The 71,846-nt window shown below is 43.7% G+C and overlaps 2 protein-coding genes across 5 annotated transcripts; both read right to left on the bottom strand.

The window, feature by feature from the left end:
- Window positions 1–46,703: 46,703 nt before the first annotated feature.
- On the bottom strand, window positions 46,704–48,406 carry TMEM174 (transmembrane protein 174). Its single transcript, XM_052775891.1, has 2 exons — window positions 47,775–48,406; window positions 46,704–46,806 (listed from the first exon to the last, which is right to left on the bottom strand). The coding sequence occupies exons 1-2, from the start codon at window positions 48,404–48,406 to the stop codon at window positions 46,704–46,706; spliced, it is 735 nt and encodes a 244-aa protein (XP_052631851.1).
- Window positions 48,407–55,150: 6,744 nt separating this feature from the next.
- On the bottom strand, window positions 55,151–68,978 carry TMEM171 (transmembrane protein 171). Of its 4 annotated transcripts, none has more exons than XM_052778428.1 (5): window positions 68,826–68,978; window positions 63,021–64,647; window positions 61,824–62,544; window positions 59,946–60,087; window positions 55,151–55,476 (listed from the first exon to the last, which is right to left on the bottom strand). In XM_052778428.1, exons 3-5 carry the CDS (start codon window positions 62,452–62,454, stop codon window positions 55,248–55,250), a joined length of 1,002 nt encoding a protein of 333 aa, XP_052634388.1. In that variant the 5' UTR covers window positions 62,455–62,544; window positions 63,021–64,647; window positions 68,826–68,978; the 3' UTR covers window positions 55,151–55,247. The 4 variants fall into 4 exon arrangements, with proteins under 4 accessions (XP_052634388.1, XP_052634386.1, XP_052634389.1 ...); XM_052778426.1 differs by having other exon boundaries at window positions 63,021–63,149; XM_052778429.1 differs by lacking the exon at window positions 68,826–68,978 and having other exon boundaries at window positions 63,021–63,111; window positions 63,216–68,507.
- Between the last annotated feature and the right edge of the window lie 2,868 nt (window positions 68,979–71,846).

Below are 71,846 nucleotides of genomic sequence, written 5' to 3'. Positions count from 1 at the left end.
CTGGAAAGACTGGAGGGCGATAAAGCAAGAGGCCTGGTAACTGTAGGTTGTCAAAGTTAAGGAATTAAGTAATAAGGATTTGGGGCTGGGGGAATAAAAGTAATAATGAGTACAGAAAGGGATTAGCACATCCCAGAGGACATATGGAAAGGGAGGACAGCTAGGCCAGTGCAGCTGCCTGAGTGTACACAAGAGAGGAGAGGTCCAGCCTCCTGTACACCCACTTCTCACGCTGACACCAGTAGGCACCAGGCCAAAGCCAAAATACGAAGTGAGGGAAGGGCCAGAAACAGGGCACAGAATGAAAGGAAAAAGAGCTGAAAGAGCCCAGCGTGGCCCTCAAGTCTGTTGGCAGTGTGATCTGAAATGAAGGTTGCAGTCAGCAAGAGGATGGTGGCTACCTGCCACCTGAAGCAAGCCGCAGTCCCAGGTGGGCACACAGGCTGCTCAGGGGATGAAGGTAATCAAACGGAGAAGTGAGATTCACAGAAGAGAAGCAACTTAGTGAGAGATCCTCTAAGCAGGTCAATGGGAGAGGAAGGGCAAAATTGAGAGCTGGACACTTCTCACCGCTCAGGCTTGATTTTCGAGCAGAGACCCTAAATATGACCTGTCCTTTAGGGGCTGGCAGATGAAAGGGAAGAGAGAACTGCTGCTTGTTTTTTGGAATACCTACAGCCCAGCAGCCAGAGACCTCCAGGAATAAGGCTGAGGGAGATAGACAGAGGGGATTCTATGTAATTTCCTATATTGCTCTGTTGCTTTGATGAAATGCATTGATGAAAGGTATCAGCAGAGGCAAAACATGTCACTGTGGGTGAAGCTGGAAACATTTTCATATTAGCATCCAGAAAGATACACCTGTGAGTATCTGAGATGATAGCCGCACTAACTGCAGGTCTTCTTTGATTTTAAGTTACGTGCTGTTGGACAAAGACATATGATAAAAATTAAAAGTTCAGAAAGATGTTCTACCATAGTCCATCAAAAACACCACCACCTGAGAATATCAATGCTGATGACAGCCAGAATAGAAACTCACCCTCAGCTTGCTGACATAATTTTTGAGAGCTTTAAACATATACAATGAAGGAGCATGTAGCATTAGCAATAGAAAGAAATCACTATGATGTTGAGCAGCTCCTTCACTTCTGCACCCCTAAGGCCTTATAGTAATGACTTCCTTAGTAAGGTTATTTCCTACAGAGAAAAGCGGATATGTAAAAGTGCCATGTATTATTATAATACTGATGAGAAACTTCTTCACTGCCATTTTTTGCTAGAGAGGAGAATCATTACTCAAGAGGATGATCCTTTTTTTTTTTTTAAGAACTTGCAAATGTTTAGTTAGTAATTTTAATTTATCACTTGTCTCTAAGGAAGGTGAATGTGGGTACCTTACAACTATGAAGGCAGTCAGACACAAAGCAAATTTATGAACTGGCCCCCTTTCATAAGCCTCTGGCTTCCTCCCCCTTTTATGCAAAGGGTCAAGCATAGGATAATTCATATCCTACGCCATAAATCTCACTAGGCCACAAGAGGGAGCAGCTTTCAGAGGTGCGGGCAGACAGGGAAAGAGAAAAAAACCCCTCCAATTAACAAAAATAACCACATGGGAGATCCTCAGTCTCAGAAAAGAACAAAGAAAGAGTGGCACTCTCCCATCCAGCTAGGTGGTATTTCAAATTTTGTAGCGTATAAACAGCAGGCTCAGCCTTCATGCTGAAGTGGACAGTAGGTAGATATTTGCTCTTCACAAATGGCTCAATTTAACAGATATTCCTGTGTTCGTTTCCAAATCTTTTTCTGGGCTAATCTTAACACTTTCTCCTAGTGGAAAACAGAAGTTGCAGTCTTAAGACCTCAAGCCAGGTGAGTGTAGGGTCACATCTCTGAAAAAGAAGTACTCCTTTGGAGAACAATGGCAGGTCAAGTCAATGCTATAAAAAATAATCGATGAAGATTCAGACCGTGTTTCCAAGCCACTTACTTTATTTCAGCACCTTCTATAACACCTGTACTTCAAGGTTGTTCTTATTCCTTTTTTAAAAAAAAAACAAACCACAAACAAATAAAACTCCCCTCTCTGCTTTTCTCTAACCCTGGTGAAGGAATCTGTTCACTTAAGCAAATTGTTGTGAGTTGAAGACTATTGCAATGCATCTTACCTCTTGCAGGAGCCATTAACACAGAAAGCTGGATTTTCTGCATCAGGTGAATCTGCGTGCCCAGGCAGACCATTGACCCCCTCACTCTGGTGCACAATCACATGCTGAAGCAACTTTTCTGGGTCAGACAGGTAAAGGCAGTGTGTTGTGTAGTATCTTGAAGGCCACACACTTATCTGGTAGAATCAGATACTATTCTCACCTCATATCTTTGCTGGCACAGACAGTGCTAATGTGGTGGAGTTACAACATTTTTTTTTAAATCACTGATTGGTCCTCATTCAGTTCATAATGTGGTTTCGGGTGGAATATCCCCTCTTTCTGGACTACAGCTTTCTTTAGAACATGTCAGAATATCATCAGAAACATTTTTTTTCCTTGAATACTCACAAAGCACAGTGAAGACTCTGGAGGACATTTGTTTCTTAAAATGTCACATCAGTGTATCTGCAAATAGCATGACCACGTGACAGACTGGTGTCCCTGCCTGCCACATGGCTGTAAAGCCTGATTTTGCACTAGAGCACAGTCTCCTAACTGCCTACATGCACCCACATGTCAGTGTGCAGAGAGGCACTTCTTTTGCCTATGGTCCCTGCCTCCTTTGGAAAAAGGCACCGAGGTGGTAGAAGTACCTGGTGTACACTGGCATCCCACCCCTACATGCAGGGCAGACCTTAATGCCACAACCTGAAAGAAACACAAAAGCCTGGGCAGTACAGATGCAGCCAAAGTGCACTGATTCAGCTGAAGAATTCAAGTTCACATCAGGTATTAAACCTAATGGAAGAGTCTAAAGACTCAGTTATAATTTTCTGGAGACCCTGTGGTCGATTTATGGAATCAGGGGAACAAGGGGAGAGATGACAAAGACGTAACACTGGGGCTTATTGTCCCTTTGGGATCCTCGTTCCCAAAGCAGCAATTCCTACTTCCTCCATGTACTGTAGGAAGGATTTGCTGTCTAAAAGAGAGACGCTTTCCTGGTGTGAGATGCTGGGGACAGCAATGTCTAAGGTATGCAGGTGCCTGATTCCTGGCTACATCCAGCTGGGGTTCTCACCTACGGCCCCTCTTTTGGAAGCAGGCAGCTAGACTTCATTGCTATAGTATTTCAACAAGGAAGGTCTTTCCCTATGCCATGTTGCATGCACAACAAGATTTAACCGAATGGTCCCGAGAGCAAGAGCTTGTGTGAAGACAGAGAGACCAACCTTCAAATTTCTTTTGGCTTGATTCAGAGCAAGGACTTGGATTCAGGTCTCCCATTCCCCAGGCTATCCCCAAATGAGCCTTGCTTCTCTTTAAGCAATATAAATCCCTTTGTATAAATAATTAAGTGTTCAATGGGCCAGACAGGGGAATGGGATATGTAAGGGAGTCATTCTCCAGCCTGCTAGTTAGCATGTTCATCTGGGATGTGGGCAAGTCAGGTCCAAACCACTGCTGCAATGGCTAGTTAATTATTCATACAAAACAGAACTGCTTCTATGGGAGAGAGGGAGTGCAATTATCCAACAGATTGGCAGTGAATCTACTCTCCTGGGATCTGGGAGACCTGAGTTCAATCCCCACTCCAAATCAGGGCAAGGGAAGTTTTGAGAATGGCCTGGTACTTTGCAAGTTAGTGCTAACAGTTTGGGTGTTGGGTGGAGTGCATGCACACAGGTAATTCTGGTAACCTCCAAATTCTTCTCCCCTTGGTACAACTGCTCTCCTACCATGAAAACTCCTGTATCAAGGGTGAGACTTCTTTGTTGTATAAAAATAGGTTGTACATCAATCAAATAATCTAGATTTCCTTTACAGTAGTGGGAAAAAAAAGATCAAGGACATTTTCTGAATGCAATTCATCTCAATAATAAAAAAGCAGTGAGAGAATTTCTTCTCCAGAAGTTTTAGTTAACTATAAAGGAGCCTAGAGGTTCAGTTTGGATGCAGATCTACATCTGAGAGGTATCCAAAGTCAGCTGAAAGGAGCCCCACTCAGTTTTCCATGATGCACCTTGCACCGTGATGCAGCCAGTCATGCAGCAATGGGAGTGCCCTGATGCTCAGCACTAAGCAGCCGCAGAGCCTCCTCTGGGGCCATGAGAGCCCCAGGCCTCGCTAAGTGGCGCACGCTCTCCTTGCAGTGCTATCTCCATTAGCCATCTAAAATTGCTCCTTCCTCTGTGCTCCCTTACTTCAGTCTTTGGGGTTTTTTAACTGTGCTTAAAATACACATCACAATAGCTGCCGCTTTTTCTAGGGCTGACACCTAGAACTATAAAACATTGTCAGCCTGCAAAAAGACCATATAGCTGAGCAGTATGTGATTTGGTTTTGGTTTTAATCAGTTTATAAATTCCAAACACTTGGAGATCCTAATTTATATGGCAATGTCAGTTAATGGAAGGGCATAGTCCCTCCTTGGTGCCTGTACTAAAACCACCAGTAGAATCAATGACTGATAGTGTGCACATCCCACTGACATTAACAGGGATCTTATCCACCCAATATGCTTGTGGCAGCTCTCTCAGTGAGACTAGCTCAATGCCCTCCAGATGGGGAAGCCACAAGTGAGTAGAATTAAATTTTTTTCTAGGTTGCTTTCAAATTAAACAAGTAATAAATTTGCATGACTCTGTAGCCTGCATCGTGTCTTTTTGAAATGCAGTATTAGAATGTCATTGTCATCTCACAGCAGATGGGGCAGGAGTTCCTCTTCACAGTGAAGCTTCCTAGGGAAGCACGCTAGGGAGAAAGTTTTGGCAGGAAAGCCCCCTGTACAGTAATGTTATCCAAATGTAGAGGTATTGCAGGGTGAGAAGCAGGGCAAATGCTTGAGTCTTACCAGTGGCAATATGGGTGCAGGATGTGGGTCAGAAAACACACTGGGCTTTGGGCTTATCGTGGTTTAACCCCAGCCAGCAACTAAACATCACGCAGCTGCTCACTCACTCCCCCCTCCACCCAGTGGGATGGGGGAGAAAATGATGAAAAAGAAGCAAAACCCGTGGGTTGAGATAAAAACGGTTTAATAGAACAGAAAAGAAGAAACTAATAATGATAATGATAACACTAATAAAATGACAACAGTAATAATGAAAGGATTGGAATGTACAAATGATGCGCAGCGCAATTGCTCACCACCCACCAACTGACACCCAGCCAGTCCCCGAGCGGCGATTCCCCGCCCCCACTCCCCAGTTCCTATACTAGATGGGACATCCCATGGTATGGAATACACCGTTGGCCAGTTTGGGTCAGGTGCCCTGGCTGTGTCCTGTGCCAACTTCTTGTGCCCCTCCAGCTTTCTCACTGGCAGGGCATGAGAAGCCGAAAAATCCTTGACTTCAGTCTAAACACTACTGAGCAACAACTGAAGGCATCAGTGTTATCAACATTCTTCGCATACTGAACTCAAAACATAGCACTGTACCAGCTACTAGGAAGACAGTTAACTCTATCCCAGCTGAAACCAGGACAGGGCTGTTGCCTGGTCTGACCTCCACGAGAGAGTGCACATGTAGCTGGAGGTGCTAATGGGAAGGAGTAGAAAGGCTAATCTGACATGCAAAATGACACTTAGCAAGTACTTAAATCCAAGAAAATAATCCAGAAAACCCACACTCCGGTAGATGCAAAGCTTGTCGGATCTTTGAGTAATTGAATACCAACTTAGTCACCCTAAAATGTCCATGTCCAGTTGCCAGTGTGCACAGAATCTCACAGTTCTGGTTCTACAGTGGCTACGCAGGCTGTATACTTCTGCAGCAGATGTTAAAGTTCCTTTCTGACACTTCATTGCACCAGAGTTTAAGAGATGGGCCTCTCTTTTCACAGGCTGCACATAAGTATCTCATTCTCTGCTCCAAGGAACAAACTTGAAGGCTACCAAAAGACAGCAGGCAGTAGCTTTGGTGGCTGTGTTTTAAAGAGAATGAGCCTGGCTCAGTTTGGCAGCCAAAGACTCTGAATCCCAAGTAATAAAAGTGCTGTGGTCCAGTGAGGAACAGCAGCTTAGGCACAGCTTTGCTCCACAATTGATGCTGGTGATCTCTCCATAAGGACCTTCTCAGTGTGTGTGTCATTGTGGCTCAGCTTCCTGCTGTGCCTCACTCTTTCCAGTCACTGAGCCTGGGCTTTCATTGTGGGACTCTGATTCACCCTGCTGGGGCAACAGGCTTCACTTTCAGGAGCCATGAAACAACCGCCTTGCCTTTGGTGATTTCTCTTCATCCATGCCATGCAAAAAGGCACAAGGCAGTTCTGTGTCTCTGGTCCTGATGCTCGTGCTTGGCATCCCACAGGGCAATGCGCACTCCCTCCATCACTCACATAGAAAGGGATGTTATGGCAACTTTCTCTCCTTCTTTTACACTTTTGTTTCCCCTTCAAAAATTGGACAAGCAGTAGAGAGGCACAATACATACTTTTTGCTTTGGAGCTGTATAACATAAGCTGCACAGCAGATGTGTTCAGGAAACAGTTTGCAAATTTGCTTAACCTATAAATTTATAAACATTGCCACACAATTTTTGTGCCAATAAATAGTTAACATGAAAATGAACTACACAAATGCAGGAGTATGTGTATTTGATTTATAGAACTAGTATACATATCTTTTCCTATACGAAGCTGAACACATTCGATTATCAGTGCAATTACAGGGCAATTCTCTCTCTTCAACGTCATGTGATTTTATTTTAGATTTGAACAATACACATGTATGGTTTGTCTGGTTTTTAATAGCTACCACATTGCTCATCCATTCTGTTAGTTGTATAACTTTATTTAACATTCCCCATCTCCACATGGTTCTCAGTTTGTTTTTTTAAGTTTCCTCTTGAAGAAAATTGCCACTCATTGGTGGCAATTGTATTGGTTTCAACTCAGAGCTGATTTCCAAGTGCTGTTCTTCAAGCAGGTATGAACTGCCTCTAAAAGCATCCCTGTATAAATGAAGTTATCTCTTCTTCCATGGAGTGCACTAAGCTGGAATTGTGCATGGCATGACATTATCATTATGTTACATTGTCCACAGCTTTTTACTCCATTCACTCCATTCCCTGCCTTCAAAAAGCAGGGAAGGGGCTCTCTGTGCTTCCCAGCTGTGCTCTGAAGGTGTTCTCTGTGGGACCTACCTTTGGCTAGATTTGTCAGTGAATATCACCCCAAAACACCTGCCCTCAAGTACCATCGAGTAATTTTTGCCCAGAGCATCTTGCCGGCTCACAAGGAGGATTTCTCTCACAAATCCATCCTGCTGTTACTCTTAAAGCTTGCTGCACTACAGTCTGAACTACTTGCCTTGGTCATGGCTGAAATTGTACTCGTATATAATATTTAATCTTCTCTTTGCATTTGCAAATTTAATCTCTCTTAGCTGGTGTTTGTGAAGGCAAACCCACCAAAGGATATGTTACTCTCACCATCCACTTAGAGGGGAATCATTCTTGCATGTATGTTTTTGCAGTGATTTCTTTCCTGGAGGCAAGATCATGAAAAAAGTGACTGCATGATGCTTTCCCACAATATCTACATTGCTTACCCTTCTGTGCACAAAACCTACTTTAGTTTGTTTCAGGCTGTGTTTATGTCTTTACTTGACCTTGTGTGATTCATCTGTTATATCAGCTGGTTTTGTCCTAGGCTTTTTTGCCTGTTTGCTGATCAATACCAATGATCCAACTGAGTCCAGTTCCAATGCCATGACAATACAAGCTTGGTAGTTGTATTGTTATTGATTCTTAGCACTTTCCAGTATATGAGAAGTTCATCTGTAAATCTGCCAAACTTCCACAGAAACATCATTCTTTGTTCTGCTTTCAGTTTTATTGCCAGTGGATGTAATAAGAAACATTACATTTCTCTCAGGTACCTACTACTTTTCCAAACTATTTAAGATTTTGTTGGATCTTTCTTTGGTTTGGCTCTAAAGACAGATGTCAAAAAGCATCCTTTGCCATATGTTCTATATTCAGTGTGGCACCCTGATAGCTGTCCTTCCTTTATCTATTTCACATAGTTTTCCATGCTTCCCTGGAAAAAGTCCATTTTTCATAATTAACCAATATATACAGATTGCACCAGAGAATGAAGTATTGTTCACAGCCATGCCTGAAGTCATTCAGTCAGTCACAGCAAAGAAGTTAAGCAGTGAAATTTATTTCACTTCTGGCGCCACACTAAGAGATGCACTCAAAAATACATTTGCAAGAAATAACAGCAACTTTATTGAATCTACTAAGTTATGAGCAGTTCTGCATATGCTAGTAGACATTGCCATTTACGATAATCAATAATTATGCACACACAAAGCCTACACCAATGCAGATATATGGAATTCACAAGACTACTGTTTCTTCCTTGCTTATGAGAGAGAGGTTTCTGGCTGCTTGCTCAGATTATTAAAAAAGATAGAGGTCAAACAGAAAAACAGTGCAAACTGGCAAGAAAAATAACTTCCTCTGAGGGCAGTAGATTACTGCAGGAGTTTTCATTTGGTCAAACCAGTGCTATTTTTAAGGAAATATTAATCTTGAGGTGATAACATCTACCCTGCAATGCCAAGTGACTTTGAAGCTAAGTTCACCAATCATCTACACTCCTTACCTGCTGCAGATTTTGGTTCTGTTTGGGGCTGTTCAACTAGTTTGCTTAGGGAAAACCTCACGTGTGCACATACTCTGGGACACGCTTTTCTGCACTGTGGATAAGCCTCAGAAGTGTCTGCCTGGCCAGTCCCACCTGTTCTTGTGACATTGCCATGACCTGGGGGAGCAGAAAGTCACTTGCCACATGGGCCACAGTGTTTGGTAGGAGCCTGCTCTTAGACTGTGCTTATGCTGTCCACCAGGACATTGTGAGGACACAGAGCAGGATTTGAGAACGCTTCATGCCTTTTCCAGGCTCAGATAAAATCAGGCATAGGCAACAAGACCCAAAGCTAAATAAGAAGAGATGCATTACCTTTGCTTTCTGGACCTGCCACCTCTCCATCTTCACCAACAGAAATCCCCTGGATTTATGTCGTATTACTATGAATAAAATAATATTCCCTACTGTATGCACGATTTTCAAACAAACGTATCATCATTTCCTAGGGTAGAGAGTATTAGCAGCAAGCCAAGATGGAGGTCCCTGGTGTGTCCCTAGAGCTCTGCCAATTTCACGTATCCACTCACACACACAGACACACATGCACCCTAGAGGCCACCCAAACTCAGTCTGGTGGTAAACAATAACAGGACATCCACTTACTCCACAGGCACAATTGCATCTTTCAGTGCTGTCATGGTTTAAGCCCAGCCAGCAACTAGGCACCACACAGCTACTTGGATGGGGGAGACAACTGGGAGAAAAAAAAAAGTAAAACTCATAGGTTGAGATAAGAATGATTTAATAACTAAAGTAAAATAAAATATAATACTAACAACAATAATATATAATAATAATAATACATAATAATTTTAATGAAAAAGAATATTAAAAAAACTCACAAAAACAAAGAAAAAAACCCAAACAAACAAGAAAAGCCAGGTGATGCACAATGCAATTTCTCACCACCCGCTGAGCCATGCCAGACCAGCGATCCAGCCCTCCCAGCCAACTCCCCCCAGTTTATATACTGAGCATGACATTCTATGGCATGGAATACCCCTTTGGGTAGTTCACGTCAGCTGTCCTGGCCATGGTCCCTCCCAGCTTCTTGTGCACCTTCTCGTTGGCAGAGCATGGAAAACCAAAAAATCCGCAACTTAGGATACACACTACCTAGTAAAAACTAAAACATCAGTGTGTTATCAACATTGTTCTCACACTAAATCCAAACCACACTGTACCAACTACTAAGAAGAAAAGTAACTCTATCCCAGCTGAAACCAGGACAAATGCAAAACTCATTAGCAGTGATTCGATTTCCAGACACACAAATGATGCAGTGACTTCTACCTATTCAGAAATTTAAGTGTGGTTGAGTCATTGGAAACAGCAGAGTGCTGTGACTAGCAAAACAGCACAAGACATCTTAAAAGTAATTGTATTCTTTTCTTAGTGTTTGAATTATGTGAAAAGAACTTCAGCCTGAAAAATAAAACATTCAAAAATCACCAAATTTAGAATTATTATGATTGCTTGTTACATCCAGCCATTATCTCCATGACTGACACCTTTTTCCACAGTCAAACCTGATCCTGAGGAATATTTTGATGAAGGGAGCAGAAGCTCTGACGACAGTGTCCAAGATCTACACCTCAGAAAGATAATAAAAAAATAAGAATATTATTCACCTATTATTAGAGTGTTGCTCTATTATTGCAGTATTGCTCACCTATTATTAGCCTATTACTAGAAATACTGAAGCCAGCTGCCAAGGCTGCTCAGGAGGCAATGGAAAACTGAAATCAGTTTGCTTAGTATTTTCTATCATCTCCATTCAACACGAGGAGACCTGAATTTGTTTTTTGCTGAATCTTTCTCCTCAGAAATTTCTTAAAATGTTACAATGACACACTGACATTTTGTGCAGAGGATTTAGCAGGCCTTTAAAGCACAGGGAAACTGAAAGCTTTATGTATTCTATGCAGCCATTTATCACAGCTGACAACATTTCTGACTGACTGGAAATAGTTCTCTGATGACATAAAAAAATCAGGGCTGCACTGTCAACCCTGGTTGAGTATACAGATGGCTAGGATTTGAGGCTTGGTTCAGCATCAGTCCAGAAAAATACCAAAAGGGTGGAAGGAGAGGGGAAGTGATCTGAAGCAGTCATGGTTAGGCAGAACAAATAGTCTTCATTAAAGATTTCTCTAAAACTACCACTCACAAAGAAAAATGTTGGGTCAAATGGGCCTTGCATGGGCAAAACTCCCATTTGCTTCAGCAACTGCCTCTTAATATAAACCATTTCCACACTTGGACCTCTCTCTCTACATCTGTGTTTTTAATACCTTGCCATTTGCACTCATGTTCCTTAAGGCAAAACTCTGCTTTTGGCTACACAAGTGGAAATGCAGTAGCTTTTCTCTGTATTAACATTAGCATAGTGAAGAGCAAAATTTGACCTAAAACTCCGAAGCAGTTTTTATATATATTTTTACTGGTGTGTCAGCAAAGTCTGACAAATACCCTCCCAGCAGTCAGGTAAATGGTATTTTCAAAATTCCCATGGAAAGAACAAGAATACAAAGTCCGTTCTGAAAGGGGTTGTTTCCAGCACTGTAACCAATTTCGCGGCTGATAACACCCACATCTACCAGCAGATAAGCAAAGAAAATATGCTTGTGTGATTAACTACATCTCTGATGCAATGTGCGGTGCATGAGTTGCACTTTTCCCTTCTCTTAACTTTACAGCTACTTAGCAATATTGTTCCCATTGGATTCAACAAATTTCTATTAGCTTATTGTGAATGTCTTGTACGCAACTGGGCATTTCAGATTGCAGGATGTCAAAAGTGATGCCTGAAAATCCAGTGGGAGACTATACAAGCATTTCAAACAAAACATAGTTCTCCTATGTTCTTAATCTGGAGTCATTCCTAAGTGAAGTGAGGCCATCATAAGCAAAGTTTTGGCCACCCAGCTCACAAGAAGCAACTTTCCAACACCATAAAGGTCCTTGTGCTTATATATGACAACTAAATTGCTTCAGTCACTTCTGACACAATGCAGAAGCAGCACTTATGAACATTCCCTAGGATCTTCTCAAGTTTTCTCTTGAAGAATTTCGAGAACATCACATATAATATTTAATTTTAATTTTAACTTTTAATTTAACTTTAAATAGTAGATTTCACATAAAGTTACATAAGATTTTCTTCCTAAAGAAAATTATGTTCAGTCTTTCATTCTGTTCTGTTAATTTGCATAAATCTCCATCAGATAATGTAAAACAAAACTATCAGTAAAACTGTGGAAGTGACAATAAAAAGAAAATAAACAGCTTTATGAATCCAGTCTAAGAACATCTTGCAGAGAAAGGGAGGAGGTTTATCTGAATATTCTATTCTGGGTTAAGCCTTTTTCCAATGACAATGACAAAGAAAAAAAGATCAGAAAATCCATGCTACATCCCACCACTTACATTCCTTTGGCCAAGGATAGTGGTAAATGATATGAAAAGAGCTGACAAATGTATTTCTCACAAATGATGTCATTCTCTGAATATAAAAACTGGACTCTGGGCAGCTTCCACTGAGGAAAACATACTATGTTAGTACTAATTTCTGCTGGATGAAACTGTATTTAAGATTTGTTATCTCTTTAACATTGCATTTTGGAAAATACGCAAGCAATGTTCTGGTAACTAAGGCTAATTATTCCTAATGTTGACTCAGCTATGCCAGCCAAGTAGTTTCTTGCTGATAAAGCCTGTTTTGGTCATGAAGGTTAATATGTACACTAACAGTACAAGTGCTTGTTAGCGGTTTAAGTTGCATCCAACAGCTCATTGTCAGTGGTACAGCTTTACCACTACACTTGTCTGCTCACCTGTGGCCACTGTAATTTTCCAACAGTGCTTGCCCAGCACACACTTCCTATCACCAAGTTACTACTGGTGGCCCACTCTAGGCCACTGCATTTCTATAACACTTTCCTCACGTAGAGCAGTGAGGTCTCTGCTGCTGCTGTCTGTTGCAGCAATACAGTGCTGAACAGGAAAAAAAAATGAAATAGGCCTATATTGATGATATGATAGAATATATTTCAATAACCAGCTCATAAGCAACATTCATAACTGTCTGTCATGCAAGAAATATGACAGATAACTGATTTTATGATTATGCAGGACATCGGAGGGGTTAGGACAATGTCCTGAGAAGTCCTAGATATTCCTGAATTTAGGCCAAAGTCAGACTTTCTGACCGTGATGATCAATGCAATATATGCAAAAATAGCTTGCCTTTTTTGAATCATCTTTCAAGAATGAATAATAGGACAATCACTATATGAAATTATTTAGTTCAACACCCAATATGATATCGGGTGAAACAAAATCGGTCATAGCAGTTTAGAAAAGTTTGGGGCAGAAAGGATATGTACACTGTAACCAGCTGAAAGAAGAGAAGGAGACTAGCGAGGCAGAATAGATGATGTGCATGAATGGTCACAGTCTTGTTGCTGTGCTTTAGCCTGAGATGTCATCTTTCAACAACATAAGCCCATCTTCTGCAAGACTTTTAGGCAACTCACTTTTGGTGGGACATGCGTATCCAAGTACCTTTATACCAGATGCCCTCCCAGAACAGTTCTGGAGTATTGGTTTACTTTTAATATGTAGAGAGGAGTGCTGCTTGCTGAATCTTTCATTATCAGCTTAGTGTAACCCAGTAACTCTTCACTGCAATTTCTTCCCAGCCAGGCACTGCTCCACACTAAATCCGTTTAAAGTTGAGACTAACAAGACCACCTTCCAGAGAAGTATTTGCCTGTTTCAATACACAGTGTGATCAGCATCTTTCTGCGCTATCTGAAGAAACGTAGCAATATGTACTAGAAGATCAAAAACTTCTCACACTGCATTTGATATATTCAGACAGTGGCAAGGTATAAAAATGAAAGATAAGTACAATTTTACCAAGAAGATGAGATTTATTGTAAGGCAGACTTAGAGAGACTTCTATCTGGAGCAGATTTGCTATCCCTGTTTGCTATCCCTGTTCTACACCGTTTTACAAGGTAAAAAAGAAAAGGTGGTAAGACTATTATCCCTATCTTCAGGGTGAAGTAAAGTTCACTGTCAGTAGTTCCTGCAAAAGTTACCAGTTAACATAATCAATGATACAGAGACTGAGAGATACATTTGATTCTGGGAATGAGAGAGTGAAACATATAATTAGCTGCCTCAGATAACAGTTTCAGCAGATGGGCAGGAGAGCAATGCTTCTAATGGGCCTTTTTTTGACCCAAGGGAGGTTGGCAATTGCTTTTGCTGACTGGATGCAGTATTCAGGGCATCTGGGAGATGAGTCCCTGATAAATGGGTTTATGCAGTTTGTCAAACAAGCACATTTGTGAGCAGTGCTTTTGTAATCATTCCCAGAAAAGAATCACAAAAATCACTAATTGTTGTAAGCCACCTCTCATGTTCTGCCAAAGACATGCAGGTGTACAAAATCTTCCTTTAGTTCTCAAATAGATGTACACCATCTCCTGTGTATAGACGTTTAGCTGTCACCTTCTCCTTCTCTATTCTCTGTGCTGTTTCCCCTCCTCCCTTTGTTCCATCTATACTACCATTTTTTAGAGGATCCTTTGTCAATTCAGAGATGCATTTTGAAAGTTCCTTACATTTTCTGTATCTTACATCTTACTTTTAGTACTTGTCTTACAGGCTTCACAGGGTCCAAGCAACATTTAAAGCCAGCTGGCACTCAGAAGTTTGACTTTATGGAGAGTAGTGAGACTGTTAGTTTTGTTTCCACAGAATTAGAAAAAAATAGATATTTTGAATTCCCTGAGAATCAGAAATGTAAAAATACTTACTGAAATTGTTTATAAAAATGCATTTGCTATTTAATTTCAAAATAATTTGTTGATTCAGAATTATTTTGTGACTATCCTATCACTTGCTTTCTTTTTCTTTACTTCATGCTTGTCACTTTTTTACAGAATAATAATCAAAATATTCTTTTAAATTTTGTTTTTGAATATACTAAGGCCAGCTGCTACATAATACTGACTGAACCATGTTATCTTATCTTTAGATCAAAGTGTCTCCAGTTCATGCAGTAATTGTAAATTTTGACACTGATATTTTGATATATAGAGCAAGAAGATAAGCATCCGGTGCACTAACAGGAGAAACAGCTGGTTTCAATATCTTTGAGTACTTTTCTCTAGGACACCAAAAACTAACATAGCAACATCTGTAAACTGAGCATGCCTGTAATATTATTCTTTCTAGGTTCTAATCTACACCACATCATCACTGCAGCTGATCATAAACGACTTAAAGTTCAACAATTATTTCAGAAGACATGCTCCAACTGTATTTAAAATGCTGACATCTGCTGAAGTAAATCCAATAGGATTGAGATAAAAGGGCAAAATTCATCACATGAATTATTTTTTGAGGTTATTCATGCAGTTAGCTATATATCAGGGTTCCTTTGTCATGCTTCTACAAAAACATTTGTTGGAGACTGATGTCAAAGACCAAAAAATTTTAATAGAAGTAATGCAATTGTGTGAATCACTTCCTACTGTCTACCAGGAGCATTTTTACTTTCTGGACCTGTAGGTCATTTGGCACTGGTTTTGCAGTCTTAAAACTGTTGTCATCCATGCACTTGGGCATTTTTTCTGAACCACGGACTATGGAAACAGGGAAAGTGGTCCCTCATCTTGAGGTAAATGAAACACAACTGTGGTGGGTTGACCCTGGCTGGTCGCCAGGTGCCCACCAAAGCCACTCTATCACTCCCCTCCTCAGCTGAACAGGGGAGAGAAAATATAACAAAGGGCTCATGGGTCAAGATAAGGACAGGGAGGGCATCATTCAGTAATTACTGTCACAGGCGAAACAGACTCGACTCTGGGAAATTAATTTAATTTATTACCAATCAACCAGAGTAGGGTAATGAAAAGTAAAACCAAATATTAAAAAACGTCTTCTCCCCATCCCTCCCCTCTTCCCGGGCTCAACTCCACTCCTGATTTTCTCTACCTCCTCTCTCCCAGCAGCCCAGGGGGATGGGGAATGGGGGTTGCAGTCAGCTCATCATACACTGTCTCTGCTGCTCCTTCCTCCTCAGGGGGAGGACTCATCACACTCTTCCCCTGCTCCAGTGTGGGGTCCCTCCCACGGGAGACAGTACTCCATGAACTTCTCCAACGTGAGTCCTTCCCACAGGCTGCAGTTCTTCATGAACTGCTCCAGCGTGGCTCCTTTCCATGGGGTGCAGTCCTTCAGGCACAGACTGCTCTAGCGTGGGTCCCCCGTGGGGTCACAAGTCATGCCAGAAAACCTGCTCCAGCGTGGGCTCTTCTCTCCACAGATCCGCAGGTCCTGCCAGGAGCCTGCTCCAGCGCAGGGTCTCCATGAGGTCACAGCCTCCTTCGGGCACCCACCTGCTCCAGCGTGGGGTCCTCCATGGGCTGCAGGTGGATATCTGCTCCACCGTGGACCTCCATGGGCTGCAGCAGTTTTTTCCCTTCTTAAATATGTGATCCCAGAGGCACTACCACCATCGCTGATGGGCTCAGCCTTCGCCAGCAGTGGGTCCATCTTGGAGCTGGCTGGCATTGGCTCTGTCGGACATAGAGGAAGCTTCTAGCAGCTTCTCACAGAAGCCACCCCCGTAGCACCGCCGCTACCAAAACCTTGCCACATAAACCCAATACAATGACACACATAAATGACAGATATGCATCTTAGTTAAAATCCAAGCATACAAGTATTTATTTTTCTTTTTAACTATGGCCTTGTTCTTGAGTTATATCTTCAGTGGTTTAAGTGAAAGTATCTCAAATATACAATGCATTGAAAAGATTTGCCCAAACTCAACTGAAGAAGAGCATGTTGTCTTATGGCTTCAGCTAGGAGCCTGCAAAGGGAAAATAAGGTATTTTTTCCCCTAGCACCTTATACGGCATATATATTCTATCTGGGAAGGTTGTCTTTTCTACTTGTCTCTAAGACTGGTCACAGGTGGAGGCTGGAGTAAAGTCTGGGGTGGTGCTCTCAAGTAGCACAGAGAATGCTTTTCCTTTTTGCTGCTTGCTGTTGGATTTTGATTATATGCCACCATTTCAGAATCAGAGGAAACTATCAGGTTAATTTGTCAGGCATATTAAGACTCTATCCCTTGCTTTCCTGCAGGGAATACAGGTTGCAATGTATACATAAGAAAGTCAAAGCCTCCCAAGCCTATGGTCCAAATTTTAGTCCAGGGGTGATCACCGTCTCGTATGACAAGCTGTATGCTGGGATCTTCAGGAACTGAGACATGAAAGACATATATCACATGCTTCTGAAAAGAGGGAAACACGGAGCACCTGAGATATGGCAAAGGCTAGCTGAGGTCCCACTGCTCCGCTGGGAGATGTGGCTAGGCTGCAGATGAAGCTACATTGCAAGGTGACCTGACGTTTTTAGGCTCTTCAGCACATATTGTCATGCAGTTCATGGGGTATTGGCCACAGTCAGCCACAGACCATGAGGCACAGGAGCTGCACTTACTGCTTACAAACTGCACAGTTTGTGAGTCACAGATTGGTCACTCTCCTAGAAAGCTATCTGTTTCCAGGTCTCTCTCAGTGGTTTTTCAGGTTATGTTATAATCAGAGAGAGAGTTTGAGAAGATCTGTAGCTTTGTGCTGGGAAATGAGCATATTCTTTAGAGAGTTCAAGGGGAAGAGATTTGATTTTTAAGAACTATGTATTTAGAGGTATTTAAAAACAAGTACTATTTCACACAGAGCAACAGTGGAATAATAAGTGAAATAATTGGTAAAAATAATAATATAAAGAATATAATGGATTTAACTGAGCTATATGTAAGGGACATTAAGCAAAAGACTCTGTACAAAGATTCCATTCTGATATGGCTATAGAAAGTAGAATAATTAAAGTGAGTTAATCCAAGCTTCTGCCTCTGTGAAGAATGCCTGATTTCGTACATGTTACATTTTGTACGCATCTTAGAAAGATAACCCATGGACAGTGTGCCAGAATGAACTAAGTACCCAACATCATGTCAGCAAAGGGTCTTTTCGCCACTGAGTGACGTCTGAGCCGATTGTTGTGCATCTTCACTTGCCTTTGCCTGTTTTTTAACTCTACTGGCTAGCATTTCTTTCCCTTCTGGTATTTGACTGTAATTACTCTTTGTGATTTCTTCTCTGCAGCTTATGGCACCTGCTATAGACTGGAACATTTTCGAGTTTGGCTCTCATAAGCCATAAAAAATGATCTGCTATGAAAATCCTCTCTTAACGGTTTGCAGATTTCCTTGAGCCGATTTTTTTCAAATCCTGCTATATTATATCAAGATATACAGAATTATAATTATCTTATCTAGGAAAACTTTTTTTAAACAAGTAATAACACTCTAAATATTTATCTTTTACTTAAAAAAATAACCTTGTTTTTAAAAAAAATGTGAGTCATAAACCAGAATTCACTTATGGCTAAAAAAGATTTAATGCTTGGCAACTAGGTTCCGGATACAAACATTGCTCTCTCTCTGCAACACCATATATTAAGTACTTTACACAGCATGTATGGTAACTATTCCCACTATTTTTCATCCTTTGATGGTAATAAAAGTTGAAAACAATTACAGGGAGCAATAGAAATATTCACAAGTCAGTAGTGTGTATAAAAATAAGGACTGTGGGATTTGGCCCATACAGTACTTTCACATAAGAGCTCCCCTTTGCTCCTGCTGAGCAGGAACTGAAGTCTAATTCTACATGGTCTGGTTATTGCTTTGAAGAATGAAGCATTTGTTGATATATGGCAAAAAATAATGCAGTGAGGGAACTGGACTATATAGCTATTTGTATGTGATTAGATGGCAAACCTGTTTGAGGAGAGAAAACAGTTGTAGCAATGCTGACTTCTGCTACTTAAGGGCTGGACAGAATCATGTTGGAACTCTTTCTGGGTTGGTTAGTCGGTCTATGTGACCAACAGTGATCCTGTGATGTGTGGAGTTTATCTGGGAAATATCTGAACAGGACATATTAATACGGGGACTCTTTTGCTGAGTCTGGAGAGTGAGAGCTAAGTCACTGGAAGTCCTGGTGTGAATGGGATGGAGATGTATAAATGGGAAAGTTATTTATTTTTATGTAACGAATTTGGCTGCTAGAGTTAAAACTCTTCCACGTGTCAAGACCATGGAAGCTACTGAGCCAAAATACCTTCCTGATCCCAAAAACCTCAGAAGCTCTGTCATTGTATTAGATACTGTGGGTGTCTCTCCTTTGATGAGAGAGACTACATCTGCCTGCAATGTTAGTCTGTGACCATGGCTGAGAGATGGAGTCCTGCTGCTGCTGGTACGGATAAAGGTGTTGCTGTTATACCACATATCCACCATCTGCTTGTTGGATCCAAGTGCTGCTTCTCACGGAATATATAAATTTTAAGGTCTTTGGGGCTGAAACCGGCCCTTTAATTTTACAAACTGGATGCACACTATTTTATGCAGCAAACTTTCTAACTGATCGGGACTTGCAGGCATTTCTAAAGTAGCAATGAAACAGCCTTGGCCCCAGATGTGTCTTCAGAGCTGCCAACTATATGTAAAGCCACTCTATTCTATCTACTCTGTTACAGGTTTCTTTCATCCTATGTAAGCTATAAAATCCCCACTGCAGCTGTTTGCTTCTGTGGAGAGTATAAACTGCAAATAAACTCTTCCTGACAAGCTTTGCAACAGTTTAGTGATGATTCAGGCACCTCACCAAAGAAGAAGAGATCCTGTGCAATGCATAAATTCTACTGAGACCCTGCACAGCCTGTGAACTCTCTAGGATCCTTTGCAGAACATTCCAACAATCAAAACAGTCAGAAGAAGTAAAGCTATTATTATTCTTCCCAGAATCTCCACAATACTCCCAGGCCCAGTCAACCGTAAGAACTGAATAAAGCAAAATGTGCATTTTGTAATTCCAGTTGTTGTTGAGATACTGTCTGACAAAAGCAAACAAAAAACTCCTACCAATTTTCAACTCAAAAACACATTTTCCAATTACTATCAAGCTCCCACTAAATGATCTGCTGGCAAGAAACTTCCATGGTACAATACAAGCTGAATAGATACCAAACAACTTGGATTTTTGTGGCAATTTAATGTCACTTAAAAAGTAAATGTTACTATTCTGGCACTGGTACTGCCTATGCAGTTGCACAGGCAATTGCAGTTTAATCATAATATTTTAATAATTATAGCTCAAGCTTCTAAATGGAAAAAAAAAAAGAGTACATGTTTGTGTTCCGACAAACACTTACAGGCATTAAAAAGGGCTGAGTTCAAGGTCGTGGAGGTTTCACTAAGTTACATTGGCTCGAGCTTGGATCAAGAGCTGGGAACCCAAGGCATACCAGTAACCAGCAGAGCACTCTAAACCCAGCAATGTTCCCTCACATGCAAAGACTTTAAACAAAGGACTTCAAATACACGGAACATTATTAGAGAGAAAAGGCAAATGTAATAAAATACCAATTTTAAAAACTGACAGTCTAGGTATTGTGACAACCAGCATGCAGCACATATTTCCAATAGCCCCCAACCCAGTCCTCACCTTATAGCTGCAGCATCAGCCAAAGCAGCTAGCTGTAATGCCTCCGTAGGTCATTGTCTAGATTTACAGCAATCCAGCTCCTAGCCACGCTGATGTCTTCCATCTAAGGCAGTTTCCATCTGGTTCACCATCAAACTGCTTGCCTATCACCATATTACTGGTACTTCCACTGCCTCTTCATTACCACTGCAGGCTGCCATGTTGGAGAGGGTAATCTTTTACTGTCGGCAGCTCTCATAAAATTCTTTTACTCATATGTTTCTGGACTTGGATTTCAATGTTTTATTTCTTTCAACATCCAGCTGGCATGTCATCTTAATAAGAAGGTCTCAAAGCCCTATGTAATACCCATATAAATAAGGTTTGGCCCATCCAAACATCTCTCCTTGCCTGCCAGCAGATACTGATGCAGAGCTAAGTGTTTTTCTTTTTCCAGCTCAACAGCTTTCTGCAGTGGGTGCCACACTCTTGTCAGCACTTCTCTTGAAGTGGATTGTCTGTCTGATGGAAAACGCTTATCTCCTCTTCTACTTCCTGGAAGATTTTCTTCTGTTAGGCCTTAGCCTTCCACAATTAAAATCAGAGCCACATCCATTGTCCCAGAACTGTCTCTGAACAAACGCACATTCGTTTATAAAATCCAGGGTGGATCAGCGCACAGAGATTCCCTAAGTCGTAAGAGCGATGGAAGCAACTTTCACTTTTGCACGCAGGCTTTTTCAAAGTCCCCATTCTGAGACAGTGGAAGAGAAAATACTCAACTAGATGTGATTCAAATTTCATAATTATGTGTAATTATGGAGTCCAGGACACACACTTTGGACAGGTGGAGGAGAAGCAAACTTAAAGAATAAGTGAATCCTGTTTAAAGAGATCTCGTCAAAGTTTCTGCCATTCTTAAATATTACCTACCTTTTCTTACAGGCGCACATACTAGTGGCTGAAAGATCCACGTAGCCTCCAGCTTTTCTGTGAATTTCCTCTCTCTTAATTATTTTTTACATAGTAAGAGGGTGAATTATTGAGGAAATAACACTGAAGCATGAGTCCTTGGATTGGGATTGCTGTTGCAGCTCCACAAAAGCAAGAAGCGGACATATGACAGGAGACTGCAGCAGAGCAGGATTTATCTTGCACTGGCCTGAGTGTTTGTGGAGATATCCTCTGTGGGATTAAGAAAATTTTCCTCTGGCTTCTCCATAGTTCTCTGGCTGATGGTGCTCATCACCCTCGCGCACATGGGTGTGTACCTCCGAGAGGATTTTGTGTTTTCCTTCTCCCACCCCTGCCAGTAATTACCAACACACAGTACCAGGGAATGAAGAAGGAGGGAGAGCTCTAAAGGGGCCTACCACCAATTCAACAGGGCTTTGATTTAACAGCTCCGAGTCCTTTGAAAACATTTTGCCAAGAAAAGCTTGCCATCAACACGTATAATCTCTTATCAGGGGCCATTGAAAGCCTAGGCTCCGAGGTTAATTCTCCCATCGCAACGAGTTTCAATCAGTTCAAAACTCACATCGAGATGAAAGCTACGAAGCCTTCTCGCCCGGTTTGTCCCGCAAAACCCACTGAGATCAACCGACTAAGGAGGATTAGGGCATGTTCATCTGCTGGCTCTCCAGCAGGACGGGCAGGCTCAAAAGAAAAACAATAATTAGGGATAATTGCTTGTGTCCAAACACAGGCCTTAAAGCCCCTTTCCCCTTTGGTACTTTGTGAGCTGGAATGAAAAAGACACCCCCTGTTTTGACAGCTGGGCAGGCGAGCAGAGCTGGTGACAGATGAAGCCAGACGTCCCCGGGCATCCGCGGCGCGGCGCGGCGCGGCGGGGCGGGGAGGGGCGGGGCGGGGCGGGGCGGAGCGGGGCGGGCCCGGGCGGTCCGAGGCCGGCAGCGGCGGGGGCGGCCGCGCCTCGGGCCCGCCCCTCCGCGGGCGGAGCCGCCGCGCCGCCCCGAGATGGCCGCGCCGCCCCGAGATGGCCGCGCCGCGCCGCCCTGCCCCGCGATGGTGGCCGCGCCCTCGGGCCGGCTCCGCCCGGCGGCGCTGGCCTTGCCCCCAACGGCCGTAACGGCCGCGGGGCTCGGCGGCGCCGGCACCCCGGCAGCCGGGCGGTCCCCGGGGGACGCGCGGTCCCCGCGGGACGCGCGGTCCCCGCGGCGGGGGTGGCGGCCCGGCCAAGGAGGGAGGCTGGAGGCGAAGAGGCGGGTTGAAGCGGCGGCCGCGGCCGGGGGCCGGGGGGTGCCGGGTGCTCGGTGCCGCGGGGAGCCGGGTATCGGGACTCCTATCTGCAAGTGCTGGGTTCCCCGTGCGCTTAATCGACAAATGCAAATCAGATGGGAAGAGTAACGCGCTTCAAAACGACTGACTAAAATTACACTCTCGAGCTGTAATGTATACAACGCCATGAGTGATCAATTAGGGAAACCCACATCCGACAAGAAAGATTTTTGAAAGGAATCTTGGAAAACACTGCAAATACAGCTGGGATCCAGATTAATACATTTATCTAATACAGCTCTTCCCGGTCGCCGCCTGCGTCTCGCCCGGTCCCGTCTCCTCCTTCTTCTTCTGCCTCGCATGAGGGTCGGCTCAGCCGGCGCTCCGCTGCCTAATAGGACGAGCTAAACTTTTTAACACGAGATTATATTTGCGTGTTAATGGCCGATATGATAGCGTTAAGGCGGTGGACACGAAAAGACGGGGAGCAGGCAGACGCTTTGCTTTTCCATTTGGGAGCTAAAGCAAAGTTATGATCTCTGCAAGCGGAGATGAGAATGGAGCTGTCTATGTTCCTCCGGCAGAACGAGGCACGGAGAGCGGGTTTCGTAAACGAGATCTTTCGCCGCAGCAGCATCACTGCTGTGGCAGCGGCGCTTGCGAACATAAATCAAGACGCATTTTTGGAACCGTTATTGGTTAGGTGGTGCGGTACTAATGCAGGCTAAACTGTAATACGGATTATCACACAAAACTGGTCTGAAGGGTGGCGGGTAAAACGAGGCGCTGGAAACGGTAACATATCTAATTCCAGTAGACCAGCCTCCACTGCTAGAGCTCACTTCCGTTAAAAAAATTAAATTCAAAAGTAAATTTTTTTACATCTGTGTAAAATCCCAAGCACCCAGAAGCTGGTTGACTTCAGAATACACCGAGGAGTGAAACGGATGGGAGGGTTTAAATCTCCCCGTCTTATTTTACAGTAGTATGGCGACCTTACAACCGACAGCAGTTTTCTTCCCATTTATCCTGGACTTTAAGCATTCTTAGCAGCTAATCTAAATGTCTTCATAGCCAGAGTGTCTATACATAGGGAAAAAAATTCTTAAACATACATAGAAGTGTTAAGGCTATAAAAAAATTTTACAGTTTTTTTCCTTAGCTCCGAAACACAGAGAAAATAAGCTGCCCACCTCAGTGCTCCCGCTTCCCCAGAGCCGAGGCAGGCGCAGCACCAGCCTGGGCAGGCTGCCCCTGCCCCTGCCCCTGCCTTCGCCGGCAACGCCGTAAGCCCATGCAAAAATCAAGGTTGCAGGCTGCAAACTCTGCAAGGAAACACGGTGTTCCACAGAGGGGCAATGCCAGCGAGAGCATCCTCGGGGTTATTTTTTGTGGTTGCTCCTTTTCTCAACTGCACGAAAAATAATCAGCGGAAGTTTGGATGGAGAAACATTAAAATAAGTACATTTACCACACAAAATACAAGCCCGGTCTCACGGGAAGAGATGGAGCACGTCTCTGTACTTTCTCGAGGCGGTTGCGGTTATCTATGGAGCTTTTCTATGACTAAATCTCCTGCTACTGGACGGGAGAATGGAACAATTATTAAACCGAGGAATAATCAGTTTTAAAGTATCTCTAAATTGGTTCAAACGCCAAGAGACACCTCTTTGAGAGTCTCGGGGGTCCCCCGCATATAACGGGTTGTCATTTAAATGCGGTGTATGTGGCGTGTGGTTTCTTTTTTTCTTTCCCCCAAGGGTAAAATCTTGACAGCTGTTTCGCATGACAATCTTTCGGGTGATTTTTATGGAGAAAAATTGACAACGTATCGGCGGTATTTCCTAGCCCAAATGCCCGCTGCAGCCTCACCAGCACTCTGGCATGAGCAAACCCAACTCGACTCGATCCCTAACCCGTCTCCCATCTCCAAAGTTACACAGCGAAATCCCAATCCTTTTCCTCCCTGCTTTCACTTCCTTTGATTAGACAAGTTTTGACAAGCTGCAGAGCCCTGATAGAGACCCTACCCTGCCTCTCGGGACTCGGAGAAGTCTACCCAAATCTTTTATTATGTCGCCGTACTGCGGTGTTCTCTGCTGCTGGATCAATATATTTTATTGGTAGTCGTCGCAATATCCGTGGTTGTGATTATAATGGTAATAATCGTCGGTGACTTGCTAATGCACCGTAGTTCACTCTGAAAACTTCCTAGAAATCATAAGTACAGTTATGAAAAAACTAAGAGCAAATAATGCACTAAACTACCTTTCTCCAGATGCGCCTGGAGAACCTTCCTACCTAGCGCAGGATCAAACACCAAACAAGAAACTTTGAACTTCGGTGTAGATGGTAATCCGAAGTTTGAATGAGAGGCGCAGGAGTCATCTCATTCTGCTGCAAGACTCTGCCTCCGAGCACGAATGAGAGGACACGGCATGTTTGTTCCTTCAGGTCCTCTTTTCCTAAAAAGCTCCTGAATAAATTAGTAAGAAATTAAAAGCGAGGAGAAAATACCACGTACGCTGGGATGGGATTTGTCTTGTGCGGGCATAATTCTCTTCCGATCTTGTACACATTGCAAGTATACGGCGGGTGGGGGGTGTGTGTGTGAAGTGCCCTTTAAAACGAAATTTGAGCGGGTACTTTTACATTTCCTTTTAAAATGAGGTCACTTATTCTTTTACTACAATTGCGTGACAGCCTGCCGCGGCCAGGCGCCTGCACACATCTGATTACAAATATGCGAATCAGAACCGTGGGCTGGATGCGGCACCAGCGCCTGGGGGGTTTATTCTAAATGTTACACTTCGATGTTTACGTTTCTGTTTGTCTAATACAATTTATGCCAGGTGGGTTTATCCCAAATTAAGTAAAAGGCGCCGATCGCTGTAAGAATTAGCTTGTGTCAAGTTTTAGGTGGAAAAGAGAATTTGACAATGCCGCAGTCGAACGTTTCAACAGCCGTTTACCACTAAAGAGTGCAGCTTCCAGAGTTATATACCTTGTACTACAGTTCATAAACTTGATTTATGATGAAACAGAATTGCTGGGGTTTACTGCTCTGGCCCTCCCAGCTGGTAAGAATTTGACTGCAACACGTGGGATTTACAGTGAGCGAAAACAGCATTATATCGAAAACTTCCCCCGTATACGTGATCCCAGTCAACAGGTAATGGAAAATTCGCTGTCTTGCGAAAACACACATGTACTCAAACCCAGATTTTCGCGGTCCGACGGCGCAGAGGAGGTCTGCGTCCTCCTCCGCTCCCAGACCTGCCCGCTGCCGCACGTACAGCAAAAGTGCCCCGGCGGTGGCTGTCAGGGGGCGGCGGGAGCCCCCTCCGAGGATCCGGCTTCCCGGCCCCGGGGGCTGCCGCCGGCGGTGCGGACTGGAGCGGGAGCGGGAGCAGCAGCAGCAGCAGCAGCAGTGCGGGCGGGGAGCACTCCCCGCTCTCGGGTGCGCACAAGCGGCCGGCGGCGGCCGAGGGGAAAGGGCGGGCGCTGAATTTTTCAGGAGCAAACCTTTTCCCGAGCATCCGTGGTTGCCCTGGTGCAATCGCACGGATGCAGGTCGGGGAAGGGGGTGGAATTTGTGCCAGCTTGGCCTGCTAATATTTGTGCCTGAAAGACGCTGTCGGTGGAACCACGGAACCTGGTGTGTTTTAATGCAACAGGGTGCACAATATGCACTGCTGTGTGTAAATCCCCGTCTCCCGGCTCGGTCCCCTCATAAAATCATAGCCCGGCGCAACGATACCGCAAAGGACGAGCGTGCTGCAACCAAAGCAGTATTAACAAAACGGCTGAGAAATCAAGACGCCGCCCCATAGGGTTACCTCCGCAGCCCCCCACCCTCCCGAGGGGCGCACGGAGCTCTGTTTGTGGTCACTCCCCCCGCGGAGCCGCTCGCACCCTCAACCCCGCCGTTACCGGCGGCTCCGCCAGCCCCTGCGGGGGCACCGGTGCCGGCGGCTGCCGGGGAAGGGACTCCCCAGCCCGGCGCCCCCCCCTCGCCCCCCAGCGAGGATCCCGGCTTTCCCCCGGCTCAACCCTCGGCTCTGGGGCGGCGGATGCTTCAGGGGACCTCACCGCTGCGGGGCTTCGGCTGTGCTCGCTCTGGGGGCAGCGGGCTTGCGAGGGGACCCGCAGCTCTCCCCATGGGCACACCCCTGCTTTTTGTCCTCCTCCAACCCTCTTCTTTCTCCCCACGGACCGCTCTGCAGCCCTGTCTTAAAACGTGCGGCGTCTTACCGAGGCGCTTGGCAGAGGTACTACCTGTCACCAGGGGAAAAAAAAAGGGGGTTCGAGCCTGTGTGGAGGACATGGGGTGGCCCAGGAGAGCGGCTTTCGCTGCCTGCACCCCGGAGGGGCTGCGGCCGTGCGGTGGGAGCGGGAGCCTCTGGCAGAGCCCCGCTCGCCCGCCGGCTCCGAGCATCGCGAAGCGACACCCAGGGGCATTTTTGTGGGTGATTTGTACAAACCCGTGGAAAGCTCGGGAGAGGGAGGGAAGGAGGGAGGGAGGGAAGTAGAGGACACTTGGGAGAGTGCAAAACCCGTGCTGGAGAGGGAGACCTTGGCTTTGGAAGTACGGAACTATCTTGCCAAGGTGATAACTGGAAAAATATCCCTGCAAGCCAGCGTTTCTATAGGTTTGGTTTTCTCTTTTTCTTTCCCTTTACCCCCCCCCTCCCCTTCCCTGGTACAGCAGAAGTTCTTGTAAGCTTTCGACAGCTAAAGTCGTCAGAGTTTCCATCCCTCATCCAGAAAGCCAGTAATCAGAGTTGCTTTTGCAGTGGCTATGTACAGGCAATTATAGGATGGGCATATGTTACCGAAAAGCAGGAACGAATGTGGTCTTTTGTCCTCTTTCATGCTTTTCATTAAATGGTTCTCTCTGTTCTTGCACATTTAAACACTTTTCTTTTTTACTTTCCTCCAAAGCCCCTTGCTTAAAAAATAGTGCCATACCATAGGTTTTAAAGATTTAATTTATTTTTTTTTTACTGCTGTCTTCTCTGGGCTAAATGAAAAGTGATGGTTTCACTTTAGACCATTCATACGCTGGCAAGAAGAGTCAAATAATAATTAACGAGCGTATTTCGCTCCAGGGGGTCCCAGGGAAGGGGAAGTTTTGCTGGGCGGCCGGCCGCAGCCTGGGGTCCCCTCCGACGCCCGGGCCCGCTGGGTGGGTGCTCGCAGTTCGTGGGTCTGTCGCAGGGGCAGAAGGTGCTGTGGAAATAAAGGGTGGCATCATCATTATTACTATTATTGTTGTTATTATTATTATTATTATAATTTATGGAGGAGCAATCATGTAAGCAGGCACTCGGAGATGTGAGTGAGCAACTTCTAGTTTCAGTGGTTTTGCGGGATATATGGCTTCTCATACGGTCTTGGTATTTTAATTGTTGCTCCTCTCGCTGTGGAGATGCGGTCTCGACACAGATGAGTTGTTAAGTCAAGAAGCCAGCAAGAGACAATCACAGGCAGGGCTGTCTCCTTCGCTGAGAAATAATAACCGAACACATTGTAAACCCATCGTTATAGTCTCAGCAGCAGTTTAACTTATGCTCAGCAGAGCTCTTAGCATAGAGATGCTATTCATAAAAATTTCTCCATAGTAAAATGGTTCGTTTTCGTTTGAGGTCTCTATGCATGCCATTTCCCGATTTTCTGTGGTGTACATTCTTTGTTTGGAGTTCACAAAATTAACAAAACTGGTTTTAAAAACTCCGGAATAGTCCCTTGCTGAGAATAAGCGTTGTGTTCTCGGGCTAATATCTGCTATTAAAAAATACCATTTTTTCTCCCAGATGAGCTGTCTGGGGAACAGGATATCAGGCAACTACTCTTTGCAGCAACATGGGGAGAGGAGAATCCCCCTTGATAACACTACGGCGAGAGGTCAGGACATTCAGAAATCTTGACGCTACAATTCTGTTTTGTTTTTAATCAGACTCTCAGTGACTATCCCCTTCCGTCCCATTTCTCCACACCTCATTTTTCGCTCTTTTTCTCAGCCCAGCGTAGCATTCCCTTCTCTAGACCCAAAAGTTCCTTTTCCTTAAGCTTTTCAAACCACCCCCCTCTTTTCCCTACACACCTTTAGGACCTTCTCCGTCATTCCTGAAAGACACTCGTTATTAGGAGACATCCATCACCCCCGGCAGTGCATTCAGTCTTGACCGCAGCCTGTGTGTCTCCAGTCTGACATACTGGGAATTCAAGAGGCACACTGGTTGAAGGTCCAGATCAAAAGGAGACAATCCAAATGATGCTGAAGTTTGAGCTGTGTCCTTTTCCCCTTCTTTCTAAAATATTTATTGAAGGCAACAGTTCATTAATTGGAGTAAGATAGGATAGGTCTATTGATGCCAGTGGTATACCACAATTTATAGCAATTACAGATCTGTATCACAGTCAAATGTCAACCTAACAGAGGCAGACACTTCAGCAAGGAAGAAAGCCTGTTATGGGGTTGGAGAGGAAGGGACAAGAACTAGAACTGGGGCTTCTTTTGAAATCTAAAAAAGGAGGCAGATCTGATTCCATTTGATGTTTGTGCCATTTCTTATTTTATCCTTGTGGTTCACCAATTCCTTGCTAAACAATAATAGACATTCCTACATAATTTGATATTTAGCTATTAAAACGATTCAACATGTTCTATACAAAATTTAATTAAGATCCCACCTTAAATCAAGCACTCGTCTATAACAAGCCTAAGTCCAATGTGGGACAATTGCTTTGCTGCTTTAAAGCCCTGGTGTGGTGTGTGCCCACGTTAACATAAGGCAATTCCTGGGCTGTTTGCAGCTGGTCCCTGTGGATCTGGGCCTTTCCCTTTGTTAGACATCTGCCATGAGATCTATGTGGAGGACTGGAAAGGGCAGCCTTGTAACAACATTATTTCAGGAGGATAATAAGTAGCCATCATAAATTCCTTTTTTAATAGTTTATTGCCGGTTGTAGTCTATTGACAGTGCCTGTTTTATAGCATGGAGGAAAACAGTTCCTTGTTGGCACTAGTCACTAAAACTGTTTGATAGCTCTGGCCCTTTTTAGTGCCTTCAGAGAAAACCTAGTGTCTCATGAAATGAATCATAAATAGCTGAGTTGAAGTTGAACAAAAGACGGAAAGAGGGAGGAAGAAAACAGTCTTGCACTTACTGAAATATGTTTACTTTGGACAATAATCTATTAACCAGTTTAACAAAGATACTTTAAGGCTCAATCCTGCTGTCTTAGCTGGAAGAAAAAATAAATTCCATGAGGATTGTGTCTTGGGCCTCTATAAGGAGACTGTTTAGAAAATATTGTCTTTCTTCTAGCTCACAGAGTAGTACATGCAAAACTATTATGTACTAGACTTCATCTTTTTGAAAGCAGAAGCAATGCAGTCTAATGCTTAGAGCTGTCTTGTCATCGCTATCCTGTTGTGTAACACTGGACAATTTATGCAGTCTCTTGGGGTAGGATACAATGAAACACATAGGTGTTTAGAGAGGGCTGAGGAAGAATCGGATGCCCACTGGGTCCCACAAAATCCCAGCTAGGCTGCTGCGTAACTCTTCAGATGTTTACATTTACAATCCCTACGCTGAATAATTTTACTCTGAACCCTAAGACCATCACTCTTATTTAGGTCTGTTCAAAATTCAGAAACCTGGGTGGGTCAGTCAATACTGGGCTTTGCTGGCCATGTAGGAGGCCTTGCAGTCTCTATGGGCACCATTGTACAATTTTGCTAAAGGTTATTACCCAGTCTTTCTCTTTACACCTTCTCTCCCCAAGGGTTGATGAGTGCAATGTGGATCCCAATTGTCCAGTTTCAGCTTGAAATATTAATTTAAATTTTTGCCAGTTTTCTCCCTAACCAGCCCTTCCCTATGTGACCTGTCTGAGCAGGTGACTTTTAAGATCATCTAGGAGACACCAGGAAGATCTGACTTTTGACCTAATTTATTTTGGATGAAATATGCTGGCAGATGCCAGCTTAAAAGACAGGACTGAATGATGGAGCCCATTTTATATATAATACTGAGACAGAAGTGAGAGACCTGGGTTCAGTGCCCTCCTCAGCCTCAGAGGCTGAAAAATCTTAGATGAAATCTATATTCCCCATTTGTCATGAGAGTATCTAAGCCAACACCCTTCTTGAGATGAGCTGCACTGCAGAAATTAATCCAAAACTCAGTGTGATGGAGCACAGCTCTGGATCCTTGGTTGTCAGGCATTCAGTTATGCTTCTGGTACCTGCTTTCTGGTCTGCTAATACTTTTAATCTAATGCTTTTATTTTTAATTCCTCAGAAGAGGACTCAAAGCCCCAGAATTCCCATGCGTTCCAAGTGATGCTGGTTATGAGGCTAGAGCCATGCTTCTTCACTGTGTTAGCCTAAATTCTTCTCTCCATACAGCTACAAGAGGAATGAGGAACATCTATGCTTTTATGGATAGGACAGTTGCAAGTGTGAGCCATCAGACACTGGGCTAAGACCGGAAATAAAGCCATCCTTCCCACTTTCAGAGAAAATGCTGTAATCCACTTTAAAAAAAACCAAAACCCAAACCCAAACAACTATATAGCCAATGGTAATGTTTCCTTCACCTGAGATAATCCCCATGCTCTGTGTGGACCATAGGATCCAAGGTGGGTATTGGCCCATATAACTCATGTAGGTGAAGACAGCTTCTTACAGAGATATCCATCAGGTGCTTAAACTGCAGGTCAGACAGGATTTCACGTGCTCCCCTGTCCCTAGCATTCTTCATTAGCCCATTCTGCACAGCTCCATGCTCCATCTATAACTGCTTGGGCCCTCTTCTTGGGTGTGTATGCACTGTATAGGAAACCCAGGCACTTTAGGCTGAATTCTGAATTCCAGTCCAGACTGACTGGTGTCGCACCTAGTTCATGACAGCTTTCCTTCCTTATTGTATTGCAGTCTCATGATTTTACGATGTGAGAATCTGTGGGGTTTTTTTTCCAAGTAGGCTTACACTGCTGTAGTTATCCCTGCCTTGTTCACCTCAGGATTAGATTTCTCTTGAGCCCTCTTTTTGGATACTTCTGCATATCATCCATTTCAATCTACTTTTCCATCAGACAACATTGTGCCTATGATTTATGACTGGCAGTCGTTCTCTGTTTTGTCCTAGGGCCAACACAAAGCATTGGCCTTTTCTGATGATCTGAAATCTTGTCCCAGTAAATGCCTCTCTCCTCATGTCATCTCTTGAGCATTGGCATTGGCTGAGTAAGAATACATAACTTCTCTGGTTTTGGTGCAGGGAGAGATATGCGCCTTTCTTTAAAAAATTTTAGTGAAGAGTTATAATGGTGGAAATTGTGTACCCCCTGTGGTATGATCTGGGGTAGACTTCTCTGAGGAGTGTGCAAAGTCTGATCTGTTACAGAATGTGTTAGAAACCTGTGGAGGGGATAGGGAAGTCCAAGTAGAAGTTAATAATAAGTATCAGATCCCTCCTTCATTTCTGGCACTTTTTTTTTTTTTTATTCACTATATGCTTTGAGTAAGATCTAAGGGCATTAATAAATGAATTAAATGTTGCAGTAATCCTGTCTGGTTTATGTCAACCATCTGAAACTGCAGATGACAGACATGATTGTTGCCAAAATGAGTATGCAATGCATATCTTGTATATTTTTGCTATGCCAAGCATGAGGCTCACATGAACAGATCATTGCAGCCACACACAGCCCCAGTGAAACCAACTGTGCAGCTGTTTGCATGCAACAGGCTACAGGGTTAGGGCCACAAGTCCTAATTTGCATGCAGTTACACACAGGTAACTTTGCACTGATGGATGGTTTCCTTTATTGCCTCTGAAGCAGAGATAATTGTCTTCCTTATTTCATTTCTGTTGTAAATGCAAGTTGCTTGTTATCTTTCAGCACTTGCAGGATCCTGACCCACAGCAATAAAATAAACAAATAATTTATTTTATGTCACTGTTTCTTTTTAAGGATTCCAGTCACCTGTGAGCATCTGGTGCAACAGCCCATGTTTTATTAGTGTGCTCTACCTTTCTTTCACTTGGGTTTCAAAGTCCACTTGCTAGACAGAGTCAGCAAATCCCTTTTATCCACTGTCATAGGACTTCTACAGTTCTCAGAAGTTTGCAGAAATGTGTTTGCATGAAGGATGAATATAGGTTTTTTTTTCCCTGTGAGATACTCTACTTTACATATTCTGCCATAATATTTTGTCTTCCCAGATAGTTCACTCTGTATTTTATTTGATATAAAGTCTTAATCCTGTTCCCTCCAGCTTTTCCTCTCGTCTTTGGGACACAGTAAAGTGTGGAAATGCTGTGCAACACTGACACCTGCCAATATCTGTCTGGAGAGCACTAACCAACTTACCAGTGTCTCCTCATAACCTGACTCTCCTGCAGGGAGGAAAATCCTCTTAACTTAAGGAATTGTTGGAGAAGACAGGCAGAAATGTTGGAGTCTTCTACCCTTTTCTCTTAAAAATATTTATTTTTCTTCAGCTGGGGAAAATAAGTGTAGTGGAGTCTTCCAAACCAAAGAGAAATTTAGAATCATGGAAGCAAAATACATATGCACCCAATCATTTCAGTGATATATTACTTTGCCTAATCGTTAATTTAAAATGCCATATGAGAATTTGTAATCCACAGTAAATCATTTGGTAAAAATGATTTAAATGCACTGCTGACTAATGTAAAACAGTCTAGTTTCCACACGCAGTTGGCTGCCAAACATTGTTTAAGAAAAAGGCGGCTGTGTGATCCAAGTTGACATAAGTTATAGCAGATATAATGCTCCAATATAGTGGTGGTTTGCAGATTATTGGGTTTAATAGATAGGAAGAAGATGACATATTATGTACCATGAGGATTGCTAGGCCTATTTTGTGCCTTAATTACGATGCATTGCAACTCTACATTTAATTCTTCTCAAAGCCTGCTTGGAAATGCCTTTATGACCATCTTATCTGCAATGATACTGGAGAAGTGAAATGCTGGTTAATTTACTAACACAACAGAAAAATAAAAAGGCTACTTCTATGGTAGAGGCACAAGGTTGCTCTTAGTGTGATGACAGAGGGGTTACTGTTTAAAAAACAAATCAAGCATACTCTGTGCTGAAGTGCAGAAGGAAACAAGGAGCAGTGATAGGAGACACATCAAGTGGATGTGTTGTTGAGGAGGGATACTGGGAATGGCCTTGGACTTAAAGAACAATGATGATATGAAATGCAGCAAGCAGTCGTAAATAGTGAGTGTGAGGGAGACATCTTCTCTATTGCTCTCTATCTCTAAAGTCTTTTAATTTAGATTTTTCTTTGAAAGAAAGAAGAAACCAAGTATATATAAATACTATTTTAATGTAGACAACAGTCATTTCAGTGACGTGCTTCCTATTCACTATCTTGTAACAGATACATGATTTCTTCTGTCACAGTCAAAATCTTCTAGAAAATGAGCCACTTCTGGATTGGCCTGCATGTTGTATCTTTCCTCAGACTAAGATTGTATCAGCACCACAGTGGTGCAAGGAGCAGGGAGGAGGGCTGCTCCACAGCCACTGCAATGTGATGCAGCACAGCTGAAAATCAGCTTTGACACTCTTAGTAGTCCAGCTGTAGCATCATGGGTGAACTGTTTGAATATTTACTCAGCTTTTCAAACAGTTTGTTCAGCCCTCCATGCTGCCTCTGCTACATGATCGCCAGTACCTGAGGCAACTAGCCCTAGGCTCGCTGGCACTTCTGCCTCTCATATATAGCTACAGCAGTGCAGTAGATCCCAGCAATTTGGGCAGGGTGAGTATGATCTCAGATCCCTTCAGTGCATTGGAAAACATCTACCCCATGGTGCCTGTCTGCAAATAACGCCATCACAGCTTTGCCCTTGTGTGAGGTATGAGAGCACGTTCCCAGCAGAGGAATGGTACGGAAATTAGATCATTCTGCACAGTCACTATGCAGTTCCTGCAGACCTGCCCCCCATGCCATCCCCTCCAATACTCCTTTTAAAGATACATCATGATCAAATGGGTGTGACTCTTCTAGACACTGCAGAGAACAGTCTTTGCAAACTCAAGTGTTAATACACCAGACAGAATCAATGGGTTTACAGAAAAGCAGAGATGAACAACATTGGGAACACTGTGTATAGGAGTATGGAAAGCAAGGCTATTCCCTAGGAAGTTAAAAAAATCCATTTCACTCATATATTTTAAAGCCTAAATGGCCACAGATGACTAATGACTTCTGAATTAATAATTTTTGGAGTACCCAGCTGTAATAACTTAAAGCTATTTGATTTTTCAGGGTGTTATTAAGCATTTTCTGACAATCTGGTTGCTTTTAGGCAAAGGTACTCAAAAAGCAGATGCAGCTGAAATTAGTGTTAGAGGCAGACAGCAAAGAAGGGAGGAGGCTTGTTAGAATATATTTGAGAGTAGGTGATGTTGAAGGGGGAGGGAAGGTTTTGTGCAGCAGGAAACAAGCCAGCCAGGCAATTACAAAGAAACTAAGATAAACAGTTTCAAGAGAACTATTTGACCTGTTTTGACCTACTTTCTCCCACTATTATCACTGACCAGCATCTCTATGCCCAGGGGTAACTTACCTCCCACATGGTGCAGCACGTAGTCCTATGGAGCTTTAGCCCTTGTGCTTACAAGTCAGAAGCTCCCAGCAAGACTTGCTTGACATAAGGTTGGTTGTGGCTGGAGTAGCAGAGCAGAGCCCTGGAGAAGCAGAAGCAAACATGACTACACCTGCAATATCAAAAGCTGTACTTGGACACAGGGACAAAGCCTTGGGGCAGATCCAACAGAGAAGACAGCAGAGGATGGTCACCCCTTCCTTTGTGGCATTTATGTGTCAGGTCAGACCCACCGGTGGGTGTGAGCACCAGTCTCATTGCGTGGGGTAGCCAGCCACCTTCTCCTCTGCTTCGGGCACTGCACAGCCACCTGATCAGGAGCTGGGGGGTAAATGTCCCCTGCAAAGCTCCTGACTCACATACATGTTCAAGTGTGAACTTGTTGGCAGAATTTTGGTGCCACTGCCCCTCCTCTCTCTCTTCTACCCTCCACAGGTGATGATGCAGCAGGGATCTGATCTTGGCTAGGCTAAAGGTGGCCAATGACACCTGATAGGACCTTGAAGGTCAGGAATCGGGCATCATCTCTGTATGCCACCCATGACTATAAACAGAGGGTGGGCATGCCAGCTTTCCTTGCAGCAGAAGAGCAGAGACCTTGTCTTTCACTCTGGAGCATAAGCTCAGGTCCCTCCAGGTGTCTTGGGTTCAGGGTGTGCAGCTGCTTTCCACACATCCCCTCAGTCCCTTTAAATGTTTTTTTCAACATTTTTGTGGCTCCTGGCTCAAAAGGAAGCCATCCACCAAAAGGAAGCAGCCACCGCTGCTTCAAGGCTCCTCTGCTGAAATTCTTGCCTGTCTTTCTCTGCTACTTCCTTTAATCCTGTGCCTGAACCTGCCATAACCTCTAGCAACAGAGGTTTGCCCTTTGAGGTCCTCCTTCCATCCCGGTGTGTCCAGCACCTGTGATGCTCCTAAGTGCTTGGCCTGTCCCAGTGGTCTGTATTTTCACTCCTGAGGGAGAAAACCCTGCAAAAATGGCACTCTGGGCCACAGCTTTTGTTTGGCTACCTCAGAAATTCTTGTCTGCTCAGCTGATAGCCTTGTTAGCTGTGACAAAATTAATGTGTAAAAGGGTCATATCTGCATGCATGTGCACATCACTATTTTGTCTAAACAGCGACATCTCCTGACACCCCAGCTGCAGCTGTGTTAGTGGGCTACTACTCCAATAAAGTTGTTGTTGTTGTTACACACAGTAAATGGCCTCCCGAGGGCAACCCTTAACAAGAACCATGTCTGCTCCTGCGTTTTATTCAGTGCCAAGCATGCTGTCAGCACTTAACAGCTATTAATAATAACAGAAGGAATTACAAAGCTTCATGGGATAGAATAAAGCCTGCTTAAAGGCAGTTCTTTAAGGGCTGTCCTACTTTGCTTGTATTCATACATCCAAACTGGATCTATTTAAGATGATAAAGTTAAAATTACCAATGAAATGTAGTTCTGAGTTTGAAGCCTTGCCAGACATTAAGACTAAGTTTAAGTTGCTAAGACTATTTCTATACACAAAGTGCACTTTCTAAAGGAACATTAGCTTCAGCTTTTAACTGTGATTTCCTGGGGAAAACAGTTGTGCTGTTGGTGAAAATTCAAATATGCAGCTTATTCATATGTTAATTACAAATTGTTTATAAAAGCAGCAAAGTTTTCTGTTTTGGGAATTTTCTGGCAGCTATTTAATTAAAACTGGTTTGAAGAGTTCATCATATTCTTCAGCTCCTATATCTGCTTGGTAAATGGCATCAAATACCTGATATGAAGATAATTATTTTTCAGATGTATTGGGCCAATCTGGCATAACTGGGGTCAAGTGACATTATTTTAAATGGTTGAGCCTAGGGAACCATGGGTGAATTTATTCCAATATTGCAGGTAATAAGCATCCTAGAAGTTTTCACAGAGGGCTGAAAAACATATTAATGTATGAAGCATGAAAGGCAGTGTGTAATTCTCCACTTTTGAAACAGATTGATTTCTCTCAGTTCTCTGTGGCAGGTCAGGCAAAGTTAGTCACGCTGGTGAGAGGCAAGAGAGCTGGGTAACATAAAATTCTTCTGTTGAGGGGCATGAGATTAGGATTAGATGGCTCTTTAGTAAATGGAAGATGGAAGATTTATCCGCAAGATACAAATTCTGAAATATTTTTATTATTACACAATATATTGTAACTCCTATTAAACTGAACAATGAAACTAATTTATGCTTTGATAAACAATGAACAATAATATCAACTTCTGAAAAATACCAATGGATAGTTTTTTCCTAATATTTTTGTTCTTCAGTCTTCACTTAATACAGATGTGAGTTAATAGGTTAAAGAAGATGTATGTAATTTAGGCATAACTGCATGTGCATATCCACTACATACACTCATGCACACCAAGATGCTCTAAATGGACATGTGACTTGACTCTGAAATCACACGCTGTCTTCTGTCCTCATTGCTTGCACTTGACTAAAATATGTGTCCCAGTGCAGCAGAGAAGCATACCAGCAGAGATCCTGTTCTATGTTCAGAATCCTGTTAGCATCTCTATGCCTTTGACAGTGAGTTCTTCAGACTATTTCTCTTATATTTCCACATTTATTTTCATACACTGTTGAAACAACAGCAAAAAATGATGACCAAACAAAAATGGTTATAATCAGTTCTGGTTGCTGGACGTATAAAAGCACATGATGAATCTGGCAAACATAACATTTTTGTTAGTTTTTTTTATGGGGTCTAAGAAAAAAATCTCTTATTTGTATTGCTCTGTGGCAGTTTAATGGTGTTGCTTGTTACAAAAAATTGAAGAACTTAATGCTCCCAACACTAATATAAGCAACTAAGTGCCAGATAAAATGAGCCTGAATTCATTAAGTTACACCTGCACCAACAATACTCAGGCCAATACTTAGTCTGAGCTGATGATATGACAAGTGAATTATTATCCAGTTAGATCACAAGCCTGGCTTTGATTATGAAGGCATGTTTATTCACATTAAGGTTTCATTATTTGTTTGGAAACAGGGCATAGTTTTGCAGCTCATTTGGATTGATTTTTTTTTTTGTACTAAACAGACAGAGGAGAGCTTGTTTTTTGTGAAAGTAACAGAAAGGTAACATAAAATACTTGAACATGTAATGTAAAACTAAAACATCTTAGTAATGCTACCCAGTGGGTCACCACCTCCTGGTCTGTATGGCTAAGTAAACATTAAAAATTAACACATTTGTTGCTTTATTTTGATTAACCATCAATATTAAGTGCAACGCACAGAGCACGGGCTGAGAAGGTAGAGGCATTTGAAACAGGTAGAATAATGTGTAAAAGGAGTTAATTTTTTTCCCCCTAGCCGTTACCTGGTTCTCCCTTTTCTGCCATGTTGGGTCTTACTCCTTCTTCTTGACTTTTTCCTACCTTCCACTAAAAGCAAGGCCAAATCCTAACTAATTTTAACATGGAGCTTGAACAGTTTATGAAAGGGCTTGTGCAGTTGCCTACCACAGCAGGAGCCGTGCAAATCTTTTCCACTTCGATGCTCCCGTGCTGCAGTCTCTCATCAATTGCTGCATTAGTCCAGTTCCCACTGACACAGCCCTACAGTAGGTGATTTTAAGCAAGTTATTCTACTCTTTGAGTGTGCATGCTGGGGTTCATGTGTATTTATGATTTTGTATTCTTGTGCTTCACACATTTATCTAGTAGCCTTTTTAAACATAATGGAATTTATTCAGAAATGTGGTTCTAGGAGGAAATTTCAAATGTGCTTACTTGGAAGAGTTAAGAAATTACTTTTAACCAAAACATTGTTTAGGGAAGTGTTCACTTGTGTCATTTGGTGGGGTGAAGGGCTCCCTGTTTTTTTCCCTCCCCGTCACGGATTTATTATGCTTGCTCTTTTTTCCCTGCCTTTCCTCCTCCTTATAGAAGCATAAGAATAGAAGCCATCCTCCACTGGCATTCCAGCAATTCCCTATTTTTCTATCTTCCCACTTCTCTGGACACTTATGCCTTTGCCCTGTGGCTTTCTTGAAGCTGGGTGGGATTTGATGTCACTACAGTTGAGGGAAGGATTTGCATATGTGATTGTACCACAGCTTCTTCTCTATGTTCCGTCCGTTTTTTTCCCAGCATATCCAGGTTTTAACAGGCTGAAAAAACCCACAAACACACAAGAAGCATTAGACATTTCATACTACTGCCTTTCCTTACATTTCATACTACTGCCTTTTTTATCCTATCAAGCATTCTGTGCCTCTCAAGATTTGTTAGATACAAATAATGGCCACATTCAAGGATCTTAAAATACAAGAATAAAGTCCATATCTGATGTGATTGCTTTGTAAAGATGAAGCATGTGCATATTAGTACAGCTTTTAGAGACAAAACTGTGCTTATTCTGTCTGTGAATAAAGGCATCTTGCCAAAAACCAACCCTGATGCAAAGGTGCTCTGTGCCCCTGTGGCAGCACAGTGTTGTCTATGGGTGTCCTGATCAGTGCCTGTCCAGCCAGCTTGGAGGGCAGGAGGATCAACTGCCTGTGTGTCTGCAAAAGACCAAAAAGACATAGAAGATTCTATAATAATGCAGAGTCTTGGCACATCACAAAGCACTCAAGTACTTCTGATTTTGAAGGCAAAATCTGGGAAGTGGAATATATAAGCCTTATTTGAGCAAATATGGTAAAAATAATATTTATTTTCCCTTAAAGTTTTATCAGGATTAGTAAAACCACAGTCTTGACAGATTACATACGTACAGATTTTAATCTATGTGACTTCACTATTTACAATAATTTGTTTGTCTTCTTCCATCCCTTTCTATGGAAGATTTTGCAGAGAACTGCTGTTTTGTGGCAAAAGTCCTATCGCATCTCTACAGTTCTGAAGAGATTAATTTCTGCTGAAGTCTTATTAGTTTATTTTCCTCCTTCCCTTAAAATGGCATAAGCAGAGTGAGGCCAACTGATTATCTAAAGAGTGTGTTTTTCGAAAAAGATAATGAAACAGTTGTCATGATGCATGTGCTGTGGTAACTTCTGTCCTGCTTTACATAAATGCAGAAGGTGGCATGTTAAATGGTGAAAAAAAAAATGACGACAAACAAAACCAGCAAAGAGGTGCAAACCGCAGCCTACTGAAGCTGCCAGCTTTTTCCAGGCCTCTGTGTGAGGCAACGCTGTGAAAGCTAACCTCAGTGATGTGTGGCAGGTGCCTGGGGACACGAGGCTGTGACAAGACAACACTGCCTTGAATGCCAGCATGGCCTGTTGCTGGCTGGGTTTGGGCTGCAGAGCAGCAGAAAAACAAAAATGGGACCCCAAGATGTGTCTGTTAGCATGGAAGCTACCACTAGTTTCATGGTTAGAAGTTTAAAATGCACACCTATTTCTTTTTTGGTAGCAACCTACTCAGACTGCATTACTGTTCAATACTTCCTTAGGTATATCTTCAGGCTGACAAAGCCTGAAGCTTTACCTTAAAGCTATCGTACCCACTGAACTGTAAGTAAAAAGGAAGCTGCAGCTATGCAAAACATGAAAATATCAGGCCATCTACCCAGGACTGTTAAATAGCATGCCCTGTTCCCTAAACAGCAAGCACAGCACCTTACATATAGACTGATGATTCACCTGCAAAAATAAACACAAAGCATCCACTCCCTTCTCTTTTAAAAATCTGACACAATATAACCCAAACAGGAGAGCAATAATCTCATCCTAGGATTTTATAAAAAATGTACAGCAGCTACTCTGCTACAAATTGTCCCATGGTGTTTGCTAAATAGTGTGTGTAGCTGCAATCAGTTGCTCATTAGAGTTGCCACACATAGCACAGATACAAGCAAATGTGGCATTACTGATTTCCCCTTGACCCTGTGCTGTTATCACATATGGGGTGAAGTTCAGGAGGGCATTTTCTGACTGATTACATGAGCTAGGGAGTACTTTTTGCCTGTTCCCTATGGAAAAACTTCTCCATTGCTTTGCAAATGTTGTTTAGGAAGACACAAGCCTGCTACATCTCAAAATTGGACTGCATGTAACTTTGGAGATGTTGACATTGTGCCTTGAGACCTCTCAAAGTAACCTCCATCAGTACTGGGAGAGGGTCTCCCACGAGCTTGCTGGTGTCAGGAAGCTGAGGCAAACCTCTCATGTAGGTCCACATCGGTCTCTGCTCCACCACATGAAACTCCTGCAGCTGCTGCAAGTCACCCCATGCCTGTAGGGCAATGAGTGTTTCTAGGTCAGGCACTTTTGAAGAGACCCTCCCTACAGTCCCCACTTGTCCTGCGAGGCTTTGCATCACATCACAGGTGTGAGCTGAACAATGTCTATTGGATGAAGCCAAACCAGAAAATACACCCTAGAAGAACAACTTGTGTATTTCAACTGCTAATCAGCATTCAGTCCACAGGACTAGGTCTGATATAAACCTCTCCAACATGCAGTGAATGTGGACACCAGGCTCTCCGCACCTGCTGTTTCACTTTGCAGACCCACTCCTGCTGAGCAGCGCTGCTCAGCTAATGCAGGCACAGCCCGTGAGATCCCACCTGGCTGTGCTGTAGGCTTCTCTGCCAGACCCACCGGTGTACCCTTGGGGGTGGAGCGGCAATAGTGATGTTCAGCAAGTCCTGCTGATGTCTATTCGCTCTGACAGCTGAGTCGATAATGATAAGTGGAGCCAATAATGATACTTGCAGCAGGCACAGATGATTTTATATGCTGTATACAAACAGCATGCCCTAGTTCTTTGCAAATAACTCTTGGACTACCCCCTACCCCTTCATGCAGAGAGAAGTCGGTCCCATTAGATGACAGGAGTGAGGACAAGGAGGAAGGTGCATGTGAGTGCACTGTGCAGCATCTCTCCCCAAGCTGAAGTCCTTCCAGACATCCACTCCTGTGAGAGCGGGGATACCCAGTTCTTTGGTGATTTCACTAGGTCTTTCACGACAGGTATTTTTTTTCCTCAAACAAGCCAACTGTCAGCTATGTGGGAGCCCAGGCTACTTTTTAATGGCATCTTTAGTATTCGTAGTAAGGGAGAAAAGCTTCAGCCCTCCTGGCTCAAAAGCCAGGTGCCATACAACAAGGCAGCAGCTTAAAATGTACCGGCTGTGCACCCTTGCCACCTGCCGAGTCAGCGGGGACGCACGATCGCGTTCACGCCGTCCAATTTCAACTTGGGCGGGTAAGCAAAAGGGGGGTCCCGGCGGCGTCTGCCAGGCAGGCGGAGGCAGCCGCCGGCACAGCAGCTCCGCGGACCGGGACTGCACCCGGGAGGCCCCGGCCCCGGCCCCCGGCCCGGTCCTGGTCCCGTCCCGGGCCCCGGCCCCGGCCCGTCCCCGTCCCCACCAGCCGCTCCGGGACACTGCGGCGCCCCCTGGCGGCGGCGGGACGTGGCGGGGGTGCGCCGGCCAGAGGCCGGGGAGGCGTCCGGGCAAACCGCTCCGGCCGCTTTCGGGGTGAAGCTGATCGGCCGTGGCCCAGCTGGGGCAGGGGTGAGCGGCGCGGCCCCGTGGGAGCGGGGGCTCGGGCTCCGCGCGGAATTGGGGGCGCAGAGCAGCATCCCCGAGCATCCCGCCGGGACCCCGCGCCGAAGGCCGGCCGTGCACGTAACTAGGGCTCTCTGGAAAGGAACGAGCCCTACTTACAGGTTTATTTTCTTCCCGAGACCCCAATTTCCTAAATCCCGATTCAGTTTAAAAATAACTCTTTGAGGGATTTCAGCACTACTACCTTTGAACACCCGCTTGCACGAGCTTTCTGCTTGGGTATGTGCGTGCAGGCACTTGCACAGGAGCATCAGTGGCAGAAACAGGCACCTCTGGTGAAATTAGGCTTTTGTGAGAAAGTGCTACGAGACCAAAGCAAAGCAAATCTTGACTCATATATTCCTGTACTTCCTCACAGATATGGCAGCACTGATGTTAAAAAGCAGACTTCAGATTTAGATTTTATCTGAGAAGAAATTTGCACTCTGCAGCTGCATTTGGCATGTGGCATTCAGTGTTTTGAAATAGCTCCTTGATCTCAGAGCAGCTCTGTGCAGAATTTTTACTGCAATGAACAGCCCGTGTTCAGCTTCGTATCAATAGACATGTCTATCGATTTCATGTGTTAACAAATTTCTAGTCAAAACCTTATAAGTGGAGTCATATTAGGAAAAAATCCCAATAACCCAGTCAGTGTTAGAGTTGAATACTCACCTACAACATTTTGTCTCTGTGGCTAGAATTCAAGATGCCTCTAACTATAATAAAGCATCATTCTGCAAGTCTGCAGTAGCATTGTAGGCAATGTGGGAGAAGGTAATTTTGCTTAAAGAGCACAAATTTAAATGAAAAATGGGTTGAGCAATATCTCAAATACAATCTTCCAGCTGCTCTGGGGATTTAAATCAGCATAATCTAGCAGAGCTGTGTCAGTTCGCCTTGATTGAAGGTCTGGCCAAATCGGTTTGTTCTTTCACTTGTCATAGGGCAGAAAGATCATAATGCTGAGAGGTGAATTAATGTGATGGTTGTATCACTGATCATACACTAACAAAAGCAAAAAAGGCCTAAAGATAAAAAAATTGTTAAAATAGAAAAAAGGATGAAAGTAGAAGGTGGAAGGAAGAGGAGGAAGAAAAGCCTTCATAGAATATTGCTCTATTCTTAAAAACAATAATTAGCAATCAATACAGCAAGGAAATGTCAGACTGGAGCTTCCCAAATATCTGTGCAGCATGAAAAGACTCCTACAGAATTCAGGCAGAATTCATCTGATAGGTCAAGATCATTTTAATACGTACTTATTTAAAATTATTTATTCAGTCTTCTCACTGAAAAGAAACCCAGGTCTATTTCAATGAACTTAGTGTCTACAGAAGTACACTTTAAAACCAATATGGAGTCCACAGTGTAATCTTCTAGATTTCTCATATTTACTCTGACAGTACGATTTGATGTCATAAAAATAAAGCTATAATTACCCCATGAAACATGCTTATGCCAAATATTTGGGGGGGGGGGGGAAGGGCAGCAGCAGAAGTCTGTGGTTTGTGACTGAAGGAATTTTCTTGTTGTGGGGGAGGGTGATCGGGTAGAAATTTTGACCCTGGTCCTGCAATTGGATCCATCAAGCCTGACCTCTGTGCTCCTGCAGTGCTTGCTGGAGTCAGCAGAACTACGTGCTAAGTGCAGGGATCTGTCCATGTGGAACTAACTGGGGATTTGGGACCTTCCAGTTTCCTGCTGTGGAGGGAGGATGAGTTCACCTCTGTGTAAACTCTGGAAGAGGAGCAAGAGATTTCCATAAGAGAAACTTGCATTTATTTTTAGACCTTCTGTTCTCTCACTCAATCCCGTAGAGATCATGCTGAACACAGAGTGCCTGCTTTTCTGCAACTACACATGCCTACCTGTTAACACGAGGCCATCACTGCTGAAAATCAGTGTGCTCCATATTTCTCTAGTGAGAAAAACCGTGCACATAGTTTGTAGTCACTGTCCAGTAGCTGCTGCTGCAGTTGCTAATCCAGCTTCGAGTCTGTTTAAATACTGCATCCCAAATATGACCTCTGTGAGTGTCATGTCCACCCCTATGGAGGACAGTGGTTGTCTTGTGCCTCTCTAAAAATGCTTTATTTCTTGGCACCCTCTAAGTATGCAGGACAGGGAGGTCGGTGCACATCTGCAGCTCCATGCAACTGGACAAAGTTCTGAATGCATGTCTCCATCCAGAGCTATGTCTCCTGATTCCTAGCAAGGCTGGATGGACACTCATTGACTTCCAGCTGCCAGGTACATCCCGTGCCGCCTACCCGTGCTCAACACCAGGCTTCTCCAGCCTTCAGGAATGAGATCAATGAGGTCAATCACAGATGGATGACAACTGGCAGGAGCTGAGACAGCTGTGTTGGCAAGTCAGAGAAAGTTCATGCATTCCATAATGGACACCTGCTTTTAGCTGTGCTATTCCAGGCCAGGAGGCTGACCCACAGGTACACCAGGAGCACACCTCTCGGTTACTTTGGATGGTGACCATTGCCCTCTAGACTGTTTTGCATGGTGCTTGCTCCAGCAGGTGTGGGCTGAGAACAACTTTTGGCTTGAGCCCTTTGAGGGAGGTAGGCAAACTGATAGGATCCTGCATGGGGAGGTAGTGACTTGTCCAGCTGTGTCAGGGCACTTCTAGGCACACTCAAAAGCAAAACTTGAAGCATATGTGGAAATACAAAATAAAAATGAAAGGACTCATGGCATTCTTATTGCTCTGGGGCTTAGAGTAAAGCTTTTTGGGACCTCCATTCTGGATTGCAAGATTTTGCAGCTTATGCACTTCATCCTCTGTTAGATACGGCTGAAAATCCATTTGTGGTTACCAGTGCCTGGAACCATGTTGATCTTGAAAGCTGAACAATAAAGTTCACTGCAACCCATAGTTGTCTGGATGCTCTGGGGGAACCTACAGCCTGAGTTGTGTGCCTAGGACCCAAATTCAAACAAGAAGGGACCTCAGGAGGGGTTCCACCACAGCTCTCCCATAGAGTGAGGGTGCAGCAGGGACAAGCTGTGATTGTTAAAGCCTTTAAAACTGGTAGGACCACACATCTCTGTCAAGGCTTCAGAAAGGTGCCGTTTTCTTTAGGGACATTAACCTAGTAGTTGTTAGGACTCCTCTTTGCATCCCATCAGGTGGGGGAGGGAACTGAATGTGATGCATGCAGAATCTCTTAGAGGTCTGTGTAAAAATGGACAGAGGTCACTATTCATATTTTCTCTGTTCTGGGATGCTCTGGTTCAAGCAGGGTGCTCAAAAACTGACTACAGAACGGGGTTGTACAGGTGAACCAAGCAGAGGAAGTCTAGTCTGTAGACTGGACTTATTAATGCATGAGCTAATCTAAAGAATCAGGCAGAATTAAGACATTATAGGCACTTTCATGGATCAGCCACTTGAGGACTTTTGAAGTTTCCCAAACAATCAAGATGGAAAATATATCAAGAATAAATGAAGTGTTTTCTAATGATGCTGAATGTCTGGGAGCAATCATGAGCTTCCACAAACATCTTGTACATTCACAGCTCACACTGGTTTCAGCAAGTCTGAAAATCAGGCTTCTTGTTGGGGAACTGTAATATGGATATAGATCCTTGAGTTTAATAGCTTTGCTGTTAATAGTTTTGCTATTAAATAATTAATAGCTCTGCTACTAAACTGCATAGCAAAGAGCTAATGAATTTTGAGGGAGAAAAAGAAGGGATTGGTTAAATATCTTCAGTGATACTGAACTGTGTTTCAGTGCCAAGATCTTGCTCACACTTCCTTATCACGCAAGTGTTTAAAGATTCTTGGGGATTAAAATGCTAGCATGTCTTAGAATTGTCGTCTGTCATCCATGGTTATTTTATGAAGACAGTGGGTATATTTCCTCATAACGTGGAGGTGACAAGTGGTCACAGGCGTAGTCTTCCAGCAGTTCTTCTGGCTCATCAGAACCATCCTCTGACCTGAAAATAGGAAGAGGAGCAGGCGCAAAAAGAATTCAGCAAACATAAATCATGCAAGTAACCTCAGTGCTGCATCCTGTCAGCCTTATCTGGGCAAAGCACTTCCTGACTTCTTGAGCAGATGCTATGAGATGAAGTTTTACTGTGATTCACCGATTTGCTGTGTTCTTTTTGTGAAGTATAAAGGTGTCAGGACATGACCTTTGTTTTCATGCTGCCTATGCCTGTCAAACAGGTTCCTGAAGACGATGGGTCAGTCATCAGTTTTTCAAACAGACTTTGACAAATGAACTAAAAGTGACTTGTGTTCTAGGAAGGACATAATTCTGAGTAATTCCTATAATCAGAATATTTTTCCTTAGAGGAAGGAACTGTATAAGATTATTTTGTGTCTGATTAAAGCAGTTTTGTACTGCTCTGTAATATTGGTGATCTTGTTTATGACCCCAAACTAGGAAAAGAATAAGGGCTAGAAGGTTGCTACAGTGGGAGAGGAGCATGTTGTGACCAGGCGTAATCAGGAGAGAGAGCATCTGGTACCAAACTGATTCTCGCATTGTCGTAAAAATGCTGTTTGTGCGCTGACTCATGTGTTGTGATTGTGTTTGAGTGGAAGCCTCTGGCTGTACATATAATAACCTTGTGGTCAACAGACTAAAGGTAGCAAGATAAGCATAAAACCCATGAGTAGCAGCATATATATAATATCTTCAAAAATAACAAGAGATTTAGTAGACTGAAAATTGAAAGGGATTCATAAGGGAATTTCATTTGGATAAAAATGCTTTCCAGAAAAATTATGTCTCCATAGACTTTACTCAAGAAATACTCCTAAGAAAGAAAGAAAAAAAATGTCTGAAGAAGGATAACACCCTGGACCAGCTTTTGTTTCCTTTGAAATCCTACATAGCACTTAAAATACTTAGAAGACTGTGTCCAAACACACTAAGGCATTTCAGAAGATGTACCTCTGATTCCTGGTACTCTCTGCAGGATAAGTAGTGTAGTTCTCATCTCCAGTAAAAGCTCGGTTGTCCAGGGGGTATGCAGGGCAGAAGTGAGCAGATCCTGGGGTGGGAATCGGTGAGGCGCTGGAGGAAACAGCACCACAGCAGCTGAGCACCGGGTGAAGGTAGCCAGGACTCACAGCGATGCCTTCCTGGGCCGGGTACGGCGGAGGGATGTACTGTACCACTGTGGCACCATGAAAAGTTATAGGCTGGTTAATGCCCGTGAAGACAAAGGACTGTCCACTTGCAGTCTGATCGAGGTCTGACGTATTTTCCTCTCTTTCTTTACAGGGCTTGCATGTAAGCATGTTAAATTTACAAACAGCAATCAGAATAAAAGTGACCCCGACAGACAGCAGAATAGGCCCTAGTAACTGAGTCCACTCCAGGTGAGTAATGCCATCGTATTTTATCCATCCCATCACAGTGAAAGTGATCCCCACGAGTCCCAAAAACACACCCGAAAAGAGCAAAGTGGCACCGGCTTTATCCCCGTCTGACACCAGAGCATCGGATCTGTTTGGCTGATAAGGAGTGACAGAAAAGACATTCAAGGAGAAATCTTCTACATTGTTGTTGTTCTGCTCCATCACTGAGTATAATGTATCTTCCGCCTCAAGAGAAAGCAGGCTTGTAAGGGACTCGGCAGAGCATTTAAAGTCGAAGGTTCAGGTTAGTTATACAAGAACTTCGTGTGTGTATGGTTAACAGAGTCCATCATGTGAAAGAATAAACTTTGCTTAGAAGAATAAAGGTCTGGGAAGTGAAGCCTGAAGCGATCACTAAAGACTTCTTGAATTACCACCATCACTTCCGAAATGGCTTCACCCTTGCATGGCTGCTTATCTCTTTGTTTAGGCTCTTCTTTAATTTGGCACCCACTGATAGTTCCTCACTGTGCCCATGCCAGATGGGAGAGGAAGGAAGCTGCAGTCACCGCAGCTTTTCCTAGGCCCCTTGCCAGCTGATGCATCCAACATATGCACAGCATACATTCAGTCAACAGCAGTATGGCAACTCTTGTTCTCCTTGGGCCACCACTCCAGCAACCCAGATCTACAGGAGAATGTGTGGCCATTGCTGGGAGTGCTTTGCAGTGCTCTGAAGCGTGACATTTATTGCCACATCTGGACCTCCGTTGCAGCTTGTTCTGCAGTCCAGAGCTTCTGTAGTTTAAAAAATATCGAAGTAGGCTTTCTGGTATTTTGCCAAGGGGGAGCAGTGGGTGGGTGGGAGGGTAAGTGGCAACAGGGTGGTGAGTGCTGAACGGCCTGGGAGAGCTGCTGGTTGTGGGAGAAAAGTTATTTCAAGCCAGCCAAAGCTTTCCAGCTGTTGAAGGTAGCATAATTGCTCTGTAATTTCCCCTTAATTGTGGATATTTTTGTTGTGGGATCTCCACCCCTTCCTCAAAGTTTATACTGAATAAAGCCCACATACCCTGAATAGTGCACCACTGCAGGAATGAGAAAGCATCTCCTGTAATGTTAAACCTGGTAAAGCGAGGGATCTTATCCTGTGCTCAGAAGTACTGAGAATATTTTTTTTACATCACAATGAATTGTTCTGTTGAACATATGTCCTGTATATTAAACAGACAGATTAATTGAATGTTGAGATTTTCTGTTTCCTAACAGTTTCGGACTAAAGTAATTGCTGTCAGAGGGTTCTGGTAGAACAGCTTTGTATAATTCCTTAAGGAGGAAAAATCTCAAACTACTCAATCTATCTGTTTTGACTAACATGGCAGGGGAGTACACACAGGACAGAGATTACTACTCAGGTGGTAGAACGTATAATGCTCTTTCCTGCTACCAGCAGCTCTGGGGAAGCAAACTTATCCTGAGATTTATAAGATAAAAATAGCCCTAGAACTAGAAAACTCACCTTTCAGACTACTTCTTCAAAATCAGTAAAGGTGCCTTTAGTCTACTGTGCATTCATATCACACAGTGTGACAACAGCTCTCTTCTGAAAGGGGCTGCTCACCAAATTTGGCACCTTCACAACTGACGCTGAATGCAATTGCAGGTATGTGTTTCTCATTTGTTAGCAGATAGACCTTGATGAATATTAGTGCTGGAGTCCTTCAAAAACATCTGGGAAGTTTCCAAAGCCAGTATTATGTCTCTTCTATTACCAAGGGTGCCAACAAATTTTCTGACAAATACACTCAAGATCAGCCTTTCCCACAGCACCAAGTCTAGTCAGGGCTCTCTGCACCACTTGAGCAAAGTGTTAGGGTTTGCAGTGCAGTGGTTTTGTATGACAACTAAATTAGAAAGGGCTGAAATACTAGATAAACTGTCCTTGTATTGGTAATTATAGCCAAAACCTAAGTCACCTTTAACCTTATATTTGGTAAACTTAATGAAATTAACTTCTGTTACTGCTCTCTGCAAGTCCGGTTTTTCCATACTATGAATCATTCTTGTCACTGTTTGCTGAATCTTCCAGGCTTTCCAACATCCTTTTAAAAGCAGCATTGTATCATAATAGCTGTCTAACTAATGGTATATACAGATGTATATACAGATGTAGTGTCATCTTCCTCCTCTCATTCATTCAAGAACTTTGCAACTGCTATTTGCAACAGGCTTGTGCTGGAGAACTTCCTCGGTCCTATGCAATGGTCCTTAGATGCTGGCTGGAGTCAGAGTTTTCCAAGTAGGGTGTTGCATCATCTGGCCTTTGCCTCTGGCCTAGGACATGACTTCATGGTCATTGAGCAAGTGCACAGCAGAGCTGGAGAATACAGGCGGTTTCTTCCAAGGCTATTTGTCACTGGAACTTTGAAAATGGGATGGAAAACACTTTCTGTTTGGTGCAGTAGGATCTAAATTAAAATTACACCTTTCCCTGAAAACTGCACGCTCTTTGTAAGATATAATTTCCTCAAAGCATCCCCACATTTCTCCCATTATTTCCCCAGACAGTGGCAATGCTGCATTCAGGCAGCTGTCGAGGTCTTAAGAGATTACTGGATCAGATTGATTTTTTTAAGGCCAGTACTTTCCTTTGCCCTAAGTGTATGTTCTGGGAATTCACTTTAAGATGCTGATTTACTAAATGCATCTCCTTTTACCTGGAATAATTCCCAAACAAATGAAAACAGTTTTGTGAAACCTAAGGAATTTTTCAGAGTAAGGTTTTCGTAATGGGTGCTGTTTTCAGATCTCACTACAGTTTTGTTCCCATCTGCTTCAGGGACCTTACTCCTGAGCACAAGCACTGCTTTGCTTTCTGTTCCTCTACGTAATTTTCTATCAATCACCAATGCAGACTTCCCCTGCAGCGCTTGCTGCTGGAAGCAGGTTTTTGTAATGCTCTGCACCTCCTCAGTTCTCTAACCTGTTTCAAGAGTCATCCTAGCAAACACTGACAGGCCTTCACTTAATCATTTTCTCCTCTCCTTCTGCTTATTTATTTTTACATAGTTGTTCACATTATCAGTCTGTTGTAGTGAGGTTTTCTTTCTTACATGCCTGTCATATAGTCAGGCACTTAGCCATAGAACATGCAAAAGATGGAAAATTATACTATAGTTTTGTACACTGATTTGCTTTAAAAAGAGTAGGTACAAAGTATCACTCCATAATGAAACATTCAATTGTAGGGAGATTAAGGAGCCAATGATTTGACTGAGAGAGACTTTTTCCTAGAGAAAGGCGACTGTATGTGGCATCTTTAGTGGAAAACACAAATTACCTGGGTAACAGCAGTACCTAAAGAACCACCATGAGTGGGCCTTGTGCCTTGGGGCCCTGTACTACTGCACTGCCAGCCTCAAAGCGTAAATAAGCTGCAAGGAGCAGGTGCAGCCAGCTGCCCACAACTGAATCTACATGCAAGGTGGTTTTATATGCTCCCAGGGAATGTTGTCTTGTCAGCAGCCACTGAAGGTATTTCCATACCTAATTATCCAGATACATGCATGTGTGATAGAGGGAGGAGCACAGATCTAAGTGAAGGCTGACATGGTTGCTGCAGAAACATGGAGGTATTGGTAAAAATGTCTGCCTGGACACAGAAATGCCCCATGAGCCATGACTCTGAAGAGGCAGGATGGAAGAGGGAAAGCTGGATACAGTGCTACCAATCACAAAGGGCAAGGATGGGGTGGGTGCAATCCAGCAAGTGCTGCTATCCGAAAAACACAGCATCACTGCAGAGATCTGTGCAATCTCAGTTTTTCAGATGAGTTAGCTTTCCATTTTTTTTTAGCTGCTGGTGATGCAGGAAGAAAGACTTCTCCTAGAAAAGAGGCATGCATCTATATTTTTGTGAATACTTCTCATATCCAAAGAACTGCAGTGTTGCATTTAGAAGCAGAGCAATGCCAGTGCAGGCAGCAAGGAAGAGAGACCTTAACTTTACTTACAGAAGATAAGCAATCCTTACCTCCCACTTTGCCTGTTTAAGTAAGTGTGAATCAGTAACCAACTTGATTTCCTCCCTAGCATTTGTATGTCAAGCACTTAAGCTAACCTTAGGGCAGAAAGGGGGTTATAGCACCATTAATGTGACAGTAAAGTATCTCACTTCCTCAATAAAAACGCTATTCTGTATTATTTTAAGCTACTTTTATAGTTTTACAAGGTGTTGCTTCCTTTCTAATACAGAAATTTCACCCTACTCCTCACATCAAAAATTCCTCCCACTAATGCAGTTCACCCAGTGGTAGCCTTCAGTGGTGGAGGCAGATCTGCCAGCCTCTTACTCAGATTTTCTGACCTTGCTGAAACAGATTTCAACAACACAGTAAGCAAATACTGTTGTCCTGGCTATGTCAGCTGTCAGTGCTGAGCAGGTTACGGAGATGCACCCAGCACATCCACTGAATTTTCAAGGAATGATTCTCCAAGTCAAAAATAGAAGATGTCAATACAGATGCACATCAAACTATTTCCCAAGCATCTTCTCAACATGATATAGAGAGAAATTTTGTTTTCAATCATCATTTTCAGAGGTAAGTAACACCTACACTTCCCAGAAAATTCAGGTGCTGACTCTGAAGAGTTAGGTCAGCGGCTTTCTAAAGCATGCTTTCCGTGAAGACTGATTCTTTAGAAATAAAGTGATCCACGCCGGAGACTCTGCAGTAGAAGATCAAAACACAATAACCTTGAAAAAAACCAAGAAGATGATGTTTCAATTCCAGAGGACTCAGCTCAGAGTCAACATAATCTAGTTGATTTGTCTGGTCTCTTGGGTACATCTTGGGAACAACTGATCAAGCAAATTGCAGGCAGCCCAAAAGGTTAATACCTTTACAGTTAGCAATCAGACCTGACTGTATTTTTGTTGTTTTTTTTTAAAGATGGTGACATATTTCCAGATTTATTTGTTTAAACACTTTTTGATGTTTAACCTCTTCAGCAAATGAGTGTTCATTTGCAATTCAAACAACAGAATAAAGCCAACATGGGTCTTTGTTTGTATGGGATCTTTTAGGTAAAATACCCCAGCAGATTTAGGTAAATACCCCAGCTTCTGCACTTGCTATATAATAGCATGACAAATCCAGAGAGAGAGAGCCAAGCTCCTTCGACATGTGCAAGGCTTTGTATGCACAAATCATTCAGGGCAGTGGACACCACTGTTAAAAATCAGGTTAGAAATAAAAGCTTTAAAAAAAAAAATCAAAAAGATGGTAAACCATAGCTTGGATTACAGAAGGCACTCGAGGAACAGCATAATTGAAAAACTTACTAGGTAAAAAACACTTGAGAGAAAAGAGGACAAAATGGTTGCTGGCTTTTGTGGATCCCCTTTCTTCATATAGACATTTCCCATGGCTGAGTCATGCCAGTTTAATCAGCTCCCACATACTAAATCCCTCTCTGTGCTGTGTTTGCTCATTACTCTGCATGCATAAGCCCCTCAGCTCTATTGCTGGCTAAATATACCTCCCTCACTGGCTGGTTTGTTTTTGTGTGGCTGCACAAAGAGCTGCCCTAGCACAACTGAGAGAACAACACAGAGGTGGAAATAAATGGCCAAATGCAGGAGCTCCTGAACACCTCTCTAAAGAACTCTGCAGGTGAGAGGCATGTTCACAGAAAGATGACACGAGGCAGTCACCTTTCCCTAGGCACAGGAGGGAACTTCAGTGCTTAATCCGAAGCTTGGCATTCTGTTACAGCCACGTTCTCTGCAATTCAACATGGCAGAACACAAGCTGAGGTGTAGCTGAGGTCCCAGAGCATGCAGGTGTTCAGAGACTCAGCTGAACAAGAAAGAGATCGCTCTTGCAAGATGTTCTAATGCTGGTAAGTTCACCATGCTGAACCAAGCCCAAACAGCAGCTTTGCCACCTTCTGCTTCTGGGCACAGAATCAGGTCTGGTTTACTCAAACTCAGGGCTCAGAGCAAGTCGTAAAGCATCAAAAGTCAGCAGCAACTAAGTTCCTGCTAATTATCCTTACCTGCTACAAGTAAATCCTTCAGTTTGGGAATGGGTGCAGACAATTGCAAAATAGAACAAGAATCTCTTGTCACTCCATCCTGAAGGCAGGCAGGTACCACTAACTTATGGGCTGCACCGGGACAGAGGAGCTAGGAGGCCTGTATTCCTGAAGGGTCTGTCAAGTGCTGTGTCAGTTAAAAACATCTGTTGCATGACTTTCTATGAAACTGCCTCTCTTGCATTTGCTGGTAAGTAATGTCTGCACTTGGAAAATACTATTGCTGAGTGGTGCTCACTCTCACAAAATAAGCACTCCTTGTATAAACCATGAATGATGATATATAACAGTAGTATAATCCTCCCAAAACCAGTCATTACCACAGTTAAACTGTTAGCCTATTAACTACCCTCAGTGTTGCCCTAGAGCTCTTAACTGCTGGCTAAAACTGATTTTCACAGGGATTATACTTACACAAGGACCAAAGAGGGTCTAAATTAAGATATGGACTGTTTGTTACCAGGCAGACTAAAAAGTAACCATTTAAGTTCTCCATTGGTCCCAATCTTAAACACCCCTATTTGTGATGCTCTCAGAGTACATATAAACTCAGTAACTCTGCAAACAAGTATTTTCCGCAAAAGTCATACAGAAATAGAAATAAAAACACTTCCTAATTATTTCTTTTTTGAAGCTCCAACCAGATTTAATTAAAATAAACAAAAAAAGTTGGTCTCTACTTAGCGCCTCCATTATATAAAGAACAACTAAAAATAGAAACTGAAGCTGTAACAGAACAAAATGAGCATTTAACATTCTTGCAGTGAATTGAATCCCTTCAGACTACTTGCTCAGAAGCCCAGCATTATCTAATATTTCTTGAAGCCCAAGTTGATAATTTATGCTTTTTGATGAAAAATTAGACACAGCCAACGTTATTGCTTTTATTACAAAATGTAAATAAATTCAAAAATTGTAAATCTAGGTGTACAATTTAATTTAAAAATGAAGTCTAACTGACAGTCCTCTATGAGCTGGTGTCAGATGTGGCTAAGGAAATAGTCGAAGAAGATGAAGAAGAAGATGGAGAATATTCATTATTTGTTATTGATGCTTTTTCTTCATATTGTGGAGGCGATTCAGAGGAGAGGTATAGCATCGGTAAAATATCTGACGGTGAGCTGCTTCCAGAAATTGTATATATGGTTTCATAGTCTCTAACAGCAACTGTTCTTCCATCATCTGCAAGCTGTGCTCTATAAAACACAAACCAGCATATTAGCATAATTCATTTCTGTACTGTGAGTGAAATTCCACTTGACTTACATAAACACACATGTATGCACACGCTCCCTAAAAATCCCTGAAGCAAAGAACTTGCATAAGCATTAGGATTTCATTCTGTGGGCTACGTTATGACTCGTATGAAAATTCTATTACTTCAGAGGGGAAGGGCAAACAACCTCCCTTCTAACCTTTCACATCACCAGCCACAGCCTGGCTTATGGGTATTAGCTGCTTCTGGCAGGGCTATCTCACAATCTTAACTAAATCTTCTTATGATCTTTGGTTCCTAATGTATCTTCCCTCTTGTAGTCTATCACATACACACTGTTCCCTTCCCTTAAGAAAGACAGTCCCTAGACTTAGAATTGCATCACAAAAATCACAATCCTTAGCCATTTGAGATCTTACATGAAAGGCAACTTGAAACTTTTATTAAGCTATCCAGCAACCCATGACAGACATAAGGAGCAGCATTCCAGTTCAGAGCTGGAGAAACAGAAGCGACTGGACATGACCAGACTGCTAAGTTCCCAGTAACAGTCAAGGAGAGCAGCCAAGTACTCATTGCCCTCCTCTGACCATCATAACTGGATCCCAATCGGTTGCACCCACATGGTTCTGGTACCCTGCTCATCTCGCCCTGGAGTTTGCCCTCAACATATTGCTTCAGCTGCTTCCCAAGGAGAGGGAAGAACTCGCTCCTCATGACTCACTCCGAGAGCTGACTCTTGCCTTTTTGCATACGTCTGTACCCACACCAATACCGCATGAGGAGCAGGAATACAGAGCATAGTCACCTCATCTTCAGTGCTGTTACTGGCATGTGAGGGTGTGTGTTTAAAGGAGAGAGAAGAGAACATACTACAAGACAAATGCTGAAGTGCTATGTAACAGACTGCAGGAAAAAACCAACCACTTCTGGGATCACCATGGCTCAGCTTCCTACAAGCGCTCTCATCCAGCACAGCCTCCACCACAGCACCTGCTGACAAAACATGCAGCAATGGACTGAAGAGGCAAATCACATTTGCCTAGTAACCACCCATGTATGAAATGGGTATTCCCTTCCAGCTTTGGGATCTTCAACCATGGCACTATGTTAGGAGGAACAAGGCCACTGCTTCTCCTCCATGAAAGGGCTTGGGAACCAATTTGCACTAGTCAGGATGCCATGGCTGCTAGCAAGCGCTGAGACATGGGAAAGCATGATCGAGTGAAATACCCAGAGGTGGTATCAACTCACAGGGTCTCTGTGAGGACCTTAGGTAGCACGGAGGGGCAACAGCTAGAGCACCCCCAGCCGCAGAACACCAAAGCAGGATGTCAGGGTTTCTGCATCCAAGGCTGCGATGTTTCGTCCACTCCACTAGAAACTGCCCCAACAAGCTGGGCTACAAACTGCCTCTTTGCGTACATATGTTCATAAGACAGAGAAGTCAAGACAGGCAATTGACGACGATTAAGCTGATGGGATCACACACAAAGTTCAGAGCACCAGAACTGGACATTCGTGGGTTGACGCAGTTGATCCAGCTGCAGGGGATTTTGTAGGAGAATGGGTGAAGGAAAGAGGGGTCACCTGGTATGTGCACCAGCAGGGAGAGCCCACAAGAAGTCTGAGGAACTAGCTTTTTTGCCATTCCCCCACTGCCCTTTGTTTTTCCTTTTTCAGTGCAGGATGTACTGCTTGCATTCTTTCACACCTTTTGATAATCCACACATTTTACCAAGCACATGGGCAGGCAGCCCACTCAGGGCCTGAAATTACAGGGTAGAGAGGACTTGTGGCCCTCAGTTTTGTGCATTGTACTTTTACATATAGGTGGTACAAGTGTCACTCTGTCTCTTAGCTGCTTGTAAGGCTATAGCAGAACATGTATGTTCCCATATTTCTCCCAGTTACCCACTCCAGCCTGGTCTTCTATATGTATTTAAACTGAAATGTTTTTTGAGGGTGCCCTTAGACCATACTTGAATTGGCTGCCTGAAGGTTACCAGAGGTCCAGGTTCACACTCAGGGCGAGTCATTTCTCCACACATCCATTTGCTTTGTATGTACATCTGGGATGTACACGCCAGAAGGGAGTTACAGCGCATGCTGGAACTGTAGCACAGACAGGCTCAGTGTGGTGCCTAACTGCAGGACTAACAGCAGCTGGTATGAAACACCTTCCAGCTGTGGATGCCTTCACCCAGCCCAATAAGAACACAGACACTTCATGTAAATTCCTTCTTTCAGCAGCAGGAGTTTATTTTCTCTCCTGCTTGCTCTGGGTGCCCTTTGACTGCAGCAGTATAGTTCTGAGAGCTGATATATTTCACTTGCAATCTGAGAACAGGCAAAGACTTTTATACTTAATAAAATGTTTCTTCACACAACACTTTGTGCCTGGTCATGAGAGCCACTGCTCTCTGGAAGGCACTTTTGCTTGATCAACCCTGACATCCTTCTCATCCCCACATCTACCCTTGTCATCCTGAACTGGCAGGTGTTTAGGGCACTGAGTAATCAACAGATTCTCATCAGCTTTGTACAAAAAGTACTCTCTCGGAAACAATTTAAGTGGAAAAACAGCAGACTAAATGAATTATGTGTGTAGCTAGGGTTTATTAGGCATTGCATCCTTCAGCACAAGTCATCAACCTCAAGCTGGACCTCAGTCAGTGGGAACCAAACACTGAGCATCTCCCTTCCCATGTGGTATGTACATGATAATTTTTTTGTTTGGGGGCCAATCCCACTGTGCACTAGAGAGTGTTGCACTAGTAGCAAGAAAGAGTGAGTAGGGTTTTCAACAGAGAGGTGTTTATTCCATGTTAAAAAAAAATATTTTGAGAAAAAGCAGAAGGACAGTCTGGCTTGTGGTAATAGCAACAGAAAAAGGCATCTGCTGTCTCCAACAAAGATGGGGAGAAAATGTTTAGAGGAGGGCACCAGGAAACGGAAGACAGTATGAGGAGTTGATGGTGATTGACTAGAGAACAGTGTGTCGCACAGTGGAGCTGAGCCTCAAAATTCACCAGGTATACTTCAAAAGATGACTAAAAAACCACAGACATGGCTGCACACAGCATGGTAACAAGAATAAGCACCCTTGCCAACACAAGTATCTTCCTCCTGCAGCATTTAGGTCTTTGGGCACGAAGAGGGTTCGTGCTTGCTTGCTTCAAAAGGAAGATTAGCACTAGAGTTTTGAAGAAGTACTGACATCAGGCACATAGCTGGTACAGCTGGTCATGGAATGCACTGCCTCATGTGAGCAGAGAAGTCTGGAGTATAGTGGAAAGCTATTAAAGCAATGGCCCAACAACTACTACAATTGGATGCAACCAGGCAGGCTGGGGCTCTTGCTGCAGTGATGGTGCTTAGAATGCTGCAGGTACAGTCTTGTAAACTAAAGTAATTCAATGAAAAAGTCCCACACCACCTACTGACTCACAGATCAAAACCAAGCTGGCTCCAAAAGGTAAAGCCAAGTCAATTCTGGATCATTAAGGGCCTGAAAGTAAGTTGGGAGCTCTAGGCATGTGGCATCTAGCTCTCCTGGCCAGATCTAGTCCTGGCTCCTTGTATGTGGCCCTTGCAGTGACCTTTTTCACCCTCAAGTTAGCAGCCCACTGGCAGTAACACACAGGGAATAAATGACCCTGCAAGTTCTTGTGGTGCAGACAACTCTTCACTCAGTTGGCAGCTCTTGCTCCCTGAGCTTGGTGATGGCAGCATCTAGCAAATCAGCTGTACTCAGTGTATAGAAGGGTGGCTGCATGGGTAAGGTACAACATCTTGAGATGAAGTTGGCACTGCAACCTCCCTTTTAAGCTCCCTGGAGCCTCCTGCTCTACTCCTGCAGTATCAAGGAATCCTTTTATCTCAACACACTGCCACAGCAGCAACAAGGCAGACCAGCACAGCAGGTCTCACCTCCTCAAAGCAGTGAGATAAGGGTCACAGGGAGAACAGAATACACTAACATGGTGTTCCCAGGGTCACAGGGCCTGGGGATAGCTGTCATGAAGGGCTCGCTGCATTGATTCTACAGAGGCTTCCTAAAATCTGGCAGTGTAGATATCATGCTACTGGGGCACTGCTGTCAGGGGCACTTTCTCTTGGACAATCTGTGGAAGAAATCTAACCTAAGTATATTTAATAAGGCCACAGATTTAAGGCTTTATTTTCACTTCAGAAGTTCTTTTCAGTCATAACAAACTGGTAAGAATTCAAGCTTCATGAAGGACACTCTGTGGTTTGTGATTCCCCTTTTACACTAGGGTATTTTAATGCCATTTCAAGTAAGGTATCCAAAGTTAGTCAAGTGATGCACTAGAAAACTTTGTAGTGCCTAGTAGAAAGTTAATTCACAGTGATTATTTAAGAACATTGTCTTGGATACCTTGAGAAACAGCTCAGATTTCCAATGCCAAAGAAGAAAAGTCTTACCCATCACTGAAGATAGAGTGGTATGGTGGAGGGTTTTCACTTGTAGGCAAACCACTTGACATAAGACAATGTGTCACAGTTGGTGACACAGCATCCGCAAAATAAGGAGGTGGTGGAGGTGGGAATACCATTACAGCATCACCTAGGAAAAAACCACACCAATTACTACCTCTGAAAAATTGAGCACCACTGTTTATTCTAACTGTATCCTAGAATATTTCCTGTCCTTGGAATTACAGTATTTGTACTTGTCTACCTTTTAAGATAAAATGCAATGATCCCACATACAGAACTGTTATATTCTGGGCTGTTAAAGTACATTGGAGTTAAGTTCAAAACCCAAATTATCCCAAAATAAAGATGCAGCATATTCATAAATGGAAGATTTCATTTAGAAAATACAGCTGTGCAGAGGACATGTTCCATCTAGCTAAGACACAAACCTCTTTACTGTTGGCTGTCTTCAGAAACTGTACACAGTTACTGTTGGCTTACTTTAAGGGTAGGCAAGTATTCAGTTTTCCTCACATATCTAAAACAGGGCAGTTTAAGTTTCTCCACATCTACTGCAGTGTTACAACAAAAGTATTCAAGTCATTAATGGTTCTGATGATTGGTTTTGTGTGCCTTGACAGTTTGCCTACTAAATTACTTGTAGCTGAAGGCGCACTACTAACATTAGTACCATGACACTATTGATACATAATTCATTATTAAGTGTATTCAGTACTAAGTGCAGCATATCTGCCAATTTCAACTTTGCAATTGAGGAGTTTAAAATTTTTTTTTTTTTTAAAACAGAAAGTTTGTATCAGTCACTGAGCTTGCATAATTTATATAAACATTCACAGCTGCCTGGCACCTTTCTTCCTTCGAAGTTTGTGTGCAGAGACAGGTCAGGGAGCATCAAAAATGTTGAGTGAGGTGGGGGATGTTTTTTAGCTGAGTCGCCAGTGTTCCAGAATGTCACTATGCCAACTAGACCTCAGCCTTTCAGTTTTACTTTTCTTGATGGAAGTATAAAAGGAATCCACTAATTTTGCTTTCTTGCCTTTAAAGACTACCTGAATTCCTTTTTATGACACTTGGATTTATCCTGGTGGCTGGAAAACTGACTTTAAACCCTCACGTTTTCTGAGGGTCACCAGGTTACAGGTCTGTACACTGGTTTGACAGGCAGAAGGAAAAAAAGTTTTGCATAATGGATTTCAAGTCCAGTCAGTCAGATGACGGTCAACCAATACTACAATTGACTCACTAATCCTTTCTGCGAGCTAGAAAGTTACCTGCATAATGTATGCACAGAATGTATTCATGGGGTATTAAAAGCAGTGCTATATGCAGGGGAGCATTCCCTGCTAACACACCACTTTTACTCAAATACTGTGCAATTAACAGAAGCATCTTGCAATTACATCTCTGACTGATGGAAGATGTGGCCATGACAACAACAAAAAAATACAGTACACTGTATTATGAAGCAGATTCTTTGTTTAAGGGGTCAGAGCTCAAGGCTAAAATAAATCTTAAATATAGTCACAGAAGTCATTAGACCTGTGATTTGCAGTGTCAGCTATACCGTTGGTGAAAGGAAGTGGGATTGGACTCATTTGTGTCAGATGACATGGCTTCTTTTGCACAGACAGTCAGACCTTTCTTTTTATGCCAAAGGAGAGGCGTTGTCTTTGAGAGAAAGGTAACTGAACTGACCATGCAGTAAACATACAAGGCAAAGCAACATTATTCTGTTTTGGCTGGTTCGACATGCCACAACTGACATGCTTAGAGCTCAAATGAGTAATATTCAGAGATAAATCATGAAGGGGAAAAAAATCCCTACAAACTCTCAAACGTAAAGTTCACACATTATTTACCCACCTACTGTAACCTGAAAAGAGTCAGGGCTCTCAGGATGTTCTTCACTTTCGCAAGATTCTTGGTTGAGATTTAAGTTTTGTTTCTTTTTAACATGAGCTATCACGAAGAAACACAACCCAGTGAGCACAATCAAAGGTCCCATGATTTGAAGTGACAGGAATCCACAGCCCTGGAGGTCCACATCAGAACTGCCGGTGTGGTTGAGCTGTATGCTGTGCCAGCTGGGGCTGCAGCCAGGAACCCAAATGCCCAGGATGCTAATTAGCATTCCACTAGTTAAAAACAGGAATCCAAATATGAGAAACTGGGCAAACTGACAGCTACCGTGACAAAAAATAAGGCTGTACACCTGCTCATTTTGCAATTGTCTTTGTCTTATATACAGCCTAGCCCTTGATCGGGCCAGTAAAACACAAACCAGTCCAGTTACAGTGAGCACGGGCCCCGCAGCCTTGAGGACCTCATTACAGTCACTGAAGGTTCCAGATGGGCACGACTGGAGAATAAAGACTGAAAGCAGGAATCCAGCGCAGAGCAACACAGCTCCAAAAACAAAAAGGAAAAAAATAAGTTTCCCATGTTGTCCATTATTTCCTTCACCTCCTGGTGCAGGAACAGCCACTGGATACATTACAACAGAATCTCCTCAAGCAGATGAGGGGGTTTTTTTGTTTTTTGTTTTTTTCCTGTTAGCATTAAGTGGCAGAAAACTACAGTAGATCTGTGAACATGAAAATACACAAATCAAAAGAGTTAAAAAAACCCCAGTGTGACTAGCTACTTTATAACATTTACTTCTGCATTTGCTACTCAGCCTATATTGTATACTCCTGGTGTATTTTCTGTTGTGTAGTGCGTCCATTATGGATGAAAGGGCCTAATCAAGTTTGCTGCTGTTGAATGCCGATGAAAAGACAGAACTTGCTTTACAGTTAGACTGAAAACACCTGTAATTGCTGTTGCACAGCTAAATGAATTGTTTCTTTAGATACACAGTCTTATGATTAAGGGGATATTATTTTCAAAGGCTGAATCTTGGGAACAAGGACAGGCTAGCCTTGCCCCTGAAAACAGAAAGCTAGGGGAAATTTCTGTAGTGAATGACAGGAAGTGACAGCTCTTGAGAGAAAGAACCTTAATGCAAATGAGTATTGATGACTATTGGACTTTTTACAAAGTAAATCTTCTAATACATACCTTTTTGAAGTATATAAATCTTGCTTCTCCTTCCACAAGCAATAAAGACTTTTCTGTTTCTCTCCTTAAATCAGCTTCCTGTCCTATACTGCTGCAAGAGGAAGTACAGAGAAGATTTTTGGTTCTGTTCTGAAAAGAAAAAAAAAAAAGAAAAAGAAAAAAGCCATACTAAAGACTGTGTACTTCAAGTCTCACTGATTCCATAGTTAGAGTTGGTAAGCAGACTGCTCCCACACTTCCTTTCAACCTCCCCTACTCCTGAATCCTTTGTCTGTGCTCCAAGAAAGCTTTAAAAAGAAATATAAAACATGTCTTCCAGAAGGCTTCTGAGCCCACAGGAGTCTAGATTCAGAAGTAAAACAGAAGAAAACAGAAGGTAGTGCTGAGGCCAATAACAGTCCATGTGGTAGTATGGATGACAAATCTGCTGGATGTGGACAAACTGAGGTGGGGAGTACCACTCAGTGAGCTCTAGAAAAAAAAAAAAATTTCTACCATTACCCACAAGGAAGTTTGTGCTGCTCTGACACTCTGGCCTACAGGGCTCAGATGGACACCTGTACTCCATACCACGGTGACTAGCAACCACAGAGATTTCGGTCCAAGTGGCTACTATCCATCAAAAGCCAACCTGAAACCCAGGGGAATTTCAGACGACGGAAAATAGTAAGTCTGGGCTGATCATGAGAAAGCTGTCCCCTACCAATTGTAGGAAGTACTTCAGCATGCTCATATTGCAGTGTTTTAACACTGCTCTCTTCCCCTCACCAGCAGTCTCCCATGACAGACAACTTCTTCTACAGCTTGGATGTATCAGGAAGGATATATAGGGACTGGAGGACTTTGTCACAGATAGAAGCAGGGAATGGGCTTGTTAGTACTGTTTGTTAGTTAACCTTCAGCCTTTCCTCTACCAGTTTCCACTGCCCTGCTACTAATTCAGATGACTGGGAGCTAAAAGTCAAGTTAGACTGACACCTCCTTACATATGCCTTAAAAAGTTATTCCACAAGAAAAACAAAATATTATGTGATTTCTGGAAGCAAACTGTTGAACATGTGTCAGCCACAACAAGCTTCACATCACTCCCCAGTAACTGCAGTGCCCCACTGGGATGAAAACAAAACACAACCATAAAACCCACTAGTCACTCAAATACATAGTTATCTGTCTGCGATGCAAGGCAATCTATCAAGTCACTTTACTTAGCCACTTGTAAGAGTAGGACCCTATTAAAGAATTGGCTGAGCAGATACACGAATGATGAAGTTATTAAATGCTTTACCGCTGAACATCAAACTAGACCCCCAGCAGCACAGAAGGCGGCAGAGAGCAGCATGCAGGTAGAAGGCCCAATAAGTATGAGACTTGATGGGCAAGGAAACAGGCTGCACCACACACCAAGAAAGCCACTGCAGGAAGCAACAAAGTCTCCCAGCTCGCTATCTCGAATAGCAAAACTGAGGGGAACCCTCTTTAATGCATCCCATTACTGTGGTCAGTTAATTTGTAAACTATGTCTGCTAAGTGTTTCTTCACTGGTCTGAATTCAGTCTACCCCTCAACTAAGACTGCTTTGAAAAACTGCTAACTGAGGGTCCCTTGGCAGAAGAGTCACAGCTTCACTCTGGAAAAAAAGAAAAAATGGTTATAGAGAGAACTAAAGATAGGACAGTATGTCACGAAAAAGAAATTAAAGAAATTCTGATAGATTTCAAACTGAAGACCTTTAGCCAGGCACACTTTTAATCCTGCATGATCTGGGGTCAGTTTGGGGCCTCTGCTTCTGAGCAGAGAAAATGGATTAGGTTGATCACTCCTTCCTTGATTTCACTGGTCTTTCCTAAGTTAATAAAATTGTTTCTCGTAACTGCATATGCTCCTTCATGTTTAGAAATGTTTCCCATTTTCATAATTGATCTGAGGTGGCTCAGATTTACTGACCTACCAATAAATGCACAAAACTGAGAAAAGGGCCTCTGAAATAGAAAAAAACCCCAACCAACCAGAAAAGCCCCGTTTCAGACACAACTGTCTTGAGATATTTTTCTGCTGAGGCACATTAACCATTGTAACAGCAATACACTATAATTAGAGAGAACTCTGAATCCTTTCTTTGCAGTTCCTTCTAGGGAAGAAAACATGGAAATAAGTACAAGTAAATTAGGACAAAAGGAAATAATGTGAGGAAAAAAAATTCAAACACTTAGCCCTTAAAAAGAAAAATCTAGAGATTTGTTCTCATTACTCCAACATAGTGCCTGCTTCTTTTCCACCAATCTTCTTGTTATGAGATTAAGTTAAAACACACATTAGAAATGAAGCATGTGCATATTTTCTTAATTCCTTCAGGCCACAAAAGAAAGAACATTCAGAACAGTCTGTTGTGGCTTTGAAGATGAAAGCCACAGATTTTATGCTGCAAAATCCAAGGGAGGACTAATTTTCATTTACACTACCACCAAATTTTAATAGAAAACCCAGTGCAAGATTAAACTTTATTTCTTGTGTTTCAAGAAAAACTATTTTAAGAAAGAAGCAAGCCTTATATTGGCTATGTGCTTGAAATATTTCCATCCGATATCTCCACAGGCATCTTGAGATAAAGGAATTTTCCCTTCATATTGACCCCAAGTCTGAGAGCAGACATGGAAATACCAGGTCAGAAACTGCTAGAACAAAATCCAGTAGTGTGGAGGCAGTGAAGAGTGAGGGAAGAGGGAGCTGGAAACATAGCTTGTAAAGGAAGTCTGGTTATAAGCTTAACTTGATATAGTGCTTTACCCTTTTGTAAGTCTGGCTCATGCCAGGTACATAGAACAGGAAGTAACATCACAGTTCCTTGTAATTTTTCTGTGTAACACTTCTTTTGCAACTTTCACATTATGGACAACTCCAAGGATTTTAAAATAAAAGTTTTAATGATGAAACTGGGACATCTTGCTTTCTGTTTGAACCTTCAGAGTCCATATTGTCCAAGATTTCCACTGCAAACACCAGGGCTATAAATTTAGTCCCCCTTATTCATATGAAATTTGATAGCCCCATGCAGTCATATGAATACAGGAACTGAGGATTAAAAGAGAGAAGCATTGGAAGAATTAAAACACTGCTGTCCCTCTGTTTTATGTTCCCAGAGTAGGCCCTGTTCCTGCTCTTTCACTTGCAAAAGCACCCAGTCATTTCATGCAGAAGGATCAGGTCTAGTCTGTATTGTTATTTCAAGAACTACAATACCCTGTCAGTTGTAGTCCACAATGGAAACCCCATTAGAAGTCACAAACCATCCTTTTCAAGAGTTTTCCATTTAAGTGTTTTCACCCATACTTCCAGTTTTTTAACTGCTACTGGGAAGTTGCCACTGCCATTGTGTGATTTTTTTTTTTAATTGTTAATTTTTTTTTTTCTTCCCTAGTTTCAAATTAAACCATGACTCCTGATAGGACAAGCCACCTGGAAGGAGAAGTCCTCTCAACTTCATTCAGTTTAACTTCCATGTCAAAACATGAATGGCTCTCCACTTCTTCTCACTCTATCTAATTTCCTCCTCCATTCACATCTGCCTCTGTACCTGTGCCATTTTCGGTTCTTTATCATATCACAGTTTCACCACTGGATTGCACTCTTGACATTCAGCAGAAGCACCCATACATGAGCACAGCTGGTTAAAGTAAATTGGAGTTTGCCACCTTCATCCCCACACTCTTCCCTCCTCATGGTGTTTTTAATCACTTATATGAAGACCTTGGGGGAAAGGCCCCACAGGATGTACATTCAGTTTTCCACTTTCAAGCAACGTTAAGACTACAAGTTTTGAGATGTCAAATATATCCAATTTGATCTCATGTATGCAGTCTCTAATTAGTCCCTGATGGTGCTCATCTCACAGAACATACAACTCTGATACCCCAGAGGAGGACTTCCAAGATTTACATGCTGTGCAAAAAGATCCCTAAGCAGGGAGCAGATGCCACTGAAACAAACGCTGCCCATATGGGTTGACAAAATGATTGTGTCAGCTCACAGTATAAGAGGGGTAACGCTATGCTGTTATTTACGACCATTGCGCGTGGGGCAGGAGTCAATGTCTGGAGAAGTGCTAGAAAGCAGCTGCAGTAGGAATTTCCAGAAAATGGCATGAATCCTGCCAGTCTCCAGACATGTGTGCCAGGGATCCTTCTCACCACAAACTGGCAGAGTCAGGGATTCTGACCTGTGCCAGACAGAACTGCGCTCCGTGAACAAGCTGTCAACTACTATCCCTGTGGGCTACAGGAGAAAACCAGCTGGAGTAAAAGCTGGTCCACAAATGTTCCACCCTCACTTTGGCAGGGAAGAGAGTCCCAATGCCATGGTTGGATGCAAGGACCCCAAAAGGGCGTCTAGACACAGAGAGGAGCTTGCAAAGAAAAGTTTGGTAACCTATTGGTTGGATGCCATGCAGGCAACTAGGACAGCACCTAGATTAAACAACAGGCTCTGAAGGGTCCCATGTATGTGGGTGGGATGCTTTTTACATGACGCACTGGGGGCACGCAAGAGCTGGGACAAAGCAACTCCTATTTTCTGGAGTACCTGCAAGGAGACTGGGGGGAAGGTAGATGGACACAGTTAAAGCCAGAGCTGACTTTGTTCAGACAAATAACACAAGACAAAGCAATTTCTGGCAAATTCTGGGAAGATCTGCCCCATGGGGCTGAGTACCCCAAAGCAGCAAAAGACACACGCAGAGACATACAGATCTTTGAGAGGAGAGGATATGACAGTGACCACTAGGAAGATGTAGGACTCCAAAAGCCCCCCAAAGCCTTCCTGTCCCAGTTTCTTGATGTTGGCCTGTGGCATTAAACCACAGCCAACTCATGGACAAGCAATTAAGCTCTACTCCATCTGGGAAAAGATGCATCCCATGGCATACTCCTCCTCATGCATCAGCCCGGTTTTCAACAGAAATGGACCATGCCCTGAACGTACAGCTCCTGTGCATCATGCTGGAGCGAGGACTGGGGCAGGGCAGCCTGTCCATGACCTCCCTGCGAAGGAGCAGCACCTGGCCCGCACAGGGCCAACCCATCACCCTAGCGAGAGCCTCCTCGCCAGTGCCTTCCCAGCCGTGTGCCACCAGCAGCAACAGGAGCATTACATGTCAGCAGAATAACTTGCAGAGGCCCCTTCAGAGACATCCCGTCCTCTTACAGGGATGGCGTAAAGGTCACTGCAGGGAAGCAGTGCGTGGAACGGTGGGCTCTCCAGGGAGGAGATAAAGAGGCTTTTCTTACCCCAGGACATTCACGCCCTGGGTAAGCGACACGCAGGGGCACAGCCCCAGCCTCTGCCCTTGAGGGGAGTAAAAAACACGGCCATGACAGCAGCCGAGCCGCCGGCGGCCGCTGGGAGACACGGCACAAACCCACCCGCCCGCCGCGGACTCCTCCCTGGGGGCAGCCGGAGGACGACCCACCCTCCAGCAGCGCCCGCCTCCCGACAGAAAGCCTGCTCGCCGCAGGTGCCCCCCTCTCCTCACACCGGCGCTCCCCGGCTTCCCCCCGCTCCGACCCCCGGAGGAGCGGCCGCGGACCGCCCGCTACTTTCGTGCCCGCCCGGTTTCTTTCTTCAACCCGCGGCGGGAGCTGTGCCGGCCACCGGGGGCCCAGGGAAGCGCCCCGCCATGGCGGCACGCAGCGGAGCGGCCTCCGCGCACCACGGCACGGCCTCGGGGCCCGGCGGCCGCCCCCGGGGGCGGACTGAGCGGAGCAGGTGCGGGAAAGGGTCGGCGGCGAAGGGCGCTTAGCGCCCACCCCTTACCTGGCCGCAGCGCGAAGGACTGCAGCAGCGCAGCCGGCGCCGCTATTTAAGCACCTGCGCCAGGCGGCGTGCACCTGGGCAGTGGCGGCGCGGGGCAGGGCTGAGCCGAGCCGAGCCGCCCCGGGGGCCCGTGGGCGAGGCGGCGGCTGCTGCGGCACCGCCTCCCCCGGTGCCGAGCGCCCTGCCCGGCGGCGGCCGCCTCGGCGGGCCGGCGTCGCCCCTCAGCCGCCCCACCCCGCCCCGCTGCGGCCAGGGCGCTTCCCGCCCTACCGCGGCCGTCAGGGAGGGGGCGGCCGCCGCGGGGGCGGCTCCGTCGCCCCTTGCCCACGGACCCGGAGCGCTTCGGAGGGCTCTGCCGGCGGTCGGCTCCGCGTTGGGGCCCTGCCAGCTGCCCTGGCGAGTGAGGAGGAGGAGGAGGAGGTGCGAGGCGACGCCATTGTTAGTCACCCCGCCTCGAGGCGCTGAGGTAACCGGCTGCCCCTGGCCTGGAGGCCCGGCTGAGGAGATCCTCCCGGCTCGTTGTGAGCCGGCTCCGCGGCGGTGCGGGTGTGTTTGCCGCCCGGCTGGGAGATCTCCAAGCTGATGGGCTGGAGAGCGGGCGCAGTTGGCTGGGCAGGGCCGTTGCAGGCGTCTCTGGAGGCGTGCGTACGTGGCTGAGGTCTAGTGTGCCCCTGAAATACTGGTGGCTTCGAGGTGAGGCAGGTGAGCAGCCCTCTCAGGGAGGTTGTGCTGCATCTCCCGTTTCAGGAGCCCTTCTTCTTGTGTTAGTCACTTTAGCCTTACTTCTGCACACTTGGGAACTTACTAGGCATTGAAGACTGGCCAAGCCTAGATGTGACTGATTTCCTTCAGTGGTGAGGTGGTTCAACCACTGAAAATGGGAGAAGGTACTTTCTCTCTTGCATGATGGGTGCAGGCAGTGTGGAGAAAGAATCTGGCTTTGGTAGCAGAGATGAGAGAGCCGTGAAGTGCAAGAAGCAGCTGTGTGAGAAGACAAGGAGCCAGGGGAGGAAGGTCAGGATGTGCCTGCCACTTGTAAAGTGGGTGCAGCAGTGGTAGGACCTGAATGACAACGGGGCTAAAGCTGCCCCACTGGTTAGGTGCAGCGTGGTAACTGGTGAGGTGTGAGGGAAACAATTTGGGTTTATGTGAGTCAAAATGAGAGGAGCCAGAACAGGTGTGAAAGGTGGAGTGATGCCCAGGAAATAGATGGCAGGAGGAAAAGGGAGTGGATTAAAGTCTTGCTTGACAGGGAGATAGTTTGGTTTGACAATGAGATTGGGGGAAGATGGGATATGTATGTTTTTGGAGGGGATCTGGATTTGGGTAGAGAACTAGGGAAAACTTGGAATTGAATGAAGAGCCAAAGAGTGTATGAAAATACTTGTGGGGTGTAGGAAGGGAGCTTGTGATGAGGTAGAAGGCTTCAAGCTTTCCAGAGTTACAGATTCCTGGATGGTAGTGACCCTTTGCTGTCTCAACTGTTTTATTTCCCAACTCAGCTACCACTGACTGGAAGGTGGGCTTCAGTTGTGAAACTCTCGGGTACTGCTGTGAAGAGTCTCATAGTAAGGACAGACTGGGAAGTAACGATTCCTGTATTTTGCGAAGAGTGAAGTATTTCAGTGAAGGAAAAAAACAGGGAATTAAAAACACTGAATAGAAGAACAAAAGAAGCACTGTTTGTTATGAACACAAGCTGAAACTGAAGTCTTGCAAAGAGTGAAAGAGCATCAAAAGATAATCAGACTATTGTATGATGTGTGACAACAGTGACACAAGGAGATTTAATTATGTTTATATGGCAATTTTCTAATACCTGATTCTGGTTCTGGTGTTCTTCCAACATAGAGCTTTAATAATTTAAAAAAAGAGAAACATTTCCGTGGTGCTCATTTCTGTATGAAGTATTTTGTCAGGCTAAACTTTCTTCAGTTGTCTGATACCATTAAATGATTGGACTACTGCTGTGATATATGTTCTCTCTCTTTTCCTGTTATGTAAATATTTTTTTCCCTTTATGTAAATACTTCTTGTATCAAACCTAACATGTCTTAAGAATTTTACTTTTTTTTTAAAAAAAAAGGTCAGTCTTGCCAAAAGTTAACAAGGTTTTTGGCCCACATCTACATGCAAATAATTCCTCTCTCCAAAGTTTGTCATCAGCTTTTCCCCTTCATCCATCACTTAGGTTTCTTGTAGTGTTGGGCTTCAGGGTTTGACACCAATGATGAAAGAAGGGATTTCAGGAATATCATTCTTCAGTTCGTGAGATTCTGACTCAGCCTGGTGTGAGTTTTCAGTGGATTAAGTGGATGTTGATTCCTGTCATATGACTACAGTCATAAAACTGTAATCTTGAGCCATATCCTGTGATTTAAGATAAGAATTATTTTTTAACTTTTTTTTTTTAAAAACTTTTAAGATAGTGACTGTTTAACTATGAGTAATGCATATTTTAATTCCAGACCCTAGGTGGTAATATTTGGCAAAAATGGAACCAAAGTGTTTTTCTCCATATGGGAAAGTATTGAGAGAATTTGTTTCTGTTAAGTCTGGACATAGTTGTATGACAGTGTTTTTTGGATGTTGATGCTAATAGAGAAAATAAAGTATTTTGGACATAGTTGTATGACAGTGTTTTTTGGATGTTGATGCTAATAGAGAAAATAAAGTATTTTGGACTGGCATGGAAAGCAATCTTAGAGCTATGGAAAGCTATAGTGCATTCACACCTGGAGTATGACAGGGAACCCAGAACTACCAGAAAGTTGTTGCTTTTGAAATTATTTCTGGGGTCACAGTCAGTAACACTTGTGAAGACAGTGACAAGAAGATTACCATTTGGGATGATGAGCAGAGAAATCTAGTTGTTGATAATTTATTGGTTGGGAATTAGTCAAGGCTGTTTTGATGGAAGCCACTACTTATAGCAATAATCTGATGAAATATAAATGAAAATTACTAACTTTGCATTCCTCTTTTTATTTTTTTTAATTAGCAAACATGCTTATAAATGTC

This window comes from Harpia harpyja, chromosome Z, assembly GCF_026419915.1.
Source record: "Harpia harpyja isolate bHarHar1 chromosome Z, bHarHar1 primary haplotype, whole genome shotgun sequence".
In the NCBI taxonomy this organism is placed as follows: domain Eukaryota; kingdom Metazoa; phylum Chordata; class Aves; order Accipitriformes; family Accipitridae; genus Harpia; species Harpia harpyja.
Note: the sequence above shows the minus strand (reverse complement) of the source record. Positions and strands in the feature narration are given on the sequence as shown.

Coding starts and splice junctions, on each gene's coding strand:
- TMEM174 (XM_052775891.1), bottom strand. CDS start 48,406: ATGGAGCAGAACAACAACAATGTAGAAGATTTCTCCTTGAATGTCTTT. Junction 46,807..47,774: donor GAGAGTACCAGGAATCAGAG/GTACATCTTCTG, acceptor TCCTATTTTCAG/GTCAGAGGATGGTTCTGATG.
- TMEM171 (XM_052778428.1), bottom strand. CDS start 62,454: ATGTATCCAGTGGCTGTTCCTGCACCAGGAGGTGAAGGAAATAATGGA. Junction 60,088..61,823: donor CTCTTTTCAGGTTACAGTAG/GTGGGTAAATAA, acceptor GTTTTTTCCTAG/GTGATGCTGTAATGGTATTC. Junction 55,477..59,945: donor CACTCTATCTTCAGTGATGG/GTAAGACTTTTC, acceptor TGTGTTTTATAG/AGCACAGCTTGCAGATGATG.